General features: G+C 34.2%; 4 protein-coding genes and 1 pseudogene across 5 annotated transcripts; 2 read left to right on the top strand and 3 right to left on the bottom strand.

Annotated features, from left to right (window-relative positions):
• Positions 1 to 29,569: 29,569 nt before the first annotated feature.
• LOC107915172 (dolichyl-diphosphooligosaccharide--protein glycosyltransferase subunit STT3B) lies at positions 29,570 to 34,229 on the bottom strand. Its single transcript, XM_016844333.2, has 6 exons — positions 33,181 to 34,229; positions 32,096 to 32,632; positions 31,263 to 31,717; positions 30,517 to 30,639; positions 30,333 to 30,392; positions 29,570 to 29,943 (listed from the first exon to the last, which is right to left on the bottom strand). The coding sequence occupies exons 1-6, from the start codon at positions 34,036 to 34,038 to the stop codon at positions 29,814 to 29,816; spliced, it is 2,163 nt and encodes a 720-aa protein (XP_016699822.1). The 5' UTR covers positions 34,039 to 34,229; the 3' UTR covers positions 29,570 to 29,813.
• A 6,570-nt stretch (positions 34,230 to 40,799) lies between these two features.
• Positions 40,800 to 41,864, top strand: LOC107915553 (protein IWS1 homolog 1). The gene has a single exon (XM_016844696.2). The coding sequence runs from the start codon at positions 40,800 to 40,802 to the stop codon at positions 41,862 to 41,864; it is 1,065 nt and encodes a 354-aa protein (XP_016700185.2).
• An 8,100-nt stretch (positions 41,865 to 49,964) lies between these two features.
• LOC107915552 (protein IWS1 homolog 1) lies at positions 49,965 to 50,980 on the top strand. Its single transcript, XM_041102001.1, has 2 exons — positions 49,965 to 50,297; positions 50,387 to 50,980. The coding sequence occupies exons 1-2, from the start codon at positions 49,965 to 49,967 to the stop codon at positions 50,978 to 50,980; spliced, it is 927 nt and encodes a 308-aa protein (XP_040957935.1).
• A 1,401-nt stretch (positions 50,981 to 52,381) lies between these two features.
• On the bottom strand, positions 52,382 to 56,472 carry LOC121222096 (MDIS1-interacting receptor like kinase 2-like; annotated as a pseudogene).
• A 4,721-nt stretch (positions 56,473 to 61,193) lies between these two features.
• LOC121222490 (uncharacterized) lies at positions 61,194 to 62,711 on the bottom strand. Of its 2 annotated transcripts, none has more exons than XM_041103387.1 (2): positions 62,018 to 62,711; positions 61,194 to 61,927 (listed from the first exon to the last, which is right to left on the bottom strand). In XM_041103387.1, exons 1-2 carry the CDS (start codon positions 62,594 to 62,596, stop codon positions 61,907 to 61,909), a joined length of 600 nt encoding a protein of 199 aa, XP_040959321.1. In that variant the 5' UTR covers positions 62,597 to 62,711; the 3' UTR covers positions 61,194 to 61,906. The 2 variants fall into 2 exon arrangements, with proteins under 2 accessions (XP_040959321.1, XP_040959320.1); XM_041103386.1 differs by having other exon boundaries at positions 61,194 to 61,923.
• Between the last annotated feature and the right edge of the window lie 9,378 nt (positions 62,712 to 72,089).

Raw genomic sequence — 72,089 nt, 5'->3', positions numbered from 1 at the left:
TACACATCTCCGGGATGAATAAAAACGGGGTTTTCCACGTTGTGAGAGCTTACAAAAGCAAAGAAAAGAAGGTTAAGAGAAAGAACAAGAGCAGTTGATGCTTTAACATTAGAAGCCATTTCCCAAAAGAAAATGATTTGAAGTGATTGATGAAATGAGTTTTTTGTTGTAAGAAATTAAGCTGGAACTGCCGATGAAGGTGGCGAAGGGAGCAAAGGGTTTTTATAGCTGGAATGTATGAACTTTGAAGCTTTTTTAGAACTAGAAAATGGGAAGCACGAAGTCTGATTAGTTGGAGAATCTTGGATCTTGGAGTATCTGTTTGGCTGGCAACTATATATATATATATAAAATTCTCCCAGGTCTATGATGGATGATATCTTTATCACAAGGCATCTTTAAGCGATTTAATTAGTAACATGAGTACAACGTTGTTAGTGTATGTATATATATGTGTATATATTATATTTGCAGACATGCATGGCCTAATTAAGGTTTCTGTCATAAATATATATATATATATATATATATGTTAAAATCTATGAGCTGCTCAACAGGACTAATGGTGTGGTAAACTATATTGGTAGTCACTCCATTACTAGTTAATTTCTTTTCTGGTTTTATGTGGGAAACTTTATGTAATACAGTGATAAGATGATGCCGTTCCTATGAGGACCAAATTTAATTTTAAGTTGCTAAATACCAATTATCCAATTTTATCTAATCTGGATCAAGAAAAAAATTCTAATTACTACTGAAGTTAAACTAAAGGAATTAAAGAGATTTTATTAAACTACATAAAAAAAAGAAAATTACTAAGTTTCTCAATCGATTTTGAAAGATCTTGGAACTCTAATTTGCCTAATTCAGTTAATCAATTATCTCTCATTCAATTGTTCTGTCTATACAATTATTAACCTATGATTCGGTAGCATTAACTAGACCCTCCCAGTATCTAGCTAAGTTAATCCGCCTCCCCCATCAGCTATATTCCTGTGCTAGGCATATCGAGCAACGCCACTATGGAAAAGCTTATTTGAAATGAGTCCTTGATTACGGTATTAAAAATTTGAATGATATGGAATTTACCAATTTAAATATTTACTCTAAAAAATATATTAAATTTTTGGAAATAGAGAAGTAGGATCACACGAGATTAGATAAAATATAATTAAAATATTTGATGATTAGAGTTGTCATAGGCAAAGTCTTATCTAAGAGTTGCATAAATTTTAATTATTGTAAAAATAATAAAATAAATATAAATTACTAAAAACACATAACGTAAAAAAGCAATGTTTTAAAATATTTTAGAGTAAAATAATATAAGAGAAGTCTAGCCTCAGATGTGATGTCAGTGGGACATCATTAAGCTTAATTATATCAGTCATACAGTCATTTCAGTCAATTAGGGGTCTAGGTAAACTTACCGACCCTACATTAGGTTCACAGTCAACTTGGGCGACCCATGCAACCTTATCAGTCAAACAATGAAAATGGGCCTACAAACCCATGATGTTCGCCCGTGTAGGCCCACACACCCGTGTGGCCCACACGGCCCAAATTGGCCTTGGCCTCGTGGTCCATTTTAATGTAACCCGTGCTAGTTAATTATTCATATGTGTTACCACTATTTACATATATGATTCTTCAAAGCTGTCTACTTGAGTCACTGTTTCTAAATTATTTGTATCTTAAGCTATAGAATTCCGAAATAAGATCCGTAAATTTTTCCTGAAACCGACTCACATATCTTCTTACCATAAAATTTTCAAAATTATTGGTTTAGCCAATAAGTATAGTTTAATCTTTAAAGTTTCTCCTATTCTGCTGTCTGACAGTTTCGACCTTTCTGTACTAAAAATTAATTATCTTCTCGTACAGAATTCGGATGATGTTCCCGTTTTTTTCTCTTGAAAGTAAACTAATTTTAAATATATAAATTCTAACCCATAATTATTTTTATACAATTTTAATAATTTGCAAAAGTCAGGACAGGAGATTCCAAAATCATTCTGATCCTGTCTCACTAAAATTCAAATATATCATAATATGATATTATTTTGCTTACTTTGTTTCTTCTATAATAAACTAGACTCAAATATCTTTAATCCCACAATTTTTCATCCTCTAATTCGATTTTCACAATTTATGGTGATTTTTCAAATTTAGCCTACTATTGTTGTCCAAATAGCAAGCAATTTCGGCTTTTCGCTGAATCCTTTATTTTTGTGTTTTGGGTAAACACCTGGTTTTGTTTGAAGCTAAAACAGTCCCCGAGCACCCTAAAGCCTATAATTGAACAAATAACACCATAATCAATCCTACCTCGTGATTAATCAAAATGCCGAAACCAAAATACTTACCCATAAAACGATGAACACTTACCGCAAAAACTTTAAATCGGTACGTTTACAAAAATCACGAGGAGAGCCTTAATCCTCGCGAAATTCTACTGCCAACACCTTGGAATTAGACTATTGAACACAAAATAATCTCTTAAAATGATACCCAACAACTTACTGAATTTGCACAAGTGATGCTTAACACTATGAAATCAAAAGGAAAGAATGGTTTAGGGGAACAAGGGAATTTCGGCAGTAGAGGAAAGAAAAGATAATCGAGTAAGAATCAATGAAGAAAAAAATTCGGTAGAGATGGGGGAGAGAAAATGTCAGAAAGATAGAGAGAAAAACGACTCTTTTTTTTCGAAAAAGGACAAAGTGATAAGATTTTGGATATTCTCCCCCATAATCCCCTAATTCACTCCTAAAATCGCTCACTCACTTCCCACTACACATCCACCACTCAGAAACCCAGTTCAGGACAACTCTTGTCGAAATTAGGAGCAAAAATACAACCTTTACTGTCCCAAAGATTCGAACACATGACCTTCCTCACACCAACACTCCACTTATCCACCAGACCAGCAAACCCATTCTGTTAATTATTTGCCAACTTTCTCTTAAAAGCGTACTGACCAAAGATAGGGCTTATTCATAAAAATACGAAAATTTTCCCAAGTCCTGGCTTGAACTTGGGATCTCCCAAACACTCCCAGAACACATAACCACTAAAGTTGACAGATGTTTGTGCCACACATTCACAATACCCAAAATTAAAATTTTGGGGCGTTACAATTCTACACCCTAAAGAAAAATTCGTCATCGAAATTTACTTGATCAGAACAGATGAAGACACTGCTAACACATCGCATCCTTAGGCTCCCATGTGGCCTCTTTAGTGTTATGATTACGCCATTGAACCTTTACCAGTGGAATTGATTTCTTTCTCAAAACCTTAACATCGCGATCCAGAATCTGAACCGGCTCTTCCTCAAAGGTCAAATCTGGACTAACCTCGATCTCTTCAACAGGGACAATATAAGTAGGATCAGAGCAGTAGCGCCTCAACTTGTCCTCTAGTATTTGAATCACCCTCTCAAACTGACCATCGGTCTGAGGATGGAATGCAGTACTTGTAATACCCCCTACCCGTTTCTGTCGTCGGAATAGGATACGAGGCATTACCAGATTTTACCGAATAATTTTTTTATATATATAACCCCTTTATAAATATCTAATCTTCCCTGCAAATTTTAAACCGAGACCAATCCGACACAACCAATCCATTTCAATATATTTTCAAGATAGATTTATCGTATTCATAAGATAATCTCATCACATACCAAAACCAAAATTTGTTAGCCATACCAATGGCTAACTATACATTCATTTCGCATTAACATCTACTTTACTAGCTTATACATGCCATTGATTTCCAAAATAAAGTTTCTTTATATACCGAGATCTTGAGGTTGATAGTGTGATGCGTCTCCGACCAAATCCGACCTCTAAGCTCTTAACACTACAAAACAGGGGAAAAGGAAACAGGGTAAGCACTTTGTGCTTAGTAAGCTCATGTAACAAGAATTATACTTACCTAATATTTTCAATACAATACAATAAACATTCATACATCCATTCAATACATTATTCCCCTATCATGCACAAACTCAACATTCAAATTAGCCCAATAATTTCCATGTATCAATAATATATATTATGATTGATGAGCTCATCAATTTCATGATTTCCATTTCCTTGTTATTTTTCCATAATACCTTCACCAAATTTATCTTTTTATTTCTAAGCTCTTTTGTTTCCCGTGCCAATATCTTGACCGGTTCTTCATTATAAGTCATATCCGGCTGAATCTCCACATTTGTTGGCGAAATAACATGTGAAGGATCTGATCGATACCGTCGTAGCATAGATACATGAAAAACATTATGAATTCTATCGAGTTCCGGTGGTAATGCCAATCGATAAGCGACCGGTCCAATTCTTTCTATGATTTCATATGTCTCGATAAATCTTGGACTCAATTTACCCTTTTGACCAAATCGGAGAACTTTCTTCTAAGGAGACACTTTTAAAAATACCTTATCACCTAGCTAAAATTCAATCTCTTTTCTTTTAAGATCAGCATATGACTTCTGACGATCGGAAGCTGCTTTTAGAATATCTCGAATCACCTTGACTTTTTCTTCTGTTTCCCTGATCAAATCAACCCCATGTATCTTCTTTTCACTGAGCTCTGTCCAATATAACGGTGTTCCACATTTTTTACCATACAAGGCTTCATACGGAGCCATTTTAATACTGGACTGATAACTGTTATTATAAGCAAATTTAATCAACGGTAGATACCTCTCCCAATTACCTTCAAACTCTAATATACAAAGCCGGAACATATCTTCCAATACCTGAATTACACGCTCAGATTGGCCATCTGTCTAAGGATGAAATGCAGTGCTGAAATACAACTGAGTACCCAAGGCTTCTTGCAATTTGTCCCAGAAACGAGATGTAAATCGGGAATCTCTATCTGATATAATGGAGATTGGCACTCCATGTAGCCTGACAATCTCAGATATATACACTTCAGCCAATTTATCTAGAGAATAATCCATACGTACCGGAATAAAATGTGCTGATTTTGTTAATCGATCAACAATCACCCAAATGGTAGCTTTCTTCTTCGAAGACAATGGTAATCCCGACACAAAATCCATAGTAATTCTTTCCCATTTCCATTCCGGTATAGTAATTGGCTGGAGCAATCCCGAAGGTACCTGATGTTCTACTTTGACTTGTTGACATATCAGACATCTTGATACAAACTCAGAAATATCACTTTTCATACCTGGCCACCAGTACATCTTCTTCAAATCATTATACATTTTATTACCTCCCGGATGTACGGACATAATACCACTGTGTGCCTCATGTAAAATCTTCTGTACAAGCTCTGAATTCTTTGGTACACATACTCTGTCTCTAAATAATAAACAATCATCAGTTCCAATCCGAAATTCTAAATCATTACCTGACTCACATTGTTCCCGTTTAGCCTGTAGCTTCTCATCCTTTTTCTGAGCTTCATATATTTGTTGTAGAAATGCCGGTTTAACTCTCAACTCAGCTATGACTGAACCATCATCAACCAAAGACAATCGGGCATTCATAGCTCGTAAAGCAAACAGAGATTTTCGACTTAAAGCATCAGCTACAACATTAGCCTTACCCGGATGGTAATCAATAACCAAATCATAGTCTTTTATCAGTTCAAGCCACCTGCGTTGTCTTAAATTCAAATCTTTCTGTGTCATCAAATATTTCAGGCTTTTATGATCAGTATAAATATGACATTTTTCACCATACAAATAATGCCGCCATATTTTTAATGCAAATACAATAGCAGCTAATTCAAGATCATGCACCGGGAAATTTCTTTCATGTGTCTTAAGTTGTCTCGAAGCATAAGCTATAAATTTACCTTCTTGCATCAAGACACAACCTAAACCATTTAATGATGCATCACTATAAATAATAAATTCTTTACCCGATTCAAGTTGTACGAACACAGGTGCTTTTGTCAACAAATCTTTCAATCGGTCGAAACTCTGCTGGCATTCCTCAGTCCACTCGAATTTAACATCTTTCTGTAATAAACGGGTTATAGGAGAAGCTATCATAGAGAACCCCTGTACAAATCTTTGATAATAACCAGCTAAACCCAAGAAACTTCCAACTTCAGATACATTCTTCGGTGGACTCTAATTGACAATAGCTGAGATTTTACTCGGATCTACCCTGATGCCTTCTGCAGATACAATATGTCCAAGAAAACCCACTTCTCGAAGCCAAAATTCACATTTACTGAATTTAACATATAAATGCTTTTCTCGCAAAATTTGGAACACAATTCTCAAATGTTCTGCATGCTCATTTTCATTTCGGGAATAGACCAAGATATCATCAATAAAAACTATCACAAACCTGTCTAAGTACGGTCTGAATATCCAATTCATCAGGTCCATAAATATTGCAGGTGCATTAGTCAGCCCAAATGGCATAACTAAAAACTCGTAATGCCCATACCTGGTTCTGAAAGTTGTTTTCGGTACATCTGACTCCTTTACCCGTAACTGATAGTAGCCCGATCGTAGATAAATCTTTGAAAATACAGTGGCACCCTTCAACTGGTCAAACAGATCTCAATCCGAGGCAATGGGTACTTATTCTTTATAGTGACTTTGTTAAGCTGTCGGTAATCAATACATAATCTTAAGGATCTGTCCTTCTTCTTCACAAATAGAATTGGAGCACCCCAAGGTGAATGACTCGGTCGAACAAAACCCCTGTCAACAAGTTCTTGCAATTGTGTCTTTAACTCCTTTAATTCCGTAGGAGCCATACGATACGGAGCTATGGAGATCAGAGTAGTTCCCAAAATTAGATCTATAGAAAATTCCACTTCTCTTTCTGGTGGCAACCCCGGTAATTCCTCTGGAAACACATCACAAAATTCACATACAACTGGCACTGCCTGGATCTTTGACTCAGATACCTTATTGTCTAACACATATGCCAAATAAGCATCATACCCTTTTCTGACACACCTCTGAGCTGTCATAACCAAAATCACATTAGATAATTCCTCTGTCTGATCAGATTTAACCCGAAGTAATTCTCCATTCTGACACTTCAACACAATATATTTCTGTCTATAGTTTACTACTGCATCATGCTGAGTTAGCCAATCCATACCCAATATCACATCGAACTCATCAAAAGGAAGTAACATCAAGTCCGCCGAGAAACAATAACCTCTTACCATCAGTGGACAATTTTTGCAAACTTTATCCACCATTACAAACTGGCCCAGGGGGTTCGAGACTTTAACCACAAATTCAGTAGGTTCAACAGATAAATTTTTAACAAATACTAATTTTGTGCATATGTATGAATGTGTAGAACCAGGATCAATCAATGCAGTAATATCAGGATCAAGTAAAGAAAATGTACCAGTAATAACATCAGGTGCTGAAGCATCTTCTTTAGCACGAATGGCATATGTCCTAGCAGGTGCTCGTGCCTCAGGCCTGCCTGCAGTATCTCTCGTAGCTCCTCGACTACCACTGACATCACCAGATGGTCGAGGTGGTCTACCCCTCAAAACTAGATTACTTCGCTTTGATGTCTGTTCAGCTTCTTTTTCACCCCTTTCTGGACAATCTCTGAGGAAATGATCGAAAGAACCATATCGGTAACAAGCCCCGCTTTTTAATCGGCATTCACCAAAATGAGTTTTATTACAGTACTGGCATCTTGGCTCAGGGGTACCAACACTGCCAACACTGGTTACTGATGGAGTGGAAGGTCTTGGATTAGTGCGTTGAAAACCTCGCTCTCTACCCGAATACCCAGTGGCTGAGGTAAAACGATCCTGGTATTTCTTCAATTTCTTTGAAGCAGAAAATTGGGATTTTTCCATCGATCTTTTACTGAAAACCTGAGCTTCTCTTTCAGCTTGTTTCTTTTCTTTGCTTAATTCTTCTACTTTATAAGCTCGCTCTGCCAATGTAGCAAACTCTCGAATTTCAAGAATTTCCATCAGCAGTTTAATTTCTTCATTCAACCCTTCTTCGAATCGTTTGCACATTTCAGCCTCTGAGTGTACCCATTCCCGAGCATATTTACTCAATCGGAAAAATTCTCTTTCATACTTAGATACTGATCTGTTACCCTGTTTTAGCTCAAGAAATTCTTTTCTCTTCTGATCAAGGAACATCTGACTGATATATTTCTTTCTGAACTCGGTCTGAAAGAATTCCCACGTAATTTCTTCTTTCGGAACAACTGAAACTTTAGTATTCCACCAGTGGTAAGTTGTATCTTTTAGCAATGATACTGCACATTTCAGACACTCTTCTGGTGTGCAAGATAATTCCTCCAAAACCCGAATAGTATTCTCTAACCAAAACTCAGCTCGTTCGGGATCATCATTAACTGTAGCTCTGAATTCCTCTGCCCCATATTTTCTAATTTTATCAACCGGAGCTTTCCCTTTTCTGATAGATTCGGCACCTGTACCCTGCGAAATCTCGGGAACCGATGGAGGAGGAGGAGGTGGAGCTTGAGTTTGTTGCACTACAGGGTTAGTTCTTATATACTGAGTAAATCATTCATTCATCATTTGATAGAAGGCCATTTTAGCTTCTTCATTTTGGTCCCTTGTCTCGGACCTTCTACTACTAGTAGCTTCAGCTTCTCTTTGTTTTGAAGCCGGAGCATGACTCCTGACTTCCTCGGGTTGAGCTCGGTCAGCAGACATTTACCATAAGAAAATCACATTTCAAATGGTCAGGAGATATCACACTATCAATAATAATTTAAATGGCATGTATAGCTAATCTCATATTTGCTACTCGGCCTGAGAACTGGCTAAACCGTAGCTTTGATACCAACAAATGTAACACCCCTACCCGTATCCGTTGCTAGAATAGGATACGAGGTATTACCAGATTTTATTGAATTAATTTTTTGTTATTACAAGTTTAATTACTATTTATTTATCTAATCATGTCATGACGTCCCTTGGATGGGCCTCCGAAGCCCAAAACATACATCGGGACTAACTGATATTAAATCGAAGCCATAAGAAATTTTTCGCAAAATCTCAAAGTTATACTTACTCTAGCCATACCAACAGCTAAGTTACAAACATTCATTTTTATGTAATATTGGTATTTAGTCTATACATGCCATTCTTTCAAAATAAGTCATTTTCAAATACCAAAAGATATGGGTTGATAGTGTGATAAAGCTCCGACTAATCTCCAACCTTCGAGCTCCCGAGCACTACAAAATAGGGAAAAAGAGAACGGGGTAAGCACATTGTGCTTAGTAAGTTCATGCAACAAGAATTATACTTACCATATTATACACCTATCATTTAATAACACAAGCACACATCCAATTCACATAAACATATATCTATCACATACAAACTCAACTTTTGCATTAGTTAAGTAAACATCATATAAATTCATTACAAAGACAAATGATTGATGAGCTCATCAATTCCATATTTTCCATTCCCTTGTTATTTTTTTCATATCTATTCCGTTGAATTTCTCGGAATTTCGATGGATTTTCAGAGGTACACTTTAGTGTACAAATCCGGGTCCGTCAATTCATATTCATGTGCGCACATTTCTATTTCAGAGAGCACACTCCCACGAACCTTATCCTTACAGCGAGATTACCAGTCCAGGCTAAATCCTTTATAATATAAACTCATAGAGTATTGTCGGGATTACCAGTCCAGGCTAAATCCTCTGCAACGACAATTACTCTAATGAGCTTGGATTTGAATTACTAGTCCAGGCTAAATTCAGACCCTAATTCGGATTACCCGTCCGGGCTAAATCCACTTTCCACATATTCTTCGGGAGGGCTATATCAGGATAGGATCACCCGTCCGGGCTAGATCCTTTTACCGTCAATTCCTTTTCAGAGATCCATCGAATTTTCCTTTCATTCAACAGGGATTTCTTCCCCTTTTTATCAAATATGTCAATGTTTCATCAATTTTCATATAATGAACATTCAAATCATATTCACATCAATAACAAACACTTCAGGCATTTAAGAATATAATTCAAGTTATACGAACTTACCTCGACACTTGTTCGTAAACAAAAATCTACTAATCTCGAACTTTTTCTTTTCCTCGATCTAGCTTCGTATTTAAATTTTCTGGATCTAAATAAATAAATTTAATCATTAATCTAATATTTTTCATGTTCATATGTAACATTCTCTATAATTCCATTATTATTTATAGTGCATTCAAAGCTGTCTCACTGAGTCACAGTCACTAAATTATTTATATCTTGAGCTAAGGAACTCCGAATTAAGATCCTATAATTTTCCCCGAAACTAGACTCACATATATTCTTACCATAAAATTTTCAGAATTTTTTGTTCAGCCAATAAGTACAGTTTATTCTTTAAAGTTTCTCATGTTTCACTGTTTGACAGTTCTGACCTCTCTTTACTAAAAATTAATTATCTCATTGTACAAAATTCAGAAGATGTTTCAATTTGTTTCTTCTGAAAATAGACTCATTAAGGATTCTAACCATATAAATTATAACTCATAATCATTTTTTTACAATTTTTTATGATTTTCCAAAGTCAGAACAGGGGAACCCGAATTCATTCTGACCTTGTCTCACAAAATCTATTATATATCATGATTTACAATTCCATTGCTTACACCGTTTCTTTTATAAGAAACTAGACTCAATAATATTTAATTTCATATTTTATTCATCCTCTAATTCGATCTCTTCAATTTTTGGTGCTTTTTAAAAGTTAGAGTACTGCTGCTGTCCAAAACTGTTTTAGTGTATGATGTTAATTACCATTTTTCCCTAAACTTTCAATAAATGACAATTTCATCCCTGTTCAATTAACCTCTCAATTGAGCTGATTTTTCTCAATTAACACTTTATTCCATCACTTTAAATACTTTATAAGCTTTGAAAATCAGAATTTTAGCACTAGGCTTTAATTCCAAACTTTTTCACAATTAAGTCCTACAAATCAATTTTTATTGAAATTACCTAATAAAATCATCTCATAAACAAATTAAAGCTTCAATTTCATCCTATTTCATCATAAAATTCCAGCACATATTCATAGCAACTTTCAAATTCATTCATAAAATCAAAAACTAATGAATTTAGTAATAGGACCTAATTGTAAAAGTCTTAGAAACACAAAAATTACAAGAAAAAGGCAAGGATTAACTCACTTGGTGCAAAAATTATGAAAAACCAGCTTGAAGAAACCCTTGGGACGTTTTTGGCTGATGGGAATGCAGAAAAATAAAGAGAACTCTAGATATTCCACTTTAGTCCTAACTTTTAAAGTAAATTTTGCAATATTCCAATTTTACCCTTAATTCTTCAATTCTCCTGATTTTTCTCAGCGTATGCCGCCCAAAATATCTCCTTTTGGGGTTATTTTCAATTTATGTTCCTCTTCATTTAACAATTGAGCTATTTAACCCTTCTAGTAACTTTTACACCTTTTTCAATTTAGTCCTTTTCACTTAATTGACTACCCAAACATTAAAATTTTCTAATGAAATTTTAATACCATATTACTAACACTTCATAAATATTTATAAAAATATTTTTGACTCGGTTTTACAAGATTAAAGTCTCGATACCTTGTTTTTACCCAATTTCTTCAATAATTTCTTTTTCTACCTAACCACTAAATGGGTAAAATTCTTCTATCTATATTTTCATACGATTTTCTTATCATATCAATATTCATGCAAAAATATTAAAATAAATTTCTCTTTAAATCGGATTTGTGGTTACGAAACCACTATTCCGATAACCTTGAATTTGGGTTATTACAGTACTGAAGTCCAACCTTGAACCCAGAGCCTCATGTAACTTTCTCCAAAATCGAGATGCGAAACGACGATCCCTATCAAAGGTGATCAAAATTAACACTCCATGCAGTCTCATTATCTTAGAAATATAAAGCTTCGTTAGCTTGTGCAGAGAATAATCAGTACGAACCGGTATAGAGTGGGCAGACTTGGTCAATCGATCCACAATGACCCATATTGAATCCTTCTTAGTGGGTGTTAGAAGTAACCCATTAACGAAATCCATAGTTACACGCTCCCATTTCCAAAGAGGAATCTTAACCAGCTGTAGCAAACCCGAAGGTAATTGATGCCCAGCCTTAACCTGCTGGCAAGTCAGACATCTGTCCACAAAATCAGTAACCTCACGTTTTAACCCTAGCCACCAATATAACTCATAGAGGTCTCGATACATCTTATTTCCGCCAGGATGCATAGCATAAGGGCTATTATGCGCCTCTCTCAGTATGGCCTGTCTCAAATCAGTATCATTCGAAACACAGATTCTCCTACAGAAACAGAGTACCCCATCACTATTTAGTCCAAAATCTGTAGTACTACCACCCTCAATCTGTCGGAATCGAAGACCCAACAACTCATCCTCCAACTGCTTACCCTTAATCTACTCAATCCATGACGGCTTAACTTGAAGCTCGGCTAATAAACTACCATTTATCAAATAAACTTAGGCGAGCAAATATCGCCCTCAAATCAGTCATATCCCTACGGCTCAGTACATCAACCACCATATTGGCCTTACCAAGGTGGTACTCAATGGTGCAGTCATAGTCTTTAAGTAGCTTAATCCTTCTACACTGCCTAAGATTAAGCTTTTTCGGCGTGAGGAGATACTTGAGGCTCTTATGATCAGTGTAGATGATACACTTCTCACAATATAAATAATGCCTCCAGATTTTCAGTACGAATACCACAACGGCCAGCTCCAAGTCATGCATCAAATAATTCACCTCATGAGTCTTAAGCTAACGAGATGCATAGGCTACCACCTTACCATCCTGCATCAACACACATCCCAAACTGACATGTGATGCATCACTATAAACAGTAAACTACTTTCTAGGCTCCGGCTGTATAAACACAAGGGCATCATTCAGTACAGTCTTAAGCTTCTCAAAGCTCTCTTGCTGTGCATCAGTCCGGTTAAACGGCACACCCTTACGTAGCAGCTTACTCAAGGATGTTGCAATCAATGAAAAACCCTTTACAAATCATCGATAATATCTCGCTAGTCCCAGAAAACTGTGGATCTCAGACACGTTCCTAGGCTGCTTTCACTCCAACACAGCCTTAATCTTTCGAGGATCATCTTAAATCCCCTCAGTCGAAACTACATGACCAAGAAATGTCTCCTCACGCAGCCAGAACTCACACTTACTAAACTTAGCATAGAGTTGTTTTTCCCTTAAAGTCTGAAGAACGACTTGAAGGTGCTCATCATGCTCATCCTCAATCCTCGAGTGAACCAATATGTTGTCGATGAATACCACTACAAATCGATCCAGATAAGGCTAGAACACTCGATTCATTAAATCTATGAAAGTTGCCGATGCATTAGTCAATCCAAATGGCATCACTAGGAACTCGTAGTGACATAACAGTCCTAAACGCCGTCGTATGAACATCAGCCTCCTTAACCCTTAATTGATGATATCCAGATCGAAGGCCAATCATAGAGAAAACTGAAGCTCCTCGAAATTGGTCAAACAAATCATCTATCCTAGGTATGGGGTACATATTCTTAATGGTCAATTTATCCAGCTGCCTGTAGTCGATGCATATACGCATGGATCTATCTTTTTTCTTTACAAACAGAACCGGTACTCCCCACGGAGACACACTAGGGCAGATGAACCTATGATCTAAAAGCTATTGAATCTGAGCCTTAAGCTCTACAAGCTCCTTCGGTCCATTCTATAGGGAGCGATAGACACCGGAGTTGTACCAGGAAGGAGCTCTATCCCAAACTCCATGTCACGATTCAGAGGTAAACTCGATAGCTCATCAAAAAAGATGTCCGAAACATCCTTTACCGTTCTAATATCTTTAACTGTAGAGTCCCTAAAATCTGAAACACTTACACATGCCAAGAATGTCTCACATCCCTTACGAACCAACTTCTCCGCCACTAGTGCAGAGATCACATTAGATAAGTAGTTTCGATGTTCTCCGATCATAACTACCTGCATATCCTCCTCGGTGATTTTTGCCTTCTCGACCAGGGCAGAAAGATCTCACTCCCCCTCGGGGCTATCAGAACTCTCAAATTATCTTTGAGGTCATCCTCAAAGCGGACACATCGCTCATACTCAAATGCTACCAAACCTCGCGCATAGTGGTTCAGTCTAAAAAACTAGGCCTCATACTCGGCCACATTAGGGTGACCCTAGTAACACCCCTGAAGAGCTCAGCTCCATTGGACCAAAGTCATTCCGTAACCGACCCTCAGCCCTCAAATCCAGTATTAGGCCCAGCAACCTTCTCTCAAATCCTTAGCATAGCCTGGGACAATGTGTTGTCCCAGCCATGCGATCTTAAGACCCAGTCTCAGTAGCAGATGACACTGGCGTCTCACTCGTATCTAAATTTGGCAGACTGCCTGATGACGAGGACTCAGCTCGGGCCCCTCTATAGCCTTTACCTTGGCCTCTAATACCCTGTCCGCAAGTACCTCTGGTGCTCATTGTCTAATTGCATTTTATTAGTATTAACAGTTCTACGCATCAATTTAAAGTTCCAATGTTTATTAACAGATATTTTTTTTTGAAAACAATATCAGAAGTGTAAAGTTTGTTTCATCCATTGCAGTGTCAATCAATGTCTACCAGTTTTACTACAGTCTCAGTATGCATTATTTTAAGTGTTTTCAGTATAGTCTATCTATAGTAGTCTCAGTATATACTATCTATAGCAGTTTCAGGATATACTATCAAGGACAGTTTCAATTTCAGTTTAAACAATTCACAGTTTCAGAAAACGTACTGGATCGGCGCCGGAGACTCGGTATACCACACTTTCAGTAAAAATATTTAGAAATCAGTTCTCAAAAATCACGTCTTAAAAGCCCACATCCACAGTTGAGTTTTGTAACATGGCTCTGATACCACTAAATGTAAAACCACAAACTCGACCTAAACGTTATGGTCGAATTTGACGACGTCACATGGTAGTGCTTTTCGAAAAATATGTCGTCGCTAAATCCTCTTTTCTAGTTAACCATTTTTTATCTTATGTTAACTTCAAATCACGTCGTTCGTTTTCAAATTATTATTTATTTTCAAATCATTATTCATTTTCAAAATATTTTTTTTATTTTTAATGCGGAAGCTTTTAAACAATTTGCTTATCCGTGGTATTTTTTTATAAAACATTAATTTTAATTGAAAACCCATGTTTTACCTAACACTAGCAGATTTAAATCATAAAACCGTATAAAATCCAAATTTTAAACCAAAATTCGTAAAGGCCATAATTATAGCAAAATAATCCCAAATAAAAGTTAAATCATAAATAGGTAGTAAACAGTGTAAAAGAATTCGTGTGGCCACCACTGAGTCCTCCGCTGTACCGATCCGCCTATATCTAGGGATTACCTGTAAAGATTAAATAGAAGGGGCGAGTTTACGTAAACTCGGTTTGCAATCCCCATACAAATGAACAGATAGTAAACAAATAATCACAGTTTGGGCTTAAGCCCTTTTCAGTATCAATATCAATCCAGTTTGGGCCTTAGCCCATCTTAGTACAAAAATAGTCATGCAGTAGGACTTTAGCCTATCACAGTATCAGTAGCAGTAATAGATATGCAGTCACAAAAATCCTACCCATCCAGCCTCTACACACCATCTCCGTCTAACCCTACACTTCATGTGGGGATATAATCAACCCACCCATCCCTACACTCAAAGTAGTACCGAATGCGGCACAAGACAGTAGTTTGCAGCTGAGTTGCCAGTAAATTAGGCTCGAGGCCTTTCAGTACACTTCCTCCGAACATTATAATCCCCCAACCCAATGTAATGCAATATACAAATATGACATGCTATGACATAATATCATGCATGTAAACAGGGCATACGATATCAAATCAGTGGGACATCATCAGGCTTAATCATATCAGTCATTTCAGTTAATTAGGGGTCTAGGTAAACTTACCGACCCTACAGTAGGTTCACAGTCGACTTGGGCGACTTGTGTAACCTTATCAATCAAACGGTGAAAATGAGCCTACAAGCCCATAATGTTCGCCCGTGTGGACCCACACGCCCGTATGTCCTACATGGCCCAAATTGGCCTTGGCCTCGTGATCCATTTTAATGTAACCCATGCTAGTTAATTATTCATATGTGTTTTCACTATTTACTTATATGATCCTTCAAAGCTGTCTACTTGAGTCACTGTTACTAAACTATTTGTATCTTAAGCTACAGAATTCTAAATTAAGATCTGCAAATTTTTCCTGAAACCAGACTCATATATCTTCTTACCATAAAATTTTTAAAATTATTGGTTTGGCCAATAAGTACAGTTTATTCTTTAAAATTTCCCCTATTCTGCTATCTGATAGTTTCAACCTTTCTACCCTAAAAATTATTTATCTTTTCGTACAGAATTCGGATGATGTTCCCGTTTGTTTCTCTTGAAAGTAGAATCATTCAAGATTTTAAAAATATAAATTCTAACCCATAATTATTTTTATACAATTTTTAATAATTTTTCAAATTCAGGACAGGGGATTCTAAAATCATTCTGACCCTATCTCAGTAAAATTCAAATATCTCATAATATGAAATTCTTCTGCTTACTTATTTCTTCTATAATATCTTTAATCCAATATTTTTTTCATTCTCTAATTTGATTTCCAAAATTTATGGTGATTTTTCAAAGTTAGCCTACTGCTGCTGTCCAAACAACAAGCAATTTCAGCTTTTCGTCGAATCCTTTTTTTTGTGTTTCGAGTACACACTTGGTTTTGTTTGATCCTAAAATAGTCCCCGAGCACTCCAAAGCCTATAATTGAACAAATAACACCATGATCAATCTTACCTCGTGATTAATCAAAATCCCAAAACCAAAATACTTACCTATAAAACGATGAACACTTACCGCAAAAACTTCAAATCGGTACGTTTACGAAAATCACGATGAGAACCTTAATCCTCGTGAAATGCTGCTGCCAACACCTTGAAATTAGACTATTGAACACAAAATAATCTCTTAAAATGATACCCAACAACTTACTAAATTTGCACAAGTGATGCTTAACGCTATGAAATTAAGAGGAAAGAATGGTTTAGGGGGAACAAGAGAATTTCGGTAGTAAAGGAAAGAAAAGAAAAGATAATAGAGTAAGAAGCAAGGAATAAAAATTTTGGTAGAGATGGGGGAAAGAAAATGTCAAAAAGATGGAGAGAAAAACGACTCTTTTTTTCGAAAAAGGAAAAAGTGATCAGATTTTGGATATTCTCCCTCATAATCCCCTAATTCACTCCTAAAATCACTCCCTCACTTCCCACTACACATCCACCACTCAGAAACCCAGTTCAGCACAGCTCTTACCGAAATTAGGAGCAAAAATACAACTTTTACCGTCCCAAATATTCGAACCCATGACCTCCCCCACACCAACACTCCACTTATCCACCTAACCAGTATGCCCATTCTACTAATTATTTGTCAACTTTTATTTAAAAGTCTACTCACCAAAGATAGGACTTATTCATAAAAATACCAAAATTTGCCCAAGTCCTAGCTTGAACTTAGGACCTCCCAAACACTCCCAGAACACATAACCACTAAAGCTGACAAATGTTTGTGTCACACAGTCACAATACCCAAAATTAAAATTTTGGGGCATTACAAGTTTGATGTATGCAATGGTATGCACTCGTCTCGATATTTCACATGCTATTACTGTTGTTAGTCGATACATGGTCAATCCCGATAAGTTACACTAATTAATATGCAGTTAAGTGGATTTTTAGATATTTGGCAAGTACTTCTGAAATATGCTTAGAGTTCAGAAGAACTCAAAAGGGTTTACTCGGATATGTTGATTCTGACTATGCAAGAGACTTAGATCGAAGAAGGTATCTCATAGGTTACCTATTTACTTATGGGAATTGTGTCATTAGTTGGAAAGCAACACTTCAAGCTTCAATAACTCTGTCGACTACTAAAGCAGAATACATGACAATTACTAAAGCAGTAAAAGAAGCAATTTGGTTAAGGGGCCTGTTCAGTGAACTGGTAAGTGGAAAAGGGGCAACTATCATATACAGTGATAGCAAAGTGTTATACATCTCACCAGAGATCAAATGTATCACGAAAGAACAAAGCACATAGACATTCGTTATCACTTTGTTCGAGAGGTGATTATTAAGTGGATGTTCAGATTCTTAAAATTGGCACAGAAAACAATCCGGCTGACATGTTGACAAAGAGCCTTCTAGTTTCAAAGTTTGAGCATTGCTTGGACTTGGTAAGCATCCGATGAAGAATCAATTAGGCCCGTAATAGGGCTCGGCAAGGAGTTGGTCCAAATACGAGTTAAGGTGGAGATTTGTGGGAGAATGTCTCTTATTTTGACCAAATAGTACGTGGCGTCCCGACTAGCAACATCCTTTCATTTTGACGATGCGATGGTCATCTCGTCCCGACGAGCAACAAAGCATCATTCCGACAAAGCGGCGATCCTTCACGTCCCAATGATACATCAAGCCATGTCACGACATGGCGACGTACAATCTAAGTTTTTTTAGCTTCTTTTCCTAGTTAAATTATGTTTTAGTTCCCCACTTAAACTCTGATTAACCTAGATTTATTAGAGTTAAATATACTACGAATTTCAACCTATAAATAGGCCTTAGTCACTCTAGGTTTTAAACATAATAGAAATATTTAGATTGAGATAATTCTGTTATTTGTTTCAAAGGGTTTTTCTTGTGGGACTTCGAATTTTCCTTTAATTCTCTTCATCTTTTGTACTCTACTTTATCATAGTGAAATATCCTTTTGCCCATGGTTTTTTATCATCATTTAAGGAGTTTTTCCACATTAAATTCTGCATGTTCGATCTTTTTTACTCTATTTTATTTACTTATTTGTTGCATACACGGATTAATTCCCTACAATATCTTCAAAATATTAGGACATTATCTAATCCAAGAGTTTTGCTTCATTAAATTATCAACTCAAACATGACAAGTAACTTCACTACCTTAATAGCAATTTGCAGTTTACACTACCGAATATTACTCAGCTCATTCAACACACCATACTTCAACAAACACTATTCGTGCAAAATGTACATTTAAAATATCCGATTTTGAAAGTGTTGAACATATATTCGATAGGTTTATACTTATTTTTTAAAAGCTTTTCAAAAGTTTCATAATCTCACACTTGAATATGTAATACTTAAAGAAAATAAAGAATTCATTTAACATGGATTTTTTTGTTTTTTGAAAGTAAATACTGCATAACTTTATGAAGTTAAAACCTGTAACATCACTAAGTACAAGATTATGCAGAGCATTACGATAATCAAGATTAAATCTAAAATGGTCATCACAACTGAAACCAAAATTTATAGCTAGTTGATGGGCAACTCGGTTGCTCAATCTATGCTTCAAACAGTGATCCTCTTCCAAGAATGAACCAATTAAGGATAAAACCAAGCCGACCAATTATTTTGGGCAATCTAAACCAGTACCATTCGAGCATAGTCCGACCCAATCATTGTGTTTTTCAAACCACCAATATCCTATAATGCAAAACCTTCATTAGAATCGTTTTTGGATCTTCTAAGAACTAAGATAGTGGATAAGTTCATGAGCTGCTATGACATTATCTGTAATCATTCTATCAGGGACAGAGGTGCTTTGGTTATGGCTAATGTAATGCGGAAGGATGTATTTATATATGTTAACAAGAACTGTAGACTAAAATTTTTGAAGATCAAGGTACAAAAGGGCTAATGGGTCTAAAGTTGGTTTTATATTTTCGATTTATCTCTGAAAATGAGAACTATGACAGTTTGGTCAACATTTATATGCAACTTTCCTTAAGCAACTTAAAGACAATATTTGACAATCTCTGGACCGATGACATAACAAGAAGTTCAAAAGAAGTAAAGTAGACATACTATCGTAACCAGGGAAAAGACAAAAAAGTTTAGCCGGTCAGAATTCAACTAGAAACTTTTACGTGGTCCAAAAAAGTAATGTTTTATTAATTTATAATTAAAAAAAAAACTTAATAATCCACTGTAGGTCGGTTTACGTTCCATCTTGAAAAAGGCTCTAGACATTTCGTGCAAAGAGCATTGTTCATCTCGTGTAATGCAGGATTCGGAATTTCCTTTGAAGTCCAACCGTTTCAAAATAAAAAAGCTAGCAAAAATTCTTTACTAAATTTCCATCAATATAGATATGAATAAGTAATTAGTAGTAGCAAACTATTCGAGTTCGATTCAAAAAGATTCACAATCAATTTGATAATTTTAGAGTTGAGCTCAAACAACTCGATCTATCGATCAAATCAAATTCAAGTTTAGTAATATTTAACTCGTACGGCTCGTGAGTCTTATCAAAATTTTATATTATTAGATTATTTTATTTTCCTTAATATAAATTATTAACTTTAAAGTTAATTAGCAAGTCAAATTTGAGCTTGAGTACAAAAATTAATAAACAAACTTAATAGAGCTTGAGCCTGAATAGCTCGAGTGTATTTCAAACCGAGCTCAAGCTTAAAAATAGATGTTTAATATTTGAGCTTAAGGCAAATGTTGAGCTCGACAATATTCGGGTTTGGCTCAATTACACCCGCACACCTTCCTGTAATCACTCCATGAAATTTCGCTTCCGCCTTTGCAAGACCAGACATGAAAAATTTTCGCTTTACCATCCCCTTTCACGAAGCCAGATTACTCTTGATCTCTGCTTCTAGTCAGTTTCTTGCTTATCATGTAGATCCCTCAATTCTAGCTTGGCTTGACGAATCAATGAGACATTATCCTTGGTGGATGTGCAGTTCATCATGCCTGCTATCTTATTGAGCCCTTTTATTTAGTAGCTTCATATCTCCAAATTGGCGCATATGCCATTGACTCAAACCTTGACCTTTGATCTTGTTAATAGCACATTCTTGCTCCACAACATCTTAACATCTATAATCATTCTGCCTAAATGCCCTCTTTGTCCCATTCCCTCATCTCAATTTTCCCTATTATATCCAAAAGTATATTTATAATGCAAATAAAATGATAGATTTTAAAAATAAATAATAATAATAATAATAATAATAATACAAAAAATAAAGTACATCTTAAGTGAGAGTTTTCACAAGAAGAAAAGATTGTATGAAACTGTGATTCTACGTCATCCCTATCCCTTTTTAATAGGAGAATTATTAGTAATTATTTTAAATATTTTTACTTAATAAAAATGAAAGGGAATATTGCCAAAAGAAATTGTAAGGAAGGTTGAAAAGCTTTCCTCAATTTAAGAGCAACAATACAAAGACTTAATCGGAAAAGAAACATATAGAATCTAATAAATAAACAATGACAACTTCAAGATGTAATAAAATCAAACAACATTCAAATATCGGGGAAGAACGTCATTCATGGACCGCAAATGTATTCAGTAGCAACTCTTCTTTCACAGGTTTTGAGTAAGAAGCTTAATGAAATAGGAAGGTTGATGTGAATGCCCAACACATTGCACCAAAACAGGTTTTTAGCGGCATTTTTTTATGCCTTTAAAAAGTGCCGCTAAAAGTATTTGCGGCGTTTTTTAAAGCGCCGCAAAAAATGCCGCTGTTGTTAATGCCGCAAACGTTTGCGGCGTTTTTAGAAATAAACGCCGCTATAGATCAAGACCTTTAGCCAATTGGCTCTGACAGTAGTGCAAAGGCAAACTGCAGCTTCAAGATCCACCAATCCTTCAATCAAGCTACAACATGGTTTTGTAGGTGCGTTTCCGAGATTAACATGCACCAAACCCAACAGATCAAGACACACACCGAGGTTTTGGGGATTGCATGTACCAGATTGACCATGAATGTTGCTGCCATTAGGGAACACATCTCCAAGACGAATAAAAACAGGGTTTTCGACATTGTGAAAGCTTACAAAAGCAAAGAAAATAAGATTAAGAGAAAGAAAGAGCAGTTGATGCTTTAACATTAGAAGCCATTTCCCAAAAGAAAATTATTTGAAGTGATTGAGAAAATGAGTTATTTATGGTAAGAAGTTAAATTGAAACTGCTTTTATGATGATGATGATGAAGGTGGTGAAGTGAACAAAGGGTTTTTATAGTTTCATGGATGAAATTTAGAGCTTTTTTTAGAACTAGAAAATTGGAGCCACTAAGTAGAATGAATTGGAGAATTTGGATACTGAAATATGTAAAAAAAAATAGAATATCGGTAATGATAATATATCACAAAGAAAAGATAAATAAAAATAAAGAACACACAGATTTTACGTAGAAACCCTTTCGGGAAAAAACCACGGGCAGAGGAGAAGAAATTCATTATGTCGAATTCGAATGATTACAAGAGGAGTAGACTATGTCTATTTATAGGCTTGTAAAACCATATTCTAATAGGAGTGAAACACCTTATTCTAATCAATATCAAATAGATGGAGTTTAATAAGGTTTAAAAAACCTTATTCTAAAATAAAATAAAAGAAGTATAATTCTATAGGGATTTTTCTTTTATTTTATTTTACCACATATTTTATTTAAATAAGGATTTGGGTCACTTAATTCTAACAATCTCCACCTTGACACGAATTCTTAATGAACAAGTTCTTCATCTCGAACTCTAACGAACAAGTTCTCCACCTCTCCCATAAAACCCCTTGAGGGTTTATCTTCAACAATGAACACCAACCAAATCTAAGCAATGCTCAAACTTGGTTATAAGAAGTGACTTAGTCATCATATCTGCAGGGTTTTCATGAATACTAATTTTGCTCACAACAATATCACCATGAGCAATAATATCACGAACAAAATGATACCGAACATCAATGTGTTTTGTTTTCTCATGAAACATTTGATCTTTTGTAAGGAAGATGCACTCTGACTGTCACAAAATAATGTATTGATTTGAAGGTCTTCATTGAGTCACTAAAGAGCCCTTTTAACAAAATAGCTTCTTTACAAGCCTCAGTAATCGCCATGTACTCAGCTTCAGTGGTAGACAAAGTGACTATAGTTTGCAAAGTGGCTTTCCAACTGATTGCAAAACCTCTGATTGTAAAGACATAACCTGTGAGAGATCTTCTTCTATCGAGGTCTCCAGCAAAATCAGCATCAACATACCAAATGACTCCATCTCTAGTTCTTCCAAACTGTAAGCAAACATCGGTAGTACCTCGTAAGTATCTTAAAACCCACTGAACTGCTTTCCAATGTTCTTTACCGGGATTCGCCATGTATCTGCTAACTGCACTAACTGCGTATGATAAATCTGGACGTGAACAAACCATGGCATACATAAGAGATCCCACTGCACTAGAGTATGGAACATGTGACATGTACTCAATCTCATCATCTGATTGTGGAGACAAAGCCGATGAAAGTCTGAAATAGGCTGCTAAAGGAGTACTAACAGGCTTAGCATTCTGCATATTGAATTTGCGAATCTACTTTGCTTTTCTAACTTATGTACAATTTACTTGCTTTTTTATCTCTGCGAATCTCAATACCAAGTATCTTCTTTGCTGGTCCCAAATCTTTCATCTCAAATTCTTCACTTAGTTGGGCTTTGACCTTTTTTATCTCTCATTTATCTTTTGTTGCTATCAACATATCATCAACATAAAGGAGTAGATACACAAAAGAACCATCACTGTTTTTCTTAAAGAAAACACAACTATCAAAGCTACTTATTTTAAAATCATGAGAAGTTATAAAGGAATCAAACCTTTTATACCACTGTCTTGGTGAGTGTTTCAAACCGTAAAGGGACTTTTTCAAGAAGCAAGCATAGTCCTCTTTTTCTGAGACTATAAAACCCTCTGATTGTTGTATGTAAATATCCTCCTCAAGTTCTCCATGCAAAAATGCAGTTTTTACATCTAACTTCTCAAGCTCCAAATCATGCATGGCCTACCAAGCAAAGCTTGAATCGAACTATGCTTCACAACTAGAGAGAGCACATTTGTGAAGTCCACTCCTGGAATTTGACTGTAACCCTTTGCAATAAGCCTTGCTTTATATCTGGTTTCTTCAACTCTTAGAGTCCCCTCTTTTTTCTTAAACACCCATTTACAATGAACAATCATTTTACCTTTAGGAAGTTTCACAAGATCCCATGGTTGATTTTTGTGTAGTGATTCCATCTCCTCTTGCATAGCAAACATCCACTTTTCTGAGTCTTCACAACTAACCGCCTCAGAATAATTAGATGGCTCTTGGTTTGCATCTATATCTTCAGCCACATTTAAAACATAAGCAACTAGATCAGCCTCGACATACTTCTTTGGAGGTTTAATTTCTCTTCTAGTTCTGTTTTTGGCGATAGAGTCACTACACCAAAACAGGTTTTTAGCGGCGTTTTTTTCTGCACGCCGCTAAAAGTATTTGCGGCACTTCTAGAAGCACCGCAAAAAATGCCACTGTTGACAACGTCGCTAACATTTGCGGTGTTTTTAGAAATAAAAGCCGCTAAAAGTCATGACTTTTAGCGGTGCTTTTACAAAAACGCCGTTAAAGGTCAGGACCTTTAGCGGCGCTTCCACCACAAACACCGCTATAGATCATGACCTTTAGCGACGCTTTTCCCCCAAACGCCGCTATAGATCATGACCTTTAGCGGCGCTTCTCCCACAAACGCCGCTATAGATCATGACTTTGAGCAGCGCTTCTCCCACAAACGCCGCTATAGATCATGACTTTTAACGGCGCTTCTCCCACAAACGCCGCTATAGATCATGACTTTTAGCGGCGCTTTTCCCACAAATCTGTTATAGATCATGACTTTTAGCGGCGATTTTGGGAGAAACGCCGCTATAAATCATGACTTTTAGCGGTGTTTTTTTTATAAACACCGCTAAAGAACACAACTTTAACAACATTTTTTTTTAAATTCCACTAATTTTGGCAGATTTGTAATATAAAATATTCCATATTTTCAGCCCTCCTGTAGCATAAAAACCAACCAAAAGCAACAAAATGTCAATAATATTTCAAATTAAACGAATGATATATAATCTGAATTTTTGAATTTTTCTATTGGCATTAGTAGTCGACTCTGTTGTAGATTCTAAATTAATCTGATGCTCCACCTGCTTTTCATTTTCTTTATTGGAAGAGTCTTTAAGAGATAAGTTAGGTAGCATAGCAGTTTCATAAAAAGTAACATCTCTGCTAATCACAACTTTTCTATTTTCAGGACACCATAACTTATACCTTTTTACACCAGCATTATAACCAAGAAAAACCCATTTAATAGATCTCAGTTCTAATTTTCCATTATCAACATGAGCATACGCAGGACAACCAAAGATCTTTAAATCAGAATAGTCAGCAGGATTACCAAACCATACCTCTTGTGGAGTCTTTTTCTCAATGGCAACTGATGGAGATAAACACGCAATAGAGGCTGCTTAGGCCCAAAATGACTTTGGTAAGTTGGCATTTGACAACGTACATCAAACCTTCTCCATTATCATTCTGTTCATTCATTCTGCAATGTCGTTTTGCTGTGGAGTATGACGAACTACCAAGTGTCTCACGATCCCTTCTAACTTGCACAGTTTATTAAACATATCAGAACAGAACTCTAAGCTATTGTCTGTATAGAGATATTTTATTTGCTTTCTCGTCTATTTTTCAATCATGGTTTTCCAAGACTTAAATGTGGAAAACACATCGCTTTTCTGCTTCAGGAAGAAAGCCCACACTTTTCTAGAAAAATCATCAATAAAAGTTAGCATATAATTAGCTCCACCTCTCGAAGGCACTCTGGATGGCCCCCACAAATCAGAATGAATATACTCCAATGTTCCTTTCGTGTTATGGATTCCTCTGGTGAATCGAACTCTCTTTTGCTTCCCAAAAACGCAGTGATCACAGAACTTTAGTTTGCAAATTCCTTGCCCATCAAGAAGTCGTCTTTTGCTCAATTCTGCCATGCCATTCTCACTCATATGCCCTATGCGCATATGCCAAATTTTAGTAATATCATCATCTGACAAGGAAGAGGATGAGACAACTACATCACCAGTAACAGTAGAACCCTACAAAACATATAACTTGGCAGTCTTTCTCTGCCCTTTCATCACAATGAGGGAACCTTTGGAAATCTTCAAAACCCCACTTTCAGTTGTGTATTTGTACCGTTTTGAATCAAGAGTACTCAACGAAATTAAATTTCTCTTTAATTCTGGAACATGTCGTACATCACTAAGTGTTCTGACAACTCTATCAAGCATCTTAACTTTAATTGTTCCAACATCTGTAATTTTACCTGAAGCATTATTTCCCATCAAAATAATACCTTTAGACATTGTTTCGTAAGTTGTAAACCAATCCCGATTAGGACTCATGTGGAAGGTGTAACCCGAATCAAGGATCCACTCCTCGCTCGCTTTAGAATTGTTGACAGAAACGACTAAAAGTTCACCATCGTTGTAGTCTTCTACAACATCATCTTTACCAGAATTTTCTAGTTGTTTTCCATTTTGATTCGTAGCCTCCCTTTTGATCTAATGTTCCCTTTCTTCTTACAAGATTTACTTCTGTTTGAAGACTTCGATCTACCCTTAGATTTACTGCGAGGATTTCGTTCCTGTGTTCTTCCACGATCATCATCAGCATTCTGATCTTGTCTCCCATGAACAATAAGACCCTCTCCCTGAGAGTCGATTTTAACCACAAAATGTTTCAACTTATCATACGAGGTTAAAGAATCATAAACCTCATCAACTGTGAGAGACTCGCGGCTATATAAAATCTTATCTCTAAAGGTTTAATAAGACGGGGGCAACGAAAAAAGTAGAATCAACCCTAGATCTTCTTTATCATACTGAACCTCCATGGCCTCCAAGTTTGAGAGAATTTCTTTAAACACTATTAAGTGTTCGTGCACAGATACACCTTCCTCCAAATGATGAGCATAAAGACGCTGCTTCATATGCAGCTTGCTAGTTAGAGTTTTCGACATACATATTTGTTCCAACCTCTTCCATAATCCAGCGGCGATCTTCTCCTTCATCACATCCTGCAAAATTTCGTTAGACAAATGCAAATGTAACTGTGTTAATGCCTTTCAATCCTTGCGCTTCTTCTCTTCCTCCGTCAATGTTGAAGGCGTCTTATCTACCCCTATTAGGGCTTCCTCTAAGTCCATCTGTGCAACAACTGCCTGCACCTTTATCTGCCACAACGCAAATATGATGTTGCGATCCAACAACGGAATTTCATACTTCAAAGACGTCATTACCGTGATTGAGATGAATAACCCAGAAGCTCGGATACCAATTTGTAAAAAATAGAATATCGGTAATGACAATATATCACAAAGAAAAGAGAAATAAAAATAAAGAACACACTGATTTTATGTGGAAACCCTTTCGGGAAAAAAACACGGGCAGAGGAAAAGAAATTCACTATGTCGAATTCGAATGATTACAAGAGAAGTAGGCTATGTCTATTTATAGGCTTGTAAAACCATATTCTAATAGGAGTGAAACACCTTGTTCTAATCAATATCAAATAGATGGAGTTTAATAAGGTTTAAAAAACCTTATTCTAAAATAAAATAAAAGAAGTATAATTCTATAGGGCTTTTACTTTTATTTTATTTTACCACGGTATTTTATTTAAATAAGGATTCGGGTCACTTAATTCTAACAAAATATTTGCTTGGCTGGCAATGTAAAGAATCTCTTGTCTACGATGATATCTAAATTCAATATGCAATTTAATTAACCATTTAAACTTTAAAATAATTGGTTGGAAGGGTAAAGTTAATTTTTTTTTAAAATTTTAAAATGTAAATCTTTAAAATTAAAATGAACACGTGACATTAGAATTATAGTAAGATAATAGAAAAAAGTAGTCAAAACTAATGTTGTTTGAATTGGATATGATTGGCTAATGAGACTTGGTTGGACTGGGAATCGACAAGAATATCGATCCGAATAAAGTTATTTGACCGGTTGACCCTAGAATCGGTATGGACTACTAACTAAACTAGGCGGTTGAACCAGTTTATTTAATTTTTTAATATATATATATATTTATTTTTAATGATTTATTTGACTGAACTGGACGGACCGGTCAAATTGATTGAACCAGCAAATCGATGGCCTAACCAGTTCGACCACCAATCCAATTCCAAAATACTTGGCCAAATTTTTTCTACAACTATTAGATAATTAAATTTTAGTTTATTAATATCTAACTATATCAAAAATACTTTATATCATATAATACTTAGTAAACAATGTTCAACTTTTCAAGTTCCAAACCACCGTACTCTTCTTAAAAATTTGGAGATAAAAATTTTAAAAATACAAATAATGATTTATCTGTTATGAATATCTTATTAAGTGGATGTCCATCATGATCAAGATAAAGTTTTAATGTACTTTAAATTCTAATAGTTATTAGAATTAGACCTCTACTTCTATTATACTTCTTATGCCTATAAATAGATACTCTGATGAAGCATTGTAATCATCCCCTTTGATCAATAAAGTACATTCTCTATTACTTTCATATTTTCTTTGTTCTTTATTCTCTCTATCTCTCTTTATTTTATAACATTATCAATATAAAAAGAGAGGGTTTTGCAATTACGTTTAATTTTATTCAACATAAAAAAGATCCTAATGATTTGGAGATTATTCTATTATCCAATAGTTGGTCAGATGTCAAGTGTTCATTGTGATTTTAGGAGTTTAAATGATTTTTTTTATAATTTCCAACTTTTTAATGTTTTCTTTATAATTTATTATAATTTTATATTATTTATAAGTTTTTACAAAATTTTAAATATGTTTTATTAATTTTATAAGAAATAGAATTTATTATATATTTTAAATTTTTATATATTTATAAGCTTTTACGGTTTTTTTTTTATAATTTTATACGTTTGTATCAATTTTAATATTTTATTTTTTTAATATTTAATATTTTTATAATTTTTAATACTTATTATAATTTTTTAATTAAAAAATATGAAGGCATATTATAGGTTGATTCATCAATTGGTTTTAACAATAAGCATAGTCAAAGACGAAAACTATTAATAAAGAGATTTAATTGAAGTTAACAAGTACGAATTAAGCAGTGCTTAATTGATTATTTTTAAAATTCAGTACTAAATATTAATCCAACTTTTACTTAAAAGTAATGTTTTACCAAACTTGGCAAATGATGTTTAACGCACCAATGTTAATGTTTCCCATTCATGTCAACATATTGAAAAACATTCATACAACCAATCAAACTTTCAATTTTGTGAAAATGGGTTTAACCAACCACCAATTTTAATATTTTTTAAGCTATAAATAAATATTACATAGTTTAACAAACATATGTAGTTTACTTGACGTACAGATTTTAATATAAAACTAAGTGATTGAAAATTCAAATCTCACTAAATATAAGCATAAATTTTAAAAAGGAAAAGTATATCAGACCGGTTTGTTACTGGTTCAGCCAAATTTGTATCGGTTCAACCACCTGCGTTGTTATATCATCCATACACTAAAACTTAAAAAGGAAGCCAATTTATAAAATCTGCAAAAATGGGGTTCTAAAACTTTGACCAAATAAGAAACCAAAAAAAAAGGTTCTAAAGAACCTGGTAGCCTGGAACAATGTCAACAACTCGGTCTCAAGAAAATTTTGATTTGTTGCTAAAGCTAAATCTACAATTCCAAGACTCAAGCACCATTGAAAACTAGCATTGTCCTTTCTCAGGATCTGCAAAGAGTTGGATGGAGAGACAGATATTCTTACCACCTATTATTTGGTGGTTTAACTCTATAAATACGAACAATCCAGTTCGATGTCGTAAATGCCTCTTCCAAGTGCTCAAGTTTAACATCTTTATTTCCAATTTCGACGCCTCGTGCACGATCATAGCTGCAATATTACAAGGCAGTTATAGATGTATAGATTATGGAATAAAAAGCCGAACCAGACTAGCCAATCAACCAAAAACCGATGGCCTGTCCATTCCAGTGACTGTATAAGAACAGATAAAAAATGACATTTGAACCTTCAATCTCTTAGTTTATATTAAAGACTAAACCATTAACCCAAAAGCATTTCTTTTCCTTAATTATCAACTACATTTAAAATTAATTGTAGATTAAATTAGTGTTTAAACATTAAAATATGAATCAAACCAACCGTTTAAACTAAAGGTCTGATTGGTGCAACCTCTGGTCTGATCTTTTTAACATTATATACACATACCTACATTCATGTGTACATGTTTATTATCAACAAGTTCAACATGCTAAACTTACCCGGGCGGTTTTCCATATTCCGTCATCATCTCTCCAAACCGATAGTAGCATAGCTTGTACCTAGCCATAGTAATAAACATACATAAACAAAGATTTCTCAACATCCAAAATCCTTATACCAAATAATGAATAGATATACATACGTGCCCCAAACGAGAGAGAAGTAATAACTTAGAAAACTTACATGAGGCAATTCAACATTTTAGGAGCTGCACCTTTATCAACACGATATTCCCCATTAACGAGGTAATCGGGTTCCTTGATTACAGGGAAGACTCCACCTCCAATTCTCACCATCCACAAAAATCTATTTCCCAATAATATGTAATTAGAATATGATAATTGCACTTTACAAATTCAGGACAGATTAAAAGTGGAACTCGGGAAACCCAAAACAAAAGAATATAGCAACTGCATTAGCATAGAGACAGTAGAAGACCACTTTTATACACTCAAAACAAGTATGGTTTCCTATTTCTTTTTTCTCCTCTTCGTTTTGCTCTTGTTGGGAGGATTGGCAAGGGTTACATGTAAAAGTAAGGCATACAGTTGCGATTTGCAAAGAATGATTAAGTACACCTATTGATCAAAGTCCAAAAATGCATCCTTCTTCGTACTTTAAAGAAAAAGAAGCTATAATCATTAAACGCTAGAGCTAGATTTTCATACAATTTCTTATGTTTGCATACCATGCATACACAGAATGATCCTCCGTTAATTATCATACTTTAAAGGTACAAATGAACATTAACCATTTAATCAGACTACATCTATCATTCCAACTGTCCAAGTATGAACAAAATGAGTTTCCGTGATTTGAAGCATAGAACAAAGATCATTAACCATTCAAGGCACTTTCACACAAGGCATGAAGTGGCACTAAACAGAATCCGAAAATAATGGATAAAACAAAAGTGATTTCTGTCTTACTTGTTAATGTCATCAGAGGAATACCCTGTAACACCTCCAAAGACAACTAATACATAATCAACATCAAGTGATCTGATTATCTCAATTGCCTCATCTTCGTAAGATGACATAGCACGCCCAACAGTAGCGATATGCGTATTATTCCAAGTGTTGTTGTCAACAATAACCGCTCTGTTTCCCATGGCAGTGATTTGATACCCATAATCCCACCAAGACATCACCTTGGCATCTTGAGGAGTATTTTGCCGAAGCCAAAAGTAAGCCTCACGATAATCATCAAAAATTACTCTATTCCCATGGGCACCTCTCGCAGCCAGTACAATTGAAGGAGATGAGTAAGCTTCTGAAGTGACCCATGTACAGTGGGTAGCATACCTACTGAGCAAGTAAAAGGCACCAAAGAGAAGTGCAATTGCCCCATTTTTCTGGAAAGGCTGGGACTGATCAAGTAAAGCCTACTCGGAAAACAAAGAAGATTCATTAACATAATACTATGGATAGAAATGAAAACTATTAAACTAATATGTATCAGAACAGGTATGTTCACTTTCCAAGATTTCCATGTATTTAGCGGGTCTTTGGAAGATCATAAAACCCATACCCATTACTTTTCAAGATTTCCATGTATTTACAGGTTCTTGGAAGATCATAACCCCATACCCATTTCTCTATATGTATCCATATGAGTGCCAGACATGAGTACTTTTATGAAAAATGAAGAGTCAGAGCAACGTAGGCAGATTGATGTCAAACAACAAAGAGAGGGATTATGCCAGCAGTAAAACTAAAGCAAATCTATCTGTGTGTGAGAGAGACTGGCAGAGAGATGTTACCTTAGAAGAGGACTTTGAGCCGCCACTTCCCTTAGTGGAACCAGTTTGGACAACCTTGTTCTTCGACCTCAACAGCACAGTCAAGTTCTTCACAGTGGCGGAAACAGCGATAGCACTAATAAGGCAAACTGCGGGTGTAGCAACAAGAATCAACCGAACCATAACACCAGCAAAATACATACTTGTCAGACCATACATGACAATAAATATAGTGGCATCGGACAACCGTTTGAAGCAGAAATAAAGACCAGCTGGGAAAAGGAAAAGCAGGATATGGAAATCAAACATGAAAGATGACCACGCTGTTGGCTGATGCTCAGATACAGAAGCAATGATGGGGATGTGATCCTTGGCATATGTTGGATCCAGCAAAGAGTAAAACCTTCCTGTCCAAGGTGAAATATAACCGGATACCATGCCTAATCCCAAAGCAATACCACCCACAGCGACTGCAGAAGTCACGGTGATCCTCAAGAAAGCTTGAAACAATTTTGTGTCACTAAGCATGTGCTTCACCCAATCTAAAAAGTAGAAAACCTACACAAGTAATCCAAACATGATTAATGCAACTTTCCATTACCAGCTCAACGCTCAGACAGATAGAATCACAAAACAAACCCACAAACCACTTTCATTTTATCATTACATGTAAAACCAATTTTTCTCCTACTTGCAGAGTTTGTCGCATAGCTGGATGCAGAAGTACAGAACACACATCAAGCAGTGCAATACCGCTCAAAGACAGTTTCCATCGAAAACCTATGTTTCTTTTCTATGTTACCATCAAATTTTGAAGATCAAGAACACTATTTCCACTAAAAAAGACCAAAGCATACATTGCAAAAGAAATTTTCTTCAGTTTATGCTTTTCCTCAGGCATGGCAAATTGTGTATCCTTGTCATGTTCATGTATAGAAACATTCATGTATCATTTTTGTGTTTTAATCTTGTTTTAGTTAATTTTCCATGCCGGGTTCAATGTAAGCACAAATATACACATTTATCAAGCACTAATTGCTTAGACTACTACAATACTACCAAAATTCATTAAATCGACTGCAAGAAACAGCTAGAAATAACAGAACCTGCATCAAGAAGAAGACGCCCATGGCGGCCATATGTTCACCGGATTGCACATGTTGAAACCCGACAAAGCGGATCTGCATTGCAAGCAACATTCCCAAAATATACATACAATTATACGCAACATATAATCTCATTGAATATCTCCCAGTAATCAAGAGCACCAGCACATAAAGTGGGATCAAGTTAATAATAAAAACATATCCTCCCCAAGCTGAAACCATGTAAAAATAACCAAACGCCGAAGCCAAGCTCCAAGCCAACGATCCCGTATTAACGGCCTTCACGAATACGTAAAACGTGAAAAGCAAAGCGAAAATGGCGACCCCTTCATTATCATAAGAACCAGCCACGGACCTGGATATGTAACCAGGACAAACGGCGATCAAAATGGCGGCCACAAGACCGGCGCCGGAATCCCAGATTTCTTTCCCGAAGAAATAAGCGACGAGGGTCGTATTGGAAGCGAAAAACGGAGCTGTTAAAACGCAGACTTCGCGGATATGGACGGCGAAACGAAGGAAACGGAGGATGCGATAAATGAGAACGGCGGTCACCATGAGACCGGGGTAAAGGGTGCCGCCGACGATTCGGCCTAAAGGGTACCAGCTTTCATAGTCAAACCAATTCCAGAAATCGTAGAAGCCGTTCTCCGTGAGGTAAAGAGTGGTGCGATAATTGAAGTAGGGGTCAAATTCATGGATCATGGATTCATAACGGAGGACAGAGAAGAGACGAGTGATGAATGCCAAGATGTAGACGAGACAGAGGATGGAGACTCGGATCAAGAGTTCTTGTTGCTTGGTTTTGAGTTTGAAGGACTTCAACAGATCTGATGCGGATGCGGGCATGGTCGCCATAATTGATTTGCTGCAAGTTCTGGGTTAGGTTTGGATTTTGTTTTTTTCTTTTAGAGGATCATATCGAGGGAGTGGAGGAGGATGTAAATGTATGATTTGAGAACTCTCAAAACCCTTGAAAAACACTGAGACTTTCAGTGATCTAAAGTAGTTGTTGTCTCAGTCAATAGCTTCTTTGAGTTCTCATAGGTCTCACAGTTCTGCGATTTTTGGGTCAGTTAATGTTTAATTGGGCTTTTTGTACTTTGTTTTGGTCCAAATTTTAGTTCTTGTCTTGCTTCTTGTTATGACTTCATTATTTGTTTGCATATTTGAACGTGCACAACTCGTACAAATCTCACATCTTATATGTATACGAGGATACACCTAACTGACTCAACTATTAATAAGTTTACATTTTGATCACTCGATTTCAAAAAGTTACAAATTGAAATTTGAACTATTTAAAAAGTTACAAGTTGATCATCAGACCATTAAGGGCCCTTTTGGATAGATGTTTACCTCCATTGCGGTGCGTTTAACTTTCTTTTTGTCTCACGTTATATTATTGTTACAATATCTAACCTCACAACCACCATTTTTTTACACTAACCGCAGGTAAATAGGGACTTAAGTTGCTAATGAACATCAATTGTAGGCATTAACTCATTATTCATCATAGGGTAAACTATACTTAAGGTCACTCAACTATTAGTAAGTTCACATTTTGGTCACTTAATTTTAAAAGTTTTAGTGTTTCACAGACTTCCTTCACAATTGTATTCCAGTGATCTCACCACCATTCGACCTCACCCTCTGACGAAGAAACACATCAAACCAAAGCTTTTTGTTTCCTCTTTCAACTTTATGGTCTATTTTTCCTTGAAATGGCTTGAAACTTTGTTGACTTAAACTGAAAAGCCCTAATGGAGAAGCTCTTCGATCTCCATCCACCATCGTCAAATGGTTGCCTAACTCCAATATGTTCCTCTTCTTGGTGAGACTTTCTCTTTGACTTTTTTTTTTGAGCTTCCTTCTCTTGGAACTTTTCGACTAACTCCTGATTGAATTTGGTATGCTTGAGTCTTCATATTTTATATTTTTATTCTCCTTTCACTAATTTTACTATATCCATTTGCTTTTGTATGTCATGCTTAGGGCTCATTAAAATAAGAGACTTTCTTCTTGTTTTATTTGTTTTTATTTGTATTCTTGTTTACTTCGATTGTGATTGTGGTAATATTTGGTTGTTAGTTTGAGGTAAGGGTGTGTGAATAGCTTGATTGTTGATTTTTCTTGGGTTATGGCTTTGGTTTTGGTTGAAGGGTAAATGATGAGTAGGTTAAGAATGATGGGTTACTGAGCTGGTTGGATTAGAGGTGAGGCATGGGGTCGATAATGGCTTTGTAGGACTTGCGGCTTGAGTTGTTGTTGATATTGTTTGGATTATCAAGTTGGTGAGTAGTGGTGCGAAGATCGAGTGACCAAAGTATAAACTTGTAAAGTTAGTTTAGTGAGCAACTTGTAATTTTTTGAAATTGAGTGACCAAATTATAAACTTACTAATAGTTGAATGATCAAATAATAAATTTTTCGGTGCTACATTCAACATATGTTCGCAACTTAATAGCTCATTGACTTAAAAGATAACTTTCGAATAATTCAGTGACCAATTTGTAACTTTTTAAAATTGAGTGACCAAAGTGTATACTTACTAATAATTGAGTGACCTTGGAAGTAGTTTAACAAAAAAAAATCAATTTGGTGCCACATTAGTCGTTATAAATGAAAATTTTATTAAAAATCATAAAAAAGATGCAAGAAGTTCCTTAAAAATTTTAAATATATATATTTTAAAAAATCTCAAATTTAGAATTTATTTGATGAAATTTTAAGTATATTTTTAAAAATGTAATTATGCTTAAACTTTTTTAAAAAATTTAAAAGTCATAAAATTCTAAAAAATAAAATTATCTAAAATCCCCCATTTTCAAATTTATTCATTTTTTAAAATTATAAGAAATGAAAATATACTAAAAATTTCTAAAAAACATTTAAAAATAGGGAAATTATAAAAAAAAGCCTAAGTTAAAAAAAATAAAAGAAAGATCATTTTAAATAATTAGTTTTAAAATTATAAAAATGCAAAAAGTTTATAAAGATTCATAATATTATGAAATGGTTAAATTTCGAAAATTGAAGTTGGATAACGCTCATAGGTGGAATGAAAGTACATATGTATCAATCTGACCAAAAAAGTTCTCAAGGCATCAAAGTGACAATTTTCCTATTATACAAATCTCAATTTATGTATTTCTTTTAACCATTCATAGCTGATCTGAAGTTAATTGAGATATTAACCTTTGGATATCCATTATTCAATTTCACTTCTTCTTTTTTTATAACATATTTGAATATACTATTCAAATCCATTTTAATACGATGATAATGAGTTCCTTTTTGGAAATTTGAATCCATTCTCAATTTTATTTTCTTAAAATTTTTTATTTTTAAATTTGGCTAAATTCTATTATTATCCCTTGTACTATGTGTAAGTTGTAGATTTAGTTCATATATTTTAATTTGGCCAGTTTTAGTCAATTGGTCAATTTTAGTCCCTATACTTTTCAAATTCTAAAATTTCAATCCTGGTCTAAATGATAGCAATCAAATTTGTTTGGCTAAATTTTGTTATTAGTATTATACTATGTGTAAAATTGTAGTTTTAGTGTATGTCCTCTAATTTGATTATTCTTAGGCCCTATACTTTTCAAATTGTGAAATTTTAGTATTGAGGAATAGTTGAAACTAAATAAGTTTAACAGTTAAGTAGCATTTGCTATGATAGAAAGTGATCACTTTCTTAGAAATTTAACGAGTTGGAAAGTGATTCCAATGTTTGGTATGTTCAAATTTATTTACTTTCTTCATAATCTAACTTTCCATTTAGAGTTCTTTTTTAATTCCATCCATTTAAAGTTACTTTTCCATAAACATGGTGATATAATTCCCACAATAAAAGGTGGGGAAGTAACTTTCCCATGTAGATTGGAAAGTAAAAAAAAAAATCATTAAGACAAAATTAGGTAAAAGTACCATGGAGGCTCTTGTACTAGGTGTTAGATTGCATTTTGTACCATTTACTAAAAAAAATAAGTAAATTAGTTAAAGTGGCTCAGAAACAACTTCTTGCTCTGCTATGTAATGAGGTAGACACCCTAATTGTTGATATCTAGTGATCTACAGCCAAAAGGACTCAACTCTCCGAGTTTATCTGTACATTATTCTTTGGTGAATTACAATAACAGGGCAAAGCCCGAACAACAAACGCGACTAGCACGACTCGAACCCAGGCCGCACCTGGGGCAGTGAACACCCTTGAACATCAGGCAATCACATGGCATTCTAAGTTTATCTATACACTGAACAAACACCTTGATAACCTAATGGGCTTTTTGACAAAAAGAGGGATCATATATGGGAAATAGGGAGTTGGAGTGTTTTGTTCTCTAATTTTTTTTTGTGCTTAAGGACAATTGGAGAAACGAGGAGTATTGGGGGACATATTTGTAGTTGTTGTAGAACTAAAAATTCTTTGAACTCATTGTGATCATCTTGCTTTTTGTTTTGTTTTTGATGATCAAATCAATGGTGATGAATGATCTTTGCATTTTGTTAGTATGCCTTTATTAAATTGATTGGTTGTTATTGTTATAGAGCTTTTGTAGATAGGGGGAGCAGAGTACGTCCGTTTGTTTAAAGTTTTATTGCTCTAAAAAATGGGCCTCATGAAATACATCATTCTTACTCTAAAAAATGAAATTATGAAGAGAAGCAACGTGTGAAGATTTTGAAGTAGAATTCAACTTGGATTAAATTCTCTCTCTTTAAGACATCGCCAATGGCTATTTTGAAGGAAGGATTTTCTGATTGGCTTAGAACTCTATTGATTGATTATGAAGCACACAAGAAGTCAAGTTTATTTAGATTTCTCGACATTTATTGTTACTGCATAGGATGCCTATAAATAGGCAGTACTTTGTACATTCAAGGTACTTGTTTTTTATTATGTAGAGAGTTGCGAATTGCTATCCTGACTAATTATTCTCTTCATTTTCGCACTCGGTCTTAGGCATTAATTATGAGTGAATTAAACCTTTCTAAGTGAGGTTTGGGTGAGTGGTTGTAACTAGTTGGGACTAGCTCTTGGGGTTGCAAATTCATCTTAAGAAATGTAGTTTGGGCTTACACCAATAGGTTGTTGGATCAACTGAGGAATAAGAGACCATTCACTGAGCAATGCTTCGCAGAATAGGATTGTTCTTGAACTGCATAAGCAAATGACTGTGTGCAGATCGCTCTCTATGTTTGCTATTTTTATTTATGTTTTATTGTTTGTCCAATTCTATGACTGAACTTGTGACTGCTCCCGGGCATGAGTGCACTGGAGCTTAGAATAATGAAATTAAAAAGATAGAAATAAGTGTGGTGCCTGCAAGTGCACAAGTCAGATTGTAATATAGTTAATTACAACGAAATACTAGAAATATGCTGAGGATCGTACCCAAGGAATTGTTGGGTTGGTAAAAATTATTACTAAATTAATTATTCCTAAAACAAGCACTAGTTTAGTCGAGTTAAAAATTAATAGTGCGAACCCATGATTAAAATTTCAATAAAATTAATTAAATTAAAACTACACCTAGGATTAAAACGATTGGAACATCCTAGGTTAAAATAACTTCGCCTAGGTTGGTTGAATAACTAATTATCAATTAAGCCAACATTTACCACTCTTAACTAAGAATACCCCCTCAATCTTATCCTTGCTAAGGGTGACTCTCTAAGATACCCTTTCGATCTCACTTAGGCATACGGATACCCTTTCGGTCTCACCTCTCAATACAAGTTTAATAAATGCTTACGTAACAGAATACCCTTTTGGTCTCATCTGCCTAAATATTCTATTAGGGTCGTCAATCCTAGTATACTTAGATATTTAACAAACTTGAATAAACAACCAATCTAAGATAAATAATCACATAATTATTTAATCAATTAAACAATCGACACATGCAAGATATTTATGAAAGCACAAGTTTTATTCTTCTATTTATACAAACATTCAATTAATCCATTAACGAGATAGATATAAATAAAAAGAATAAAGGAATGAATGTTCATTGATAAATCGAGATTAAAGCATGCGTCTGGAACATTCTTCGCTCACAACGTCGAAACTTCGAAATAAAGAGATTCCTATTAAGAAAATATCTTAAAAATGTAGTCTACTAAAAAACTAAAGCTGAAATTAGTCAAAAGTTCCCCTTAAATCTAATTACAAAGTTAATTATATAGGTAAGAGTTTGAAGACTAAAATGCCCCTCCATTTAATACAACAATTAGGGCTTTAAATTAGAAAAGACCCTGAACTGCCTTTGAAATCGTGGTTACCTTGCATAGAGAAATGTCGCAATGTGGAGTACCTTCATCGTCGGGAGTACCTTCATCGTCATGACGTGGAACCAATGTTGCAATTTTCAGGTCTTAATGTTGCAACATTCGCATCAGTTGCTTCCCAAGAGTTTGTTCTTGTGTCTGTCTTCTATGTCACGACTTCCATGCCCTAATGTCACGACATCGACAATAGTTTTGTCCAGAAGTCGCATTTTTAGCTCTCGATCTATCCTACATAATTACATAACCTTATTTAAATATAAAATATGATAAAAACTACTAGAAATCATAATTTGGCTACTTAAAATGTAAAAACATAACTTATTATTAAATTGTCTTAATTTTACTATTAAACAAGCTAAAATTATATGAAAAGGGTACAAATTAATAACATGATCCACAAGGACAGATCAACTTGCTACCGAATAGTCGATTGATATAATTAGTTAGCGAGATGAATTGAGTTGTATGGTGAGATTCAAAATAAAAGCGTATGTCATAGATTAAAACGTTAACCCTAACACTAACAAATAATTCAATCAAATAAAATTAACTATGGATTTTAAATTAGTTTAACATGTTCAAGAGTTTCATAGAAAATATAAAAGAATAATTAAAGGGTTCTTTCGATGTTTATAATTTCTCGAATTACGATATTTGTATTGCATTTAATTTTCTAGTAGATGTTATTTTAAAAAGAAAAATCAAAAGAGTTTTAATCTTTTATATTTGATTGTTTACTAAAAATTTAAATTAAATAGTTGTAATTAATGAAATAATTATATGTGAAAAAATAAAAAATAAAAATACTTTAACTAAAATTAAGAGCATTAATGACCGAAAGTAATCAATTAAAGAACTATTTAACAACGACTTTTTTAAATTTAAGGGTTCTTTTTTTATATGTATAACTTTTAGATAAAATTTATACATAGAAAATAAATGGTGTTAAATGATTCTGGATTTAAAGAAAAATTAAATAAAATTAAATATTTGGTATATCTACAATATGCCATTATTAAGAATCATGAATTGCTTGGGATAACATATATTTTATGTTAAATATATTGTATTATCCACATAAATAATAAATTTATATGCAACAAAATCAAAATTTAAAAACAAAAACGATTAAAAAATAAACCTAAATCAAACTTGTACTAGGATTCATAACATGAAATCCAACTCCAACTAGGATTCCAATTCTATCATGAAATCCATTTCCCCTTATTAGGATAAATATTAATTCAACTCAGATTCCAAATACAACATCATTCATTTGAAACCTAAGAAAAACTTCACTACGATTCAAAGTGTTAGCATTGATGGAGGTTTCGGAACCTAGAAGAAGGCTGGTCAAGAAGAAATCATCTATGGAGGAAGAAATCGACAACATCCGTGAGATCGTGCAACACGATTTCCCTAAAACCAACAAGAGAAAGCTTCAAAAACCGAGTGATCGGGAGGAGATCTGGGGTTGGCTTAACTCGGATGATCAGGACCAGAAAGACGAACAAATCTGTCGTAAATCTGATACTGATGCAGAGATCGAGGCGATGTTCGATAAGGTCAAGAGAAGGAAGAAGATGGAGGAAACAAGTTCTCCGGAAACTGGATTACTCATTGAGAAAGTAATGGCTCAAATGGAGATTGCTGCCACAGATGACATTGAGCTTAACATCCAAAACAAACCCGCTATTAGAAAGATCCAAATGCTGCCTCTTCTTACTGACTTTCTCTCCAAGAAAAAGCTGCAACAAGAGTTTTTGGATCATGGGATTTTAACTTTGTTGAAGAGTTGGCTCGACCCTCTTCCCGATGGAAGCTTACCAAACGCCACCCTTCGATCTTCCATTTTGAATATCTTAACTCAGGTGATGCCTGTTGATATCAGCTTAGAAGATGGAAGGGAGCAGTTGAAGAAGAGTGGGCTTGGTAAAGTCATTATGTTTCTTTCAAAATCAGACGAGGAAACCACTGCCAATCGAAAACTTGCCAAGCATTTGGTCCAAAACTGGTGTCGAACCATATTCAACAAGACTACAAGCTACTGTAACCTCAGAAACAGCGTAATTCCAAGGATGAAGAAGCCATTAATGAAGCAATCAACAAGGGTAGAATTGAGGGAGGCAGATTTAGATTTGGAAGGTCCTCGCAGGCCATGTTCATCAGGAACAGCAAGCGGGTCTGTTTCAGTGCCTGAACCAGCACCATGCGTTTATGAGGCGAACCCTCTAACAAATTTCAAACCAGAGTTTGCAAGACGTTATCGGAGATCTAGAGAAGTGAGAGAAAGCGAGTGTTTTGAAAGGATAGAGAAGAAGATGAGTGGATTGAAAAAATCGAAGAAGAAGAAGACTCTGCAAGCTCCAAAACCTGCTGTTTTGTAGACTCTAAACAGGATACGCAATGAACAATGTTTCGGATAATACTATAAAATTGAGTTATGTTTGTTTCGTCCAATCAAAATTAAATTTGATTTCAATTTTAATTATTATAGTTTGTATTCAAATATGAGCAAATAATTTGTTGAATATTGACTTATTAATTAAGTCGTTAAATGTCATATCGTAAGGTTTTCCTTTTTGCTTTTTGGGCTCATCAATCATTTTCACTGCTAGCTCTCAACATTAATTAATTAGTTGACTCCATAGTCAATCAATCCATTTTTAATGTCTTCATGGAGTTAATAATTATGATTTTGTAAACTTCCTGGGTAGGTTTAATGGGTTTAAAGGTTAATGTGTTTATCATTTCAGGTGTAGTATAAGTTTGAGTCACACTAGTCGCATTTCTGTTAAGATTTTATCTTTTTATAATTTACTAAAAAATTATGTTTTTTTTTAATTTTTTTTCTTATTACTTTTTTTATATTTGATAGTTATATTGACCTTGATTAAATTATGAGTTATTTAGTATCAAATAGGTAAAATAAATAAATTTTCTCAACACGCATATATTTCCTTTACAATATTTAATCTCGAAATCAATTCGTGTTAATTTTATAAGTAAAAAAAAGCCTAATGATTTATTTGACACTTCAATTTCATAAAAAAAGTCATTCTAATCTACTATTTAATTTTTACCCCTTAAACTTGTGTTTTTTGTCAAATCACATTAAAATGTGTAACAGTACTCTATACCCGGCCTAAACGATAAGGTCAAGCCTGAGAAGCTACCTCCATTATTTTTTTAAAGCACAGTATTCTGAAATTTAGTTTTAAAGCAAAACCAAAAAGAGTTAACAACCGTAAAACATAATACGTCAATTATTATCCTACAACATCGCATATCTTAAAATTACTTGAAATAGGCTAGTGATACTAATGGTAATAAAGATGATAAATAGTATGACCGAGCTTCCAATCAGTCGACTTGATCAAGTTTGTGGGTTACTTGTAGTACAGTCAACAGAAAAAATGAATTATGATCTTATAAAGAAATAATTATAAGTTCTTATAAAGAAATAATTATAAGTTCAAACAGATTTAGGTTAGGCCTAATAAAATCCCAAATTCAAATTCGAAGTCAGATCCAAAAGGTAAATCATTCAATTTAACATATCGAAACAGCTTAGACAAATAGTTAGTCAGATTATTCTCATATACAGAATAGATCAAAATATATGCAGTTTTCCTATCCCCCACCCGCTACACACAATCTCCGACCGACCCAACATACCAAATAGCTTATTGAATACCCATCCAACCCTACAGACCAAATAGTATCGGTATGACACATTCCTATAATTGCAGACTAGCTGCCAGATCAGAATATAGAGGTTGAATTTTGGGCAATAGAGGTTAAATTTTAGGCAATAGAGGTTTTGTTCGGACTTATTCATCATTCTCATGTTTTTCCCGGGTGAAATCTTGATCAAGATTCCTGCTAGGATTTGGTTCCAGTTCTTTTCCACTTCGCAACGTCACTGCATTTGCGTGTTGTCTTGGGTTAGATTTTGTTTGTGATAGCAGTTTTCCCCGTGAGTTTATTTTCTCAATTGATGTGGTCAATTCTTTTATAGATGTCTTTGTTCTTTATTGAAAATCCTCTGTTTTCTTTTAAAAATAAACAGTTTGTCGTGTATTTGCTGTTGGAAATCAAGCACATTAGCTGCTAATTTATTGACCATGGTTTCTAAAGAGGTACCTGAATCTTGTGTTTATTGTGGAAACTGGTTTTGGTATGGCTGGTTATACTATAGGTTTGCCCATATCTCAAGTTAGGATGATCTTTCCATCCTAGGTTATATGTACTTGCATAAGGGTCATATCGCCTTTGGGGTGGTCTAGAAAATTTCCACACAGCATCCAAATGGGTCATAGTATCATCACACAAATTAGGGCATGCATGAGTTGTATGTTCGGGTGATGCACAAATTTCGCACAGTCAGGCGGTCCTATTTTTACTGCAAAAAGAGAATTCATGATATTAGTAAGTTTTTCGACTTTATCTTCTAAAGTTGAAATACTTAGCTGGTGAACTCTTCTAGTGGGTTTAGGATTGGCTCAGAATTGTTGTGTAACACCCCAACTCGATTCCGTCGCCGGATTAGAGTTACGAGGCATTACAGATCAAAACCCAACTCAATTTTTTTTAATTATACTAACTCAACCACGAAATTTCATTCCACATATATATATATATACATATATATATAAACAGATAACCAATTAAAATCAAACATGCATCATAAATCAAATTACATATACTAACCATGTCTCAAAATTTCAACCATGTCATTATCATTTACCTAATCAAAATTTAATATCATTCAAATTCTTAAAACATTTCCAAACATATATGATTATATATCAAAATCCAAGCATATATCCAAACTTATATTTGTATACATATTTCATTTCAAGTTACTAACTATACTACATATTACAAGATAGGTGGTACACCCTATTTGGACAACTATTATACATCAATTTGAACAGCATTTATATACCAAACTAAATAGCATTTTCACACCAAAATTTGGACAGCATATTTACAAAATTGGACTGCATTTATACATCAAAAATTGACAGCATATACATATATAATTGGACTGCATTTATACATCAAAAATTGACAGCATATACATATATATTTGGACTGCCTTTGTACATCAAAATTTGACAGCATATACATATATAATTGGACTGCATTTATACGTCAAAAATTGACAGCATATACATATATAATTGGACTGCCTTATACATCAAAAATTAACAGCCTATACATATATAATTGGACTGCATTTATACATCAAAAATTGACAGCATATACATATATATTTGGACTGCATTTGTACATCAAAAATTGACAGCATATACATATATAATTGGACTGCATTTATACGTCAAAAATTGACAGCATATACATATATAATTGGACTGCCTTATACATAAAAAATTGACAGCATATACATATATAATTGGACTGCATTTATACATCAAAAATTGACAGCATATACATATATATTTGGACTGCATTTGTACATCAAAAATTGACAGCATATACATATATAATTGGACTGCATTTATACGTCAAAAATTTACAGCATATACATATATAATTGGACTGCCTTATACATAAAAAATTGACAGCATATACATATATAATTGGACTGCATTTGTACATCAAAATTTGACAGCATATACATTCATTTACTCTATCAATAAGCCAAACGTAATTTATCACCAACATTTACAAGCATACTTCAATTTATAAATCATCCCCTATATTCACTTAACTACTAAATCCAACCAAATCATATATATATATATATTTCATATATAATACATAACCTAGACACTGAACTTAACATTACTTATCTTAATGAATATAACAACTTAATTACTTCAACCACATAATTACCGAAACACTTGAATGAAATCACCATGCACATATATATACATTACCATATAAATACTAACCATAAAATACTAATCCATGATTAAAGTATGCTTAAACCATAATTCAGCCCAAAACCGAACACAAACAAGAAAATTAAGCCATTTTCGCATGGCTTAATATTACATAATCTAAATTCAAGCATTTTAGCTACGCTATACATGCCATAAGCCCGAATTCAAAATTTAAAAAATACCGAGAGGAGTCGATAGTGTGATAATCTTCTCTGACGATCCCCGAGCTCGTAACCAACTTCCAAAATCTATAAAACGAAGAACGACATACACACAGTAAGCTATTTAAGCTTAGTAAGTCAAAAGCAAACATTATTCATTTTAACATTAATATTAAACCAACCAAATCAAATATAAATAAACATTTAACTTTAATAACTTAATGCAAAAATACTCCAATTATTGTATACTTATCAAAATATAATTTAAAAAGAAACTACAATAATAATCCAAACTACCAATGACTTATAAGTACAAACATGCTCACATATTGTTCATATATCAAATAACTTTGTATCATCAATTCAATATACAACTTACCTTAATTTCATAGCATGATATAAATACATACCTGAACACTATTATTATTTCGATTTCACATTCGGTCTTCACTTAATATTGCCCGTTGAACCGTTCGGAATTAAAAAGGACACACGGATAATTAAAAAGCTAGTACAATGCCAACGTCCCAGACGTGGTCTTACATGTAATCACATACCGATGCCACTGTCCTAGACAGGGTCTTACACAAAAACACAAGTCGATGCCGACGTCCCAAACGTGGTCTTACACGAAAACACATATCGGAGTCCTATGTCATGACATAAGTATCCTATCTATTCCTAGGGTTCATACGGGGCTTTTAGGCGTTGATTATCGATCGAATCGAACTCGAAAGAAAATTCCTATCTTAATAATAATTTTCGGCCAAAACATATAACAAATAAATAATTTAATTTATCACTTATCATTTATATATTCTTGAATTTAACAACATTTAAATGCTTATCGACTTACCTCGGATGTCGTCGACTGCTAAATCGGCTACTCGACCACTTTTGTCTTTCCACGATCCAAATTCGATTTCTTTAATTCTTGATCTAAAAATATTCAAATTAAGCTTATTTAAACACCATTCTATTCAATTTACCCTAAAAACACATGAATGGGCAAATTACAATTTTGCCCTTAAAATTTCACACTTTTTACAATTTAATCCTTTTTGCTCAAAACACAAAATACACCAATTTTGACTACACTCCTTAAGGGCCGAATATTCCTAGTGTCTATACAAGCTCATGCATTTCATTTATTTCACATTATAGTCCTTCAAAAATTTATTTTCTCAATTTAGCCCTAATTACTCAAATTCACCAAAAATTCAAAGACAAAACATGTTAATCTAAAAATTATATTTCATATTTCATCAACTAAAATCATGAAACTCAAACATTCATCAATGGCACATTTCAAAATCATCAACAATTCAAAAAATTAAGGCATGGGTTTTGAAGTATTCAAAGCAACGATCTCAAAAACGTAAAAATTATCAAAAAAACAAACAAAATTCATACCTCAATCAAGCTTGCAAGTGCCGAATATACTAAAGCTTTTAAACAATCTTCTTTATTCTTAGTTTCGGCCAAAAGATGGAGAAAAAATGCTTTAATTTTAATATATTAAACATGCACTAACATTAATAATTAGTTTACTTTATTAACCTTTACATAAATATACATATATACTTATATTTATATAAGGCTATACTTGTACTTTGCCACCCACTAACTATATTTTGGCCTTATTACATCATAAATCCTCCATTTAATAAAGACAACAACAATTTGGTACCTTTAGATTTAACCCCTAAATTTTCATTTTACGCGAGTAAGCCATTTTCTTTAATCAATCTCTCAAACGACAAAATTAAAACACGAAAATTTCACACAATTAAATTCACACATCATAAACACACAAAATAATATTAAAATATTTTTTTCTAATTCGGATTTGTGGTCCCGAAACCACTGTTCCAATTAGGGTCAAAATTGGGCTGTTACATGCTGAGTATTTGCAACCATCGTGGATATCAAGTCCTTTGCCTGTTGGGGGTCATGTTGACCAATGCCCCTCCACTAGTGGCATCTATCATGTTCATTTCCATGGGCTTCAATCCCTCATAGAAGTATTGAAGAAGAGATTGTTCTGTTATCTCATGTTATGGGCAACTTGCGCACAACTTCTTAAATCGTTCCTAATAGTTGTAAAGAGACTTTACATCCTTTTGCCTTATCCCAACAATCTCCCTCATTAATTCAGCTGCGTGTGATGCTATAAAAAATTTAAGTTCAAAATTAGTATCCATAATAGGATACGCAATGCATAGCGGTTGTTGTTTTGCAGGAGCTTCGGCCATTTACCGAATCGTTTGAGTCATTGGTTATTATGCTGGATTCGAGTTTACGTTACGCAAAATTTCCCGGAACAGATTTGGTCATAAGAAAAAAAAACAAGATTAGTACGTTACCAGTCCCCAACAACGGCACCAAAATTTGATGTGTTGTTGAAAGCACCAAAAACAACCTATCCCTAAGAAATAATGAAAAGAATAGTATAAGGGAAGTAGGGCCAAATCCTCAGGGACTGGATCGTTACAACTTATTGTTTCTTGAAATCCTAGGCGTAGTCGTGCCCAAGAAAAACAACTGACCTGGGAAAAAAGCGATTGTTCCTTGCACAAGATAAAAAGATTACTTTTGAAAGGAAATGGATGGAAGCGTCAGTCCCATAATGCGGAGAAATGATGAATACTCGTTGAAAATGCTAAGTGCGAATTCTGAGCCTCATGAACTCTTTTAGAGGAGTCTTGATAACATTTGGCTAGATGAGTTTAGTTACTCATGTTTTTTGGGAAAAAACACAAATTTAATGAAACAGATTTTTATTGGAAAGGAAAAGAAACAAAATGCTAAGAGCTTTAAGGGGAATGAGTTTTTTTTTACAGAAATAATGAGTGCATATTCGTGTCACTCCATTCCGTACATAAAAAACCTAGTTTGTTTCTATTTAAACGTTAGAAGATAATAAAAGATATAATTTAAAATTAAATATAAACAATATCATAATAATCCTAACAATAATATTAAAAATAAAATTTAAATTTAAATAAAGTCTTATGTTCATAAATCTCTTCTTTGATGTTTTGCCCCAAGTCCTTCACACTTTGTATTTTCGGCACCACTTCTTCCCTATTTCGCATGCTGACCCATTATGTCTTTAAATTCACGCTTTTTTTCCCCAAATTTCTTTTTGCCTTCAATTTAGCCCCTACAAGATAAAAAAACATAAACAACCCAAATTAGTAGGATCATACTCAAAAAATATATGTAATTAACACAAAAAAGTATATCATTTTAGAGTATTATCAAGAGATCGCAACATATCTATTTCCTCTTTATTATGATTTTATATAATGTAATCGCTTAATACTGTCATTTTCTTAAAAAAAAAACAAACTAAAAAAATAATTTCAATTAAATAATTCAATGAAAAAACATTATTTTTTAATACATATCGCGTAGGTATTTTTTAATATTTATAATAATAAATGACACCATTTAGAAATATGTAGGACAAGTTTACTAATTTTACTTTATCAATATTTAAAATAAACACATTATTATTTTTAAAAATAAACAGTTTATAAATATAATAGGTTATATATGTTTTTGTACCAAAAACATCATAGTTTTGGTTTGAATCCCAAATTTAATCAATACTACCTCTTAATACTTATTATTTGAATCAATTAAGCTAAATTCAGAATATATATAATTTTTATCAAAATTTAATTAATACCACCTCTTAGTACTTTACTATTTGAATCAATTAAACTAAAGTCAGAATATATATAATTTCTATGAAATGATTTACGATGTTTTTTTTAACTAAAATTAAGAGCATTAATGGACAAAAGTAATAAATGACTTGTTTAAATTTGGGAGTTTTATATATATAACTTTATTTTTATTGAAAACCTCGATAAAATACATATCCCAAGATTTTCTATTAGGGTTTACATCATGAAACTCATTTCCTATTAGGATAATTATTAATAAAAAATAAATTATATCTTAAAACCCAAATTCAACTGGGATTCTAAATTTCTAATGAAATCAAGTTTGCGATCAGGAGGATAATTTAAAAAATATATATATCAAGATAACTATTAATTAAATACTTTATCCAAACCCGTCTGATGTATTATTTGATCCGTGAAAACATCAGAAATTTGTACGTTGAAAATAAAATTGAGTTAAATTCAACTCAAATTCCTACTAGGATTTGTAATATGAAATCCAACTGCAACTAGGATTCCAACTACAATTGAATTTCATTACATCCTATCAGGTTAACTATTATATATATATATATAACATTCAACATCATTCATTTGAAACCCAAGAAGAAAATAAGAAAAACTTCACCACCAAAGCATTACTAGGATTCAAAGTTTTAGCATTGCTGGAGGTTTCCAAACCTAGAGAAAGGCTGGTCAAGAAGAAATCATCCATGGAGGAAGAAACCAACAACATTCGTGAGATCGTGCAACACGATTTCCCTAAAACCAACAAGAGAAAGCTTCAAAAACCGAGTGATCTGGAGGAGATGTGGGGTTGGCTTAACTCAGATGATCAAGGCCAAAAAGACGAACAAATCTGTCGTAAATCTGATACTGATGCAGAGATCGAGGCGATCTTCGATAAGGTTAAGAGAAGGAAGAAGATGGAGGAAACAAGTTCGCGGGGAATTGGATTACTTGTTGAGAAAGTAATGGCTCAAATGGAGGTTGCTGCCGAAGAAGACATTGAGCTTAACATCCAAAACAAACCCGCTATTAGAAAGGTCCAAATGCTGCCTCTTCTTACTGACTTCCTCTCCAAGAAAAGATGCAACAAGAGTTTTTGGATCATGGGATTTTAACTTTGTTGAAGAGTTGGCTCGACCCTCTTCCCGATGGAAGCTTACCAAACGCCACCCTTCGATCTTCCATTTTGAATATCTTAACTCAGGTGATGCCTGTTGATATCAGCTTAGAAGATGGAAGGGAGCAGTTGAAGAAGAGTGGGCTTGGTAAAGTCATTATGTTTCTTTCAAAATCAGACGAGGAAACCACTGCCAATCGAAAACTTGCCAAGCATTTGGTCCAAAACTGGTGTCGAACCATATTCAACAAGACTACAAGCTACTGTAACCTCAGAAACAGCGTAATTCCAAGGATGAAGAAGCCATTAATGAAGCAATCAACAAGGGTAGAATTGAGGGAGGCAGATTTAGATTTGGAAGGTCCTCGCAGGCCATGTTCATCAGGAACAGCAAGCGGGTCTGTGTCAGTGCCTGAACCAGCACCGTGCGTTTATGAGGTGAACCCTCTAACAAATTTCAAACCAGAGTTTGCAAGACGTTATCGGAGATCTAGAGAAGTGAGAGAAAGCGAGTGTTTTGAAAGGATAGAGAAGAAGATGAGTGGATTGAAAAAATCGAATAAGAAGAAGACTCTGCAAGCTCCAAAATCTGCTGTTTTGTAGACTCTAAACAGGATACACAATGAACAATGTTTCGGATAATACTATAACATTGAGTTATGTTGTTCGTCCAATCAAAATCAAATTTGATTTCAATTTTAATTTAATTATTATAGTTTGTATTTAAATATGAGCTAATAATTTGTTGAATTGACTTATCAATTAAGTCGTTAAATGTCATATCATAAGATTTTCCTTTTTGCTTTTTGGGCTCATCAATGATTTTCACAGCTAGCTCTCAGCATTAATTAATTAGTTGACTCCATGGTCAATCAATCCATTTTTAATGTCTTCATGTGTAGGTTTAATGGTTAATGTGTTTATCATCTTAAACTGTAGTATAAGTTTGAGTCATATTAATCGCATTTTTGTTAGGACTTTGTTTTGTTATGTTTTTTTTCTTGTTACGTACTCTTTTATATTTAATAGTTATATTGAACTTGATTAAATTTTGAGTTAATTAGTATCAAATGGGTAAAACAAATAAATTTTCTCAAGACACGTTTTTGGAGAGGTAGAGTTAAATTATAAATTTTATAAGAGTTAAAATGTAATATTATCACTGTAATAGCTTTGTTATTCAATTATTGTTTCAAAATTTAACAAAAATTATTTTATTATTATTATAAAAGCCATAGGAAAATTTATAGAACAAAGTAGAAATAAATATTATACATGAAAATGAAACATAATCCAAATGAAATTAGAGCAATCACGAATCCCGAACATCAATTTTAAAACGGATACAAAAAATATAAAAAAATAAATTATATGAAGAATAATTTTATTGGGAGTTGTAGTAGTTTTGAATTATTTTGGAGTAAAATTCATAAGCTTCATTAATCAAGAAAACGGACCAAAACAGGGGTGAAAATCTATACCCAAATCATCAGGCTTTCCCAATACATGCTTCCTACTTCCCTTCGATTTCAGTCGAAACATCAGTACAGTACAATAACAAAACATTAAATATTCTATAGAAAGTGAAATGGAGTACAGAGGATAACTTAACAAACATGATAAAATCGGATACAACATAAAACAAACATCACACATGACATTGAAACGGAGGTAATTTAAGAAACTTGATAAAATCCACAACAACAACCGCTACACTTTCTTCTATTCCAAGCTGTGACATAAGGAAAATACTTGCAATCCTGCTACCCTTCCATTCTCTACATCCAAGTTCAGTGTTTAAGCATCTCATTCTCAACAAAGCCTTTATTATTACAATGCTTCTCGATTTTCAAAACAAAGCTGAGAAATAAGAGATAATTGGAAGAAAAATAGATAAAAGGAGTCGATATAAAGCAAATTTACATACTTACCTAGAAATATGTTTGAAACTGTATCACCTTAGTTAGCCATTGCAGACTACATCACCCAGCAGTTCTTCCAATTTTATGCTGTTGAAAGGGCTCGGTAAAGGAAGGGATTGACGACCAAGGGCTTGAGAAACTTGCTGCCATTCAAGCATGCCAGTGCCATCTTCATAGTAGAGACAAGTCTTTGGCAGATTGGCCTACTGGTGGTGAAAGACGTTGGTCTATCGTGTCTTTCAGTAAAACATGTTGGTCATTTGACATCAATGACGATGTCGATTGCAGTGATGAAAAATACGATATAAGATCACCAAGATGCCTTCCCATAAAATTTTCCATCGTTAGCACCCCAAAACTGTAGACATCACACTTCTCATCTACTCTCATTGTATAAGCCAACTCTATATAAAAGATTTTACTAATTAGCATGTGCTATTTGAACTTTGTCTATTGAAGAACAAGCAATAAATTAACAGTTTTAATCAAATAGATAACATGTTCAAAGCATTTTTAGGAAACAAGATTAGTTAATACCTGGAGCTATATACCCGTAGGTTCCTGCAACTGAAGTCCAGTTGGAGGAGTCAGGCTTTAAAATCCTTGCAGTGCCAAAATCAGAGACACGAGCTTCATAGTCCAAATCCAAGAGAACATTGTTGCTAGAAATGTCTCGATGAATTATAGGTTGTGAACGGTCATGATGCATATAGGATAGAGCATTGGCCAATCCTTTAACAATATTTAGCCTCCTCTTCCAATCCAACTCCTTTACTTGTTCATTGTTGCTTAAGACCATTTTCAAACTCCCCCTTTCTAAAAACTCATAAACCAAAAACGAATGCTTTGGATGTGAACAAAAGCCTTACATTTGCACAATGTTACGGTGCCTTATTTCTAGTAAAGCACTAATCTCACTTTCAAAGGCTTTCAAGTTGTTGTTGAGCATGCTGTCTTCAGATTGGTGAAGCTTCTTCACTGCTACCACTTGACCAGTTGGTAATGCTGCTTTATCATTTCCGGTGTGGTATAAGTTTGAGTCACACTAGTCGCATTTCTGTTAAAATTTTATCTTATTATAATTTACTAAAAAATTTATGTTTTTTATTTTTTATTTTTTTTCTTATTACTTTTTTATATTTGATAGTTATATTGACCTTGATTAAATTATGAGTTAATTAGTATCAAATAGGTAAAATAAATAAATTTTCTCAACACACATCTATTTCCTTTACAATATTTAATCTCGAAATCAATTCGTGTTAATTTTATAAGTGAAAAAAAGCCTAATGATTTATTTGACCCTTCAATTTCATAAAAAAAATAGTCATTTAAATCTACAATTTAATTTTTACCCCTTAAACTTGTTTTTTTTTTGTCAAATCACCTTAAAATGTGTAACACTCTATACCCATCCTAGACAATAAGGTCAAGCCTGGGAAGCTACCTCCACTATTTTTTTAAAGCACAGTATTCCGAAATTTAGTTTTAAAGCAAAACCAAAAAGAGTTAACAACCGTAAAACATAATACGTCAATTATTTATCCTACAACATCGCATATCTTAAAATTACTTGAAATAGGCTAGTGATACTAACGATAATAAAGATGATAAATACTATGACCGAGCCTCCACCCGATCAAGTTTGTGGGTTAACTGTAGTACAGTCAACAAAAAAAATGAATTATGATCTTATAAAGAAATAATTATAAGTTCAAACAGATTTAGGTTTGGCCCAATAAAATCCCAAATTCAAATTCGAAGTTAGATCCAGAAGGTAAATCATTCAATTTAACATATCGGAACAGCTTAGACAGATAGTTAGTCAGATTATTCTCATATACAGAATAGATCAGAATATATGCAGTTTTCCTATCCCCCACCCGCTACACATAATCTCCGACTGACCCAACATACCAAATAGGTTATTGAATACCCATCCAACCCTAGAGACTAAACAGTATCGGTATGACACATTCCTATAATTGCAGACTAGCTGCCAGATCAGAATACAAATACCAATGGTTTAATCACTGTCTTAGAACATAATACTTCCTCATTTACTTAATCCCACCAAATGCAGATGTAGATTTCAAGTACTAGTCAATACAGAGGCCTACACAACCATTTAGATACAGTTCATACTAGTACAGACTATATCATTAACAATTATCATATGCAATATACAAACCCGATTGTTTTAATACTCAGTCACAGATAACAAAATAATAGTGTATACAATTTAGTTTAGTTGTATGGACCCCACAAAAGGCCTACATTCGTTTCAAATGACGCTTGTGGCCTAAGGGAAAATTTCAAATTTTGGTCCACACATCTGTGTGGTCTCACACGGCTAGATAGCTGGTCCGTATGTCCCACACGACCTGATGCACATCTATGTCACCTGCTCGTGTGGTACTAATTTGCAAACAGTGAGTTACACAGCCTAGGCACGCGATCATGTCTTTAACTAGTGTGAACCCTGCACTAAATATTCCCACACACGGTCAGGACACGTGCTGGTGTCCCTAGCCCGTGTGTTTCTAATTCATGAACAGTGAATTACACGACTTGGCACACGGCTGTGACATTGATAGCCATGTTTTTAGTGTATAAAATTCGTAAAAACTCAACCCTTTGATACGCATCTGAAGTAGCTTCAAAGTAAGAACCACGTAGAGGACTCTTGAGACCTAAAACAACCATTCAATAACCAATTAAGTGATAGTTTGCAACAAACGCTAAGATTAACTTACAACCAAGTTAGTCGAAATGTTTCGACACAAAAATCCCAATTCAAACCATAATTACCTTTACACCAAACCTAAATTCACGAATCTAAAACGTTAGGGGGACCATTTTCCTCGAGACCTGTTCTCAAAGACAATAATCAAACATATAAACAAGGATTTGAATAGTTTAAGTGATAAGCAAGAAACCAATTTGGCAAAAGTGACAACAACTAACTATTTTAGAAATTGAACAACCGAACTCACGAAATTAAAGGAAACGAACTTACTCGACACCAGCAACAAATAAGAAGTATGAATCTAAGAAACAATAAAACAAAAGAGAAAAGGGAAGCAAAAGGGAAAAGAATGGAAAGAAGAAAAAGAAAAAGAAAGAAAATTAAAAAGGAGAGGAAAAAAAAGAACTTTTAAGTCTAATTTAACTATCGATCAGAACAGACTTGGGTCAGAACGAACTTGAGCTTTTCAAAACTCCATTGCTACTCGTCAGACCAAACAAACAAGGTATTCTTACGTAATATCTTAGTCAGAGAATAAGCATTCCGAGAAAACCCCTCGACAAACCTACAGTAGTAACCTGTTAAACCTAGGAAACGCCAAAGCTCAGGCACATTCTTCGTTTGTTTCCACTCGACTACAACTTCAATTTCTTAGGATCAAATTCAATCCCCTCGGCAATCACTACATGCCCCAGAAAGGAAACCTCCTGTAACCAGAATTCACACTTGCTAAACGTAGCAAACAACTACTTCTCATGGAGTATCTGTAGGATAGTACGAAGGTGCTCATCATGCTCAGACTCAGGCTTAGAATAAATTAGAATGTCATCAATAAAAACTACAACAAACTGATCCAAATATGGCTGGAACACCTGATTCATTAAATCCATAAATGCAGTCAGAGTATTAGTCAAACCGAGGGGCGTAACTAGGAACTTGTTATGCCCATAATGAGTCTTGAAGACAGTCTTGTACACATTAGTCTCTTTAACCTTGTGCTAATGGTAACCAAAACAGAGGTTAATATTAGAGAAAATAGATGCTCTGAGGAATTGGTCGAATAAATCATTGATCCTCGGTAGCGGATACTTATTCTTTACCGTCAACTTGTTCAGTTGACGGTAATCTATACACATTCTCATCGATCCATCTTTCTTCTTAACAAGCAAAATCGGTTTTCCCCAGGAAGACACACTTGGCCTAATGAACCCTCGATCGAAAAGTTCTTGAAGTTGAGCTTTTAGCTCCACAAGTTCTTTTGGTGCCATGTGATAGGGTGCAACGGACATAGGGGTAGTGCTTGGTAATAGATCAATACTAAACTCAACCTCCTTATCTGAAGGTACTCTTGTCAACTCCTTAGGAAAGATATTCGGGAAGTCATTCACAGTACGAATATCCTTTACAGAAAGCTTTGCATGCATAGAATCGAACACAAAAATAATTTATGCCTTGCTACCTTTCCGATCTAGCTTTTCAGCTACAATTATAACAATCACACTATTCTCATTAGCTCTCGGAGTAACTCTCTTAGAGGCACAGTCTAGACTGGCTTGATGTTCTACGAGCCAATCTATTTCCAGGATCAGATCAAGCTTACCAAAATGAAACTCTATTAAGTCAACCAAAAATATGACACCCTGAGTCTCTAACGGAACCTGTCTATATACCTTATTAACTCAGACCGACTGACCCAAATGACTAATCATAGAAAACTCTCTAGCAGTATTCTCAACAGATATACCTAGATTTACAAAAACTGTACTAGTTATGTATGAGTGAGTAGATCCGATATCAATCAGTACTTGTTATAATGTTGGCGTCGTCTCTGTCCTCATGGTGCCTCGTCGCATAGACTAGTGCAGGCTGTCATGCCTCAACCTGACCCGTACCTCTACCGATGCTCTCTGACCTCTATTAGAACCATTACCACCCCTGACCATACCCCGACCCCTAGGTGGTTGCTGAATGAGACTAGAAGTTAGAGTCTGTGCCACAAGGGCATTTAATCTGGTCGACAAGAGCAATCTCGAACACGATGCTTCATTGACCTACAACGGAGAAAAGCTCTTAACTTTTTTTAGCACTTGTTCAGATGACGCCTCTCACAGTCACTATAGAGTTGAATCTTAGTTGCCGTAGTTGGTGTCTTGGTCTTCGGAGGCTCGTTGAACCTCGCCTATTTTTGGTATGGCTAGTTATACCGTGGGTTAGCCCCATAACTCAGGTTAGGATGGTATTTCCATCCAGGGTTATATGTATTGGCGTAAGGGTCATATCGCCTTTGAGGTGGTTTAGAAAAGTTCCTCATAGCATTCTAATATGTCATAGTATTGCCACACAAATAAGGGCATGCGTCTGTAGTATATTCAGATGATGTACAAATTCCGCATAGTCGGACTGGTCCTGCTTTTTTCACAACAAGAGAATTCACGATATTGTAAGTTTTTCGACTTTATCTTCTAAAGTTGAAATACTTAGCTGGTGAACTCTTCTAGTAGGTTCAAGATTGGCTCAGAATTACTATATATTTGCAGCAATCGTGGAGATCAAGTCCCTTACCTGTTAGGGGGTCATGTTGACTAATGCCCCTCCACTAGCGACATCTATCCTATTCATTTCTATGGGCTTCAAGCCCTCATAGAAGTATTGGAGCAGAGATTATTTTGTTATCCCATGTTGTGGGCAACTTGCACACAACTTCTTAAGTCATTCCCAATAGTTGTAAAGAGACTCCACATCTCTTTACCTTATCCCAACAATCTCCCCCTTAACTCAACTGCACGCAATGTTGGGAAAAATCTGTTGAGAAACAAATGGGAAAGATCAGTGCAAGTTGTGATAGATCTAGAAGGTAGATAAAATAACCATTCATTAGTAAAATTTGCTAGGGAAAAGGGGAAAACACGTAATTTGATTTGATCTTTAGTTACGCCTTGAGGTTTCATACTAAGACAAACCATATGAAACTCTTTTAGATGTTTGTGTGGATTTTCATTTTGCAATCCATGAAAAGTCGACAGCAACTAGATTAATCTTGACTTAATCTCAAAATTAGTATCCATAGTAGGATACGCAATGCATAACGACTGTTGTTTTGTAAGAGCTTCAGCCATTTGCCGAATTATTTGAACCATAGGTTGTTGTGCTAGATTCGGGTATGCAATGCATAGTAGTATCAAAATTAGTATCCATAGTAGGATACACAATGCACAACGGCTGTTGTTCTGTAAGAGCTTAAGCCATTTGCCGAATCATTTGAGCCATAGGTTATTGTGCTAGATTTGGGTTTACGTTAACCCTAGCGTTAGGCATTTCTTCTGGTGGATCGACTCTTATTCTGGGAAAAAAATGTCTGACCTGGGAAAAAAAGAAAAAAAATATGGACGAGTTGAATTTGTACATATTGAAATTGTAATTGTAAAAAAAATAGAGTTGAGGAATGGGATTATTTGATTTGAGGGATCCCAGCCTCTGGTTATCTCGATCCTCCTTAGGTTCAATCCTAGGCTTTTAGATGATCCTTCTCATGACCAAATAAGCCAGTTATAGTGGAAGAGGATACCTACGACCACCAACTCCACTTAGATTTTAGCCTTACGATTTAGAGGAACCTGACTCTAGCCAACCGTCACTTTTGTTGGACCGTCTTAGACTATATCATCATTTCTCAATGACGAATGCCACACCATTTCATCTCTTGGGCTCGACAACCTCTGACGTAGTAAGTTAACGAACCGACTGTGCAACCTTCCAAAAACATATAAAGTGGCCATTTATTGCACAAGATGAAAATATTACTTTTGGAAGGATATGGACAGAAGCGTCAGTCCCGTAGTGCGGAGAAATGATGAATACTCATTGAGAATACTAAGTTTAGATTCTAAGCCTCATGAACCCTTTTTTTAATAAATCTCGATCACCTTTGGCTAGATGAGTTTAGTGGCTCTTGCTTTTCGGGAAAAAGAACACAAGTTTAAAGGAAAGGAATTTTATTGGAAAATAAAATAAAATGAACAAAAAGGTTAAAACCTTATGGGAAGGAGTTTTTAGAGAAATGATGAGCGAATATTCATGTCACTCCATCCCATATTTATAGTACATACAAAACCTTATTTGGTCCTATTTAAACTATAGAAGATAATAAAAGATAAATTTTGAAATTAAATCTAAACACTACCATAATAATCCTAACAATAATCCTAAAAATAAATTTCAAATTTAAATACAATCTTATGTTCATAAATCTCTTCTTTGAATTTTTGCCCCAACTCTTTCACATTTTGTATTTTTGGCACCACTTCTTCCTTATTTTGCATGCTGACTTGTTTTGTCTTTAAATTCACGTTTTTTCCCCCAAATTTCTTTTTGCCTTCAGTTGAGTCCCTACAAGATAAAAAACCATGAAAACCCAAAATTAGTAGGATCATACTCAAAATATATATGTAATTAACACATAAAAGTATGTCATTTTAGAGTATTATCAGAATCAACTTGAATAATTATGACCATTTTTTTATTAATTAAGTGATATAACTTTTGGTGGTAAGAGATATAATTGATCACTATAAATAGTGATAACTCTTGCCTGATTACCAAGTGACATTATTTTTAGATCACTTGTAACTTTTCAGTTATAACTATTGGAACATTATAAATATTTTAAAAATGTTCCAACAATGATATATTTATAGGTTAAGGCAGCCCTCTCTTAATTTGAGGTCTTGACACGTTGACAGTTCAAGTCTCATAATGGTTGACTACTTGGGAGGCACAATAACCTTCTAGGTGGGTAGTTATGGATGGAGACAATATAAGTGAGGTCTCACCTGTTACTGTGAGTCAGGAAAAGAAGGACCCAAAACCTATCCCTGGTAGGGTAGGTCTAAGGAGCTCCACATGTGTTCATGAAACCAGACCCTAGTGAGGTTGAGATATTCGAGGTTGTTACACGACGAAGTTATAGTGGCGAAGCTTGGTCAAGCTAGGTGCTTATAACAATTATGTATATTTCAATTTTTAGAATTAAAATCAAATTAATAAAATATATAAAAATTGAATATAAATTTATTATTATCTAATAAAGAAAAAAAACACATCATCGTTCCATTTGGATTTATTGGTGCGTAAATTGAAAATTCTGTTTCTCGAAAAACCAAATTAAAAGCACCTTAATGAATAGGTCGTGTCTATTAGAGAAAGACAACAGTCGTGTTTTCCTCCCAACCTACTCATTTTTATTTTGCATTGATTTACGAATAACTATTTTAACAAAAAAATTCAATTTAATTATAAAATATATAAATATTAAATAAAAAGGTAAACTATTTAGTTATCACCAAATTTTAGGGCGTTTTTATTTTGGTTATTCAAAATAAAATTATCACCATTTTGTCATTAAACTTTTAGGGCATATTCAATTTAGTCACTTAACTATTAAATCTTTAATGGTAGTTAACTATACTTGCCATATCATGTTCACACTTTTATTTTGGTCATCCAATTTTTAGGTTGCTTTCATTTTAGTCACTCAAAATTTTTTTTTAAGTATTGTTTGGGATAAAAGAAAATATTAAGAATTAAAGTGAAAAGTGGTAGAAACTAAAATAATGCTTTAAAATTTGTCAAATTGTACTTGTTTACCCCATTGTTGAAAGTTCTACTAATTTTTTCAATATTGTAATTTTAAATTTTGAAACATCAATTAAATAAGTTATTGAAATGTTTTTATCCCTTGATAGAGTCAACAAATTTATTACTATAATATTGAAATTAATTAATTTAGTCTCTTTTTAAATTTTATTTTATGTATTAAAATCAACTCAAATAAACCATGTCATCAGGGATTATACGGTTTCAGGTGTTGATTTTAGATGTCCTTCCGATGGCTAAGGTTCTACATTTGTTATGAATTCTCCGTAGATTGTGTAAGCAACATCGTGTAGCTTACATCCCGACCCATAGCTCGTGTGAGTGGACCCACTTCACAACTCGTGTGAGCATTTCAGATATGGTTACAGTTTCAAATACTAGCACACTTTGTGTGAGCATGGTTCCCGTGTATCCAATGTGGTTTCATTTGGTTCAACAGGTATTAAAGGTTTAATTCAAGAGAACATAAATATATGATATGTCACATGTTAAATTATGAAATGGAAAGTATTTGTGTAATTGATTGAAAAGTAATGAATGATACAATTTGGAAAGATGATAAATGTATTTTTATTGATGGTCACTAAACTAACTATAAATACGACAAAGCAAGCGCACCTATCGAACCACAGTATAGCTACGGTGAGTAGGGAATATCGTATCCATAAGTACTAAAAGTACTAGTAATTACTGTTTTTTATTATTTAGCCGACAAATTGGAGTGATTGTTTTTTATCTAAAAGTGTGATGTGATTTGTTGAGCCAGAGTCAGGATACCAGATTGAATCGGGCTGTGAAGATGTGGAAGCTCGAAGAGGCATCTGACTGGAAGAGTTCTAAGGAAACGAGCCACAACAATGAGACTTTGCTTGACAAGCAGGAACCGAGGAAGGACAGCTTGAGCCATGTAACTGATGACAATTGACTTGCATTGAGGTAGGACCTACAACACCAGAAAAATTTTCATCAAACCTGTGATAACAGGTTTGAACCATGTGGCCCACCTTACCACATAACTGACACTGTGGCCTAGTACGAGACCAACCCCTTCCATTTCCACAAGACTGCCACGAGACCAACCCCGACCTTGTCCTCTATAGCCTTGCTTAGAATCCTGAGAATAGAGAGTAGACTCAACAGACTGTTTCGAGCCAACCTCATTGTCTTGCTGTCGAGACGCCAAATTTGCTTGGCAGGGAACTTCTGTTAACAACTCCAGTTGCCTTGCTTCACAATCAAGTAACATCTCAGTTAACAAATCAAGAGATAAAGGAGTTGCAGAGGAAAACACCCGAATAGACTCGAAATGACACTTACTTGTTCTTGCTTAGAGACAAAACTACCAGCAGCAGTCAAATTATCACTAAGTTGCTTTACCTTGGACACATATTCTTTAACAGAAAGATTCGCTTTCTTGAGCGAGTACAGAGCATGATGCATGCTTGAGACCTTAATGGTCAATTTTGCACTAAACCTTCTTTCAATGGTAGTCCATATATCAAAGCTTGTTTTGGCAGTTGTAAGATGAACTAAAATATCATTTGTAACAATGGACAACAACCAAGAAGCTAGAAACTTATCTTGCTTCGTAAGGACAAGAAAAGCTGGATTTTCAAGTTGCTGACCTTCAAGACCAATAACAAGAGGGGGAGGAGAGGGAATGGTACCTAACACAAACCCTTCAAGACCATAGCCTTCAAGAATCAACAAAAGCTGATGCTTCCATAAAAGAAAATTGTGCGAAGCAAGTTTGATGGTATCATGTTTAGAGAAGTAATGAACTGCTGGTGCACAAAAAGTGCCATTTCCTTGCGAACGCTCAGCCTCCCTAATGTTGGAGGAGTGACGCGGTGTGTCAACTGCTGGTACACCGTCTGGAATCGCATCAATAGCCATGAAGAGGAAAAAAAATTTTACACCAAGAAAACCTTGGCTCTTGATACCATGCTAAGATTAACAACCTCAGGAAAAAGAGATTAATGATTGATTGATTTCTTCACAAACTAGTTACATGTATTTCATACAGAGATAATGATAGCTAGATAACTACCGTTACTAACAGCTTTATAACTAACCATAACTAACAGTAACTAATAACTGAAAATGTATTTACTCCTAACAATGCCCTGAAGGATTTGAGGGTGATGGTCGGAAAAATGAACAGGTTGCACTCCCAAACCGCACCGTGAGAATTTTCCCGTTCTTGTTGTTGCAGTAGGTTGGTGCACTTAATTAAATGTTACTTTCTTTATATGTCAGATAAGAGTTATTGTTTTTGGGTTCAATCAAGAGCTGATATAACTAATAAATTTTATTTACCTTAGTTAACATTTTCATTTACTTCATTAATAATAGCCACATTATAATTAAATAATAATACACTCAATTCGTATACACTTTTAATATTTAATATTTACTATTTTTTTTACTATCTTTTTTGTCACTTTAGTTTTGATTTTTCTTTCCACCATTTTGGTTATTAACTTTCTAAATTTAGTCAAATTATTATCTTACAAAAAATTAATTATATTATTAAAATTTTAACAGTTAAAAAAAAACAATTTTTTCTTTTTAAAATAACCTTTATGCATTTTTTTAAATATTTTATGAAATACTAATAGGAACTGTCCAAGTCAATACAGTTTTTAAGAGTTACGTCAATTATTTTGTCCAATAAACAACAATTTGACCAAATTTATAAGGTTAAAGATTAAAGGTGAAATAGGTGAAAAGAAAAATTAGGGTCAAGCAAAATAAATATCATAATTTTCATTATGTAAAAAAAATTGTAATCTTTATCCAAGTATTTTTATTTTCTTTAACTTTCAACCTATATCTTTTTATATGGTTAAACTATTCTATTATATTCTAAATATGGATTATTTCTATTTTGCTCACCTAAATTATTTTTATTAATTTGGTAATCCAAAATAAAAATTGATCAAATAGATCACTCCACTGTTAAATGGTAATGGAAGACTAATAGTACATTTTCACATTATTTACTGTAAAATTAGGGTAAACTATTTACCTGTTACTCTAAATAGGAGTTGTTTTTGTTTTGGTCATCCAAATTTTTTTTCATACAAATGTACCATTAATCTTCTGTTACAATTTAGCGGTGCAGTGGCCAATTTGATCAATTATTATCTTGTGTTACGAATTTAAGAAAAAAAATGAAGTGATTAAAATTAAAATAACTGTGTAATTTACCTTAAATAATTTTTTTAAAATAATTTTTATATAAATCATAAATTGCATTAATTAAAGTAAAAAAATATAGTATGATGCATATTCGTTTTTATATTACATGAATTCAAAAAGTTGTACTATTAGATGAATTTTTTTCGAAGAAAAAGCCACACTAAAAAAATTAATTTTATTTTTATGATTTTGTCATAAACAATAATACCTTGATATTCTTGAAAGCTGTTTTAAATTTTATATATGTCCAAAAATATAATTTATATAAATAAATATTGAAAACATTAACAGTAGTTTAATTTTTTTTAGATTATATTGAAATACATTTTAATATTAATATTTTAGTTTGTCATTTCCATTTCGGATTGGAGAACATTCCTATCATTTCCTAAGAATCAAATACTGACTTGTAGATAGTTTTTCGTGTAATTCAGAAGTTTATTCATCCATTTTTCAAAAATTGAGAAATTAATGCAATATATACAATATCATGATTTATGTGGCAAAAGATATGCCCATCTAAATTTTATTCAAACGGTAGCTTAAATGTTAACATTAACGATGCTAGGAGTTAAATCAAATAAGTGACATTGACATATTTATTTGGATCTTATGCAGGTATCGGCTTAAGTATAGGGCTTTTGTTTCTAATTTTCGGAGTATGGTGGCTTTATAGGATACTGCAGAAAAGAAAATACATAAAACTTAAACAAATTTTTTTTGAAAGAAATGGTGGGATATTGTTTCAAAAAAAGACGTCTTCAAATGAAGGTGGTCTGGATAAAGCTAAACTCTTCAGTTTCAAAGAGTTGGAAATATTTACTGATCAATATAATGGGAGCAGAATATTGGGTTGTGGTGGTCAAGTTATCGTTTATAAAGGAATGTTGTCTGATGGGAGAATTGTTTCAGTAAAGAAGTCCAAGACTGTAAACGAAGGGTATCTTGAACAATTTATCAATGAGATTTTTATTCTTTCTCAAATTTATCAATTTATCTTGAACAAGTTATTAGGTTGATGCTTGGAGACTGAAGTGCCCCTCCTTGTTTATGAGTTCATCCCAATGGAACCCTTTTCCATCTGATTCATTACCAAAATGAAGAGTACCAGAGGTCATGGGATATACAATTACGCATTGCAGCGGAAGTTGCGGGTGCAATTTCTTACTTACACTCATCTGCATCCATCCCCATTTATCACCGAGATATCAAGTCTAGTAACTTACTACTAGATGAAAAGTTCCGAGCAAAGTGTCAGACTTCAGAACATCTAGATCAATCAGCATTGATCAAACTCACTTGACGACTCAAGTGCTTGGGACTTTTGGGTACTTGGATTCTGAATACTTCCAGTCAAGTCAATTTACTGAAAAGAGTGATGCTTATAGTTTCGGAGTGGTTATTGTCTAGCACTTAACGGGGAAAAAAAGGTAATCTCAATGTTCGGATCTCAAGAAAAGAGAGACTTAGTCTCGTATTTTATATCGTCGATGGAAGAAAACCATCTGCTGGATATTGTTGATGCTGAAATTGGGAAAGACGGTCAAAAGGATGAAGTAGTAGCAGAGCAGTTGCTCAACTTGCGAAAAGATGCTTGAACTTAGATGGGAGATATAGACCAACAATGAAAGAAGTGGCCGTGGAACTCGAGAGACTTAGAACTCGACAAGGTGACTGCATCCTCATTGATCAGCTTAAACAAGTTGAGGTCGTTGTAAGAAAATCGGCTAAGAGTTGGGATTTCACTTCATTCTTAACAGAACATTATCCGATTTGCAGTATGACATCTACATCAGAATCAGATGTTCATCCACTTATGTGGAATCCAGTTTAGTACAAGATCTCTAAGTTTCTATTCTATTTCTGTCCTAGTGATGGCTCTGACCTTAATTTGTCCATAAAATTGAAGGTTCAAGAAAAGCCACTGTTACTGACAACTGCACTCTCTCACACACTACACACCACCTCTGATGATCAATTATGAATAATTGTAATATACATTTTTATATTATCATATATCTTTAATAAAAGAATACACATTATAATATGATAATTATATACATTCTTGTATAATTGCATATAAAAAGTCGCGTGCAATGAATTACGTGACATCACATGTGTAAATTTATAAAGTACTATTCATTAGATATAAAAGTTGATAATCACATCTTTCTCTCCATTTTCATTGTGACATCTTCTTTTGGTTTTTCTCTTTCCGTTGGTTTTTTAACCTGTTTCCATAATGATTTTTTGGCAAATAAGTTCCACTAGGTGTTACTGGCGAAAATATGTCTATAAATAATTTCTATTTGGAGTTCTGCAATAGTGGTGGCGGTGACGATAGTTCACTTTGTTATATCTTAAAGGCCTATGCGGTAGTGTCACTGGACTAATGGCTTGTGTTCTTTCTTTTCTGGCTAACCATGGTCATGGAGAAAGGACCAAAGTCATCATTACAGTTATGCTTCCACTTTTTTGGAGATCTACTTCTGCTACTTTTATTGGTTGGAAGTTTTTTTTTTTTTTTTGCAAAAGGACTCAAACTAAAGAATCAGAGCCAAGGGAGGAACAACAATGATATATTTTTACTGTATTGGGATTTAATAGAAGAGTACTCCATGAAAACATTATTAAAGCCACCGAAGATTTTAGCTCCGATTATTGCATTGGTTCAGGAGGATGTAGAAGTGTTTATAAAGTTGCATTAGCAACTGGTCAGGTGGTTGCTATGAAGAAACTTCACTGATCTGAAGACAACATACTCATCAACAACTTGAAAGCCTTTGAAAGCGAGATTATCGCTTTATTAGAAATAAGGCACCGTAACATTGTGCAGATGTACGATTTTTGTTCACATCCAAAGCATCTTTTTTGGTTTATAAGCTCGTGGAAAGGGGAAGTTTGAGAATGATGCTAAGCAACAATGAACAGTCTAAGGAATTGGATTGGAAGAAGAGGCTAAATGTTGTTAAAGGATTGGCTAATGCTTTGTATTATATGCATCATGGCCATTTACAACTAGTTCACCGAGACATTTCTAGCAACAATGTTCTCTTGGATTTGGACTATGAAGCTCATGTCTTTGATTTTGGCCCTGCTAGGGTTTTAAAGCTTGACTCTGTTAAAATATTAATTGAAAATATGAGAGAAAATAAAATGCTTCAACTCTGTCATTCTTGTTGCTACAGCTTGATTGTTATATAATGGGTAGGTAGTAATTAACTAGCATACTTAGTACGTATTTAATTATTAATTACAAAGAACTAACCCCTAAATACTAGGATTTGCTATAACAACTTATTTACCAACTTCAACACTTCCCCTCAAGTTGGAGGGTGATATATGTCTATCTGTAACCCTCGAATTTTGGGACTAGAAGTTTTGAACTTTGTGGTTAGGGTCAGTGAGTTGGTGATGCTATTGAATTTAGTGGCGCATTTAAGAATCAGAATGGGCCTGTTGGTTTGGTAGTTGAGTGAATGTTTGTGAACCTTTGGGTTCTAGGTTCGAGTATTTGGGTGTGCATTTTTTGGGATACAACTTATTTTGCTTTGTTTTAAGTTAATATTATTATTAACTTTATTTTAAATTTATTATTTTATTATTATTATTTTTCTCTTTTCACGTTCTCTTCCTCTCCCTCTCTTGTTTTTTTTATGCTCTTCTTTTTTTGCAATAATAGTTTTTTTGTTTGCGGTATTTGGAGAGCTTTATTTCCTCATCGACAAGTTAGAGTCAATCGTCTTGGATCACGAGACAGGTATGGGTTGAAACTTTTCAACTCTATTTGTGAATTGTCTCAAACAAAAACTCTTTTAGAAAAATTATGGATTATTGTTTCAAAAAAAGATGTCTTTAAATGAAGATGGTCTAGATAAAGCTAAACTCTTTAGTTCCAAAGAGTTGGAAATAACTACCGATAAATATAATGAGAATAGTATTGATAAGTGATAAAAGTAACATGTTTTAACCTCATTTCTAATACATTTTTGGGTGATTATTCGATGTAAATGGGGAATTTTATGCTCATAATCTTTTAAATTCATGTTTTTTTATACTTAGGAGAGCATTTAGGAGCAAATGAGCAAAAAACAAGTGAAAACTAGAAAATCGGAGTGACCTACAAGAGTCACACAGGTTGACCATTTCTACATGACCATGTGGCAAGTCGTGTCATTTACACGAGATTGCACCTTAAACTACACAAAAACGTGATATTTAGGTTTTTCGGGCATTCTAAGACGTATATATGACAAAAATAAGAAGATAGGAGGAGGAGTCGTAGAATATTCAAGAAAACAACTTCAAAAACACCATTGAAGCCAATCTTGTAACGTCCCAAAAATTTGTTTTTCGGCTTTTGTAAATTCTTGACACAAATGTGTATCTGCTTCAATGGTTAAATATTCTGGGTGTGTGTGAGTTATTGGGTTCAAGCCTTTCATTTAGCAAATTTTGGTATTTTTCTGAATTAAGCCCTATCTCTATTTTTCAAAATAGGCCTGCTGGTCTGGTGGTTAAGTGGAAAGTTAGTCTGCTAAAGGTCTTGTATTTGAATCCCTGCACGAGCGTGGGAAATTATTTTTGTTCGTTTCTGAGAGAGAGTTTTGAATGAGTTAGAACTCTGAGTAGTGGGATAAGTGGTTGAAAAATAAGGGATTTGGGTGTTATCATATTTTGTTCCCTTTCTTTTTGCAAAATTTTTCTTCCCCAAAAACTTTTCTGACGTTTTTCCCCTTCCTCTGCCAAATTTTTATTCTATTTTCCCTCTCGATTTTAGCAATAGTTTTGCCAAACTGTTTGTCTGTTTCACGCTTGATCGGTAAGTAACTGTTGCCATTACTTTCTTGTTTGTGTTTGGTTTTCTAAAAAGGGACTATTTCGGTTCTTTTGTTAGGGGAAGATCAAGTTTCGGTTGGTGCTCCTACAATGAGTTAAGCGTTAGGGGTTCCATCTATCTTCGTTAAGTTGTGAAGACCTTGTTGTTATTATGAGTTATCACTCGTGAAATTTTTCCCATAAAGTTTTGGTGGATGTTAATGAAACAGAGTGTTATTATGTCAATAATTAGGTTTTCGAAGGCTCAGAAGTGGGTCCGTGTCAAACCGATACTAAGTGTGTACTTGATTGCACAGAAAAAAAGGTTTCAGCAAAAGCCAAAAACCTCACTGTTGACTCCACACGAGCGTGTGGTCACCTGTGTGGTAGGCCATGTGCCCTAACACGGGCGTGTGATCGACGAGGCAAGGCTGTGCGCGCAAGACACGATCGTGTGATGGCCAGGTAGACTGTGTACGACACACGAGCTAGACCGATTTGGGTCGTGTGGGCCACATGACCATGGGGGCACACACAGGCACATGAGAATTTGGGCCAGGCCGTGTGATCCACACTGGCCAAGGCCAATTTGGGTCGTGTGGGCTACACAGACGTGTGGGCCTATACGGGTAGGCCACATGGGCGTGTAAGCCGATTGTACTGAAATGTTTTCTAAGGTTGCACAAGTCACCCAAGTCGACTGTGAACCTACTGTAGGGTCGGTAAGCACTACTTAGACCCCTAAATGTGTGAACTGATTATATGATGTATGTACTGAGCATGATATATATATGCATGAATATTAAATTGTATGTGTAACTGGGAATACTGTGATAGCATGTCATTTATTGTATGTTGCATTGCATTGGGTTGGGATAATATTGTTGGAGGAAGTGTACTAAAAGGCTTTTAAGCCTAATATACTGGTAGCTCAGCTGCAAATTATTGTTTTGTGCCGCATTCGGTACTACATAGAGTGTAGGGATGGGTGGGTTGATTTAATCCCCATATGGAGTGTAGGGTTGGATGGAGACGATGTGTAGAGGCTGGTTGGGTAGGACCTTGCTACTATATATCTGCTATTGTTACTGATTGGCTTAGGTCCTTGTGCATATTGATTCTGATACTAAAATGAGCTTAGGCCCAAGACTACTATTGACTGTGCACTGCGATTGTTGCTTGTTTTGTTCTGCGAGATTACACACTGAGTTTACGAAAACTCACCCCTCTTTGTTTAATGTGCACAGATAATCCCCACACCTAGACAAATTAGTGTGGCAGAGGACTCGACGGTAACCACGGTTTTGGACTTTCATGGTTTTTTTTATTCCATTTTACACGTATTGGTTTATTTTGATGTAACTCACGGACTTTTTGGGACTTTTGCTTAAAGGTTGTTTTTATTTTTTTTTATAGATTCATAACTGCTAGACGTAGGAAGACTCGATTTTCGAAAAGCTAAAGTATTTTCTAAACCCTCGACCTCTTAAACTATTTTCGCTAAAACAAAGGGATTTCTCTAAATGGACGGATTTACTTAATTAACTCAGTTTTCATAAAAGAAATGATTTCTAAAGCTTTCGCAATGAATTATGTATTAAAACAATCAACTAGATCAGTAAGTGATTTCTGGAATTAATAAGAGTAATAAAACAAACACGGTTTTATCATAGTAAACTAGTTTTTAAAATTTCATTCCATGTGACATCGCCAGATTCGGCCATAACGTCTGGGTCGGGTTTGGGGTGTTACAAATCTGAAGCAAATTTCCATCTAAGATTGAATATTCTAGCTGATTTCTTAGGAGATTATCATGAGTTTCTTTGTTTCTTTTGGTTATACTGAGTTTTAGATGTTTTTATTTTTAAGTATGAACTAATTTTCTAAATACCTAGACAGTTAAACCCTATGATGGATTCTGTCATTTGATTTTTATTTTACGCAATAAATACTTGGATATTGTTCTCAATTATGTGTGCTTAATTCTTGGCTTGATTTTTCTAAATTATTGATCCATGTTTGATGTGCTTAAATCAGACGAGTAATAGACCCTGTTTAAGAGCAGATCTTGCCTAATTGAGTGAAGTTGCATACAATCTTAAAAATAGGACGACATAAATTTACTGAATTAGAGTCAAATATAATAGGGGAATCCATAAATCGAATTAATACAATAATAAGAGTTTTAATTAGAAAGAAATTTCAATTAATCAGCCTAAAGTCAGTAACAGACAACTACACTATCTCCCATACCATTTCTGGTGATCAGTAATTGTAATACTTAAGAATAGATTCAAGTTTTTAAGATTTATGATGAACTTTTTTGTTCTACTTAATATGATGAATCTATTTATGTTCTATTACAAGAATTTACTTTTACAAAGGATTGGTTTAGATGAATTGCTATGTCAATGCCTTATTCCACATTAGGTCAATCGCTCAATGGTTTGGTTAACTGAAATCATGCTCACAGAGTTTTATGATGCCAATTTATGATCTATTTATGAAAGACTTATTGTACTTGATGAATGCAAAACTTCCCCTAATTCTCTTATCATATTCATTTGAAAAAAAAAGAAGTTAATTATTCAGATTAAATGCGAGGGATTAATGGCATTATCAAAGAAAATCAAAATCACTTGGATTTTTTTATGAAGCATGTTTTGGATTATTTATCTTAATCTTAGTAATGTTGATTTTGCTACTTTAGAGGATTTTTTTAAAAAAAAAATTGAGAATTTATTTTGAAATTATTATTTCTTGAAACTATAAAAAGATAAAATTCTTAAAAGAAAAGTTTAATTCACAACTTGATTTTTGAAGTATACTCGTTTTCTCATGTTGGTATTTAAATTTATTTTTGTCTCAATTTGATACCTAAAGAATTTTTTTATTATAGTTTTTGGTCTAATTTTTTAATAGACATTAAAAAAAATCTTGTGGTTGTTTAGCCAATGGAAAATGCCACCTAGCGTTTCTTTTGTGTAACTTTTAGAGTTTGTTTCAAATGTAAACTTTAAAAATTGTAAAAATATAATAATTATATAAAAAATAAAGAATATATATATACATAATTTAGAAAAGGGTAAATTACACCAACAACCACTCAATTTTGATGAAGTTGACAAAACAATCATTCTGATTTCAATTCAGTCACTCAAGTTTCAAAAAATAACAAATCAATCCTACTAACCATTTTCCATTACATAAAGTGACCTGACATTTAACCAGCCACCATATTGTTTCAAACCCAATATATATATAAGGGTAAATTACACCAACAATCACTCAACTTTGATCTCAGTGACAAAACAGTCACTCAACTTTCAATTCAGTCACTCAAGTTTCAAAAAATAACAAATCATAC

This window comes from Gossypium hirsutum, chromosome D10, assembly GCF_007990345.1.
Source record: "Gossypium hirsutum isolate 1008001.06 chromosome D10, Gossypium_hirsutum_v2.1, whole genome shotgun sequence".
In the NCBI taxonomy this organism is placed as follows: Eukaryota; Viridiplantae; Streptophyta; class Magnoliopsida; order Malvales; family Malvaceae; genus Gossypium; species Gossypium hirsutum.
Note: the sequence above shows the minus strand (reverse complement) of the source record. Positions and strands in the feature narration are given on the sequence as shown.

What these genes read in the sequence shown, in the direction of transcription:
- LOC107915552 (XM_041102001.1), top strand. Translation starts at nt 49,965, where the DNA reads ATGGAGGAAGAAACCAACAACATTCGTGAGATCGTGCAACACGATTTC. An exon ending in ACAAACCCGCTATTAGAAAG is followed by an intron (nt 50,298 to 50,386) that starts GTCCAAATGCTG and finishes ACTTTGTTGAAG; the next exon opens with AGTTGGCTCGACCCTCTTCC.
- LOC107915553 (XM_016844696.2), top strand. Translation starts at nt 40,800, where the DNA reads ATGGAGGTTTCGGAACCTAGAAGAAGGCTGGTCAAGAAGAAATCATCT.
- LOC121222490 (XM_041103386.1), bottom strand. Translation starts at nt 62,596, where the DNA reads ATGGCTATTGATGCGATTCCAGACGGTGTACCAGCAGTTGACACACCG. An exon ending in TTGTCTCTAAGCAAGAACAA is followed by an intron (nt 61,924 to 62,017) that starts GTAAGTGTCATT and finishes TTGTGAAGCAAG; the next exon opens with GCAACTGGAGTTGTTAACAG.
- LOC107915172 (XM_016844333.2), bottom strand. Translation starts at nt 34,038, where the DNA reads ATGGCGACCATGCCCGCATCCGCATCAGATCTGTTGAAGTCCTTCAAA. An exon ending in GCTCAAAGTCCTCTTCTAAG is followed by an intron (nt 31,718 to 32,095) that starts GTAACATCTCTC and finishes TTTTCCGAGTAG; the next exon opens with GCTTTACTTGATCAGTCCCA. An exon ending in AAAATGTTGAATTGCCTCAT is followed by an intron (nt 30,393 to 30,516) that starts GTAAGTTTTCTA and finishes TACTATGGCTAG; the next exon opens with GTACAAGCTATGCTACTATC.